The 71,598-nt window shown below is 32.1% G+C and overlaps 7 protein-coding genes across 11 annotated transcripts; 6 read left to right on the top strand and 1 right to left on the bottom strand.

Annotated features, from left to right (window-relative positions):
• Positions 1-9,726: 9,726 nt before the first annotated feature.
• Positions 9,727-11,062, top strand: LOC25501128 (putative UPF0481 protein At3g02645). Its single transcript, XM_024771731.2, has 2 exons — positions 9,727-9,836; positions 10,273-11,062. The coding sequence occupies exons 1-2, from the start codon at positions 9,765-9,767 to the stop codon at positions 11,041-11,043; spliced, it is 843 nt and encodes a 280-aa protein (XP_024627499.2). The 5' UTR covers positions 9,727-9,764; the 3' UTR covers positions 11,044-11,062.
• A 152-nt stretch (positions 11,063-11,214) lies between these two features.
• Positions 11,215-15,148, top strand: LOC25501127 (protein ZINC INDUCED FACILITATOR-LIKE 1). The gene is made up of 13 exons (XM_039829020.1): positions 11,215-11,253; positions 12,383-12,436; positions 12,522-12,584; positions 12,806-12,855; positions 12,965-13,040; positions 13,351-13,530; positions 13,630-13,717; positions 13,971-14,056; positions 14,135-14,242; positions 14,360-14,404; positions 14,497-14,585; positions 14,717-14,760; positions 15,007-15,148. Exons 1-13 carry the CDS (start codon positions 11,215-11,217, stop codon positions 15,117-15,119), a joined length of 1,035 nt encoding a protein of 344 aa, XP_039684954.1. The 3' UTR covers positions 15,120-15,148.
• An 11,316-nt stretch (positions 15,149-26,464) lies between these two features.
• On the top strand, positions 26,465-32,957 carry LOC25481607 (protein ZINC INDUCED FACILITATOR-LIKE 1). Its single transcript, XM_039829554.1, has 16 exons — positions 26,465-26,575; positions 26,846-26,906; positions 26,992-27,094; positions 27,191-27,293; positions 27,526-27,579; positions 27,665-27,727; positions 27,950-27,999; positions 28,109-28,184; positions 28,495-28,674; positions 28,774-28,861; positions 29,115-29,200; positions 29,279-29,386; positions 29,504-29,548; positions 29,641-29,729; positions 32,390-32,433; positions 32,680-32,957. The coding sequence occupies exons 1-16, from the start codon at positions 26,573-26,575 to the stop codon at positions 32,790-32,792; spliced, it is 1,266 nt and encodes a 421-aa protein (XP_039685488.1). The 5' UTR covers positions 26,465-26,572; the 3' UTR covers positions 32,793-32,957.
• A 10,036-nt stretch (positions 32,958-42,993) lies between these two features.
• LOC25501126 (protein ZINC INDUCED FACILITATOR-LIKE 1) lies at positions 42,994-48,076 on the top strand. Its single transcript, XM_013589730.3, has 17 exons — positions 42,994-43,461; positions 43,594-43,634; positions 44,307-44,367; positions 44,453-44,555; positions 44,653-44,755; positions 44,985-45,038; positions 45,124-45,186; positions 45,434-45,483; positions 45,593-45,668; positions 46,031-46,210; positions 46,310-46,397; positions 46,732-46,817; positions 46,908-47,015; positions 47,131-47,175; positions 47,268-47,356; positions 47,483-47,526; positions 47,668-48,076. The coding sequence occupies exons 1-17, from the start codon at positions 43,323-43,325 to the stop codon at positions 47,778-47,780; spliced, it is 1,443 nt and encodes a 480-aa protein (XP_013445184.2). The 5' UTR covers positions 42,994-43,322; the 3' UTR covers positions 47,781-48,076.
• A 3,481-nt stretch (positions 48,077-51,557) lies between these two features.
• Positions 51,558-56,882, top strand: LOC25501125 (protein ZINC INDUCED FACILITATOR-LIKE 1). The gene is made up of 17 exons (XM_013589729.3): positions 51,558-51,708; positions 52,425-52,465; positions 52,791-52,851; positions 52,938-53,040; positions 53,168-53,270; positions 53,465-53,518; positions 53,742-53,804; positions 53,947-53,996; positions 54,303-54,378; positions 54,456-54,644; positions 54,732-54,819; positions 55,217-55,302; positions 55,397-55,504; positions 55,622-55,666; positions 55,808-55,896; positions 56,010-56,053; positions 56,429-56,882. Exons 1-17 carry the CDS (start codon positions 51,558-51,560, stop codon positions 56,539-56,541), a joined length of 1,464 nt encoding a protein of 487 aa, XP_013445183.1. The 3' UTR covers positions 56,542-56,882.
• A 212-nt stretch (positions 56,883-57,094) lies between these two features.
• Positions 57,095-63,501, bottom strand: LOC25501124 (histone-lysine N-methyltransferase, H3 lysine-9 specific SUVH1). Of its 5 annotated transcripts, none has more exons than XM_024772683.2 (3): positions 63,275-63,501; positions 61,041-63,195; positions 57,095-57,484 (listed from the first exon to the last, which is right to left on the bottom strand). In XM_024772683.2, the coding sequence occupies exon 2, from the start codon at positions 63,168-63,170 to the stop codon at positions 61,104-61,106; it is 2,067 nt and encodes a 688-aa protein (XP_024628451.1). In that variant the 5' UTR covers positions 63,171-63,195; positions 63,275-63,501; the 3' UTR covers positions 57,095-57,484; positions 61,041-61,103. The 5 variants fall into 5 exon arrangements, with proteins under 5 accessions (XP_024628451.1, XP_024628452.1, XP_024628454.1 ...); XM_024772684.2 differs by having other exon boundaries at positions 61,041-63,182; XM_024772686.2 differs by having other exon boundaries at positions 57,095-57,481; positions 63,298-63,501.
• A 549-nt stretch (positions 63,502-64,050) lies between these two features.
• Positions 64,051-70,994, top strand: LOC112417181 (uncharacterized). Its single transcript, XM_024772385.2, has 4 exons — positions 64,051-64,189; positions 69,882-70,359; positions 70,448-70,513; positions 70,617-70,994. Exons 2-4 carry the CDS (start codon positions 70,237-70,239, stop codon positions 70,815-70,817), a joined length of 390 nt encoding a protein of 129 aa, XP_024628153.1. The 5' UTR covers positions 64,051-64,189; positions 69,882-70,236; the 3' UTR covers positions 70,818-70,994.
• The last annotated feature ends 604 nt before the right edge of the window (positions 70,995-71,598 follow it).

The raw sequence follows: 71,598 nt of genomic DNA, 5'->3' as shown, positions 1-71,598 counted from the left end.
CTTGTGAGAGTTTCCACTATGATGCTTGAGATAACCTCTCAAATCCTGCACCTTACAATCTTGTTCACCTGAACAATTACAATCCTGTATTCTCTAAGCCTCAGCAGGCTTGCACCTTCTTGCTAAGTTAACCACTTAGACTTTTACAACCTTTGCTCAACCTAACACTTTAGGACCTCTAAAAGTTAGATGAGACTTTGTTACAATTTGTATGGAGCTTGAATGAATGAAATCAGACAAGAGAAGAAAGGAAGGAAGTGTTATCTTTAAAGAGATAACAGAAAGAATTGATTTACACTACAAGAAGATATTAAAGAATCTTCAGTGATGATCAATTCAGATGCTAAAGCTTCAAAACAACCTCAAGTTGTTTTTCTTGTATGCTTTGCAATTTGTGTGGAGTTTGAATGTTTGAGAATCAAACAGAGGAGGAGGAGGAAGAAAGTTATCTTTGCATGAGATAACAAAGAGTATTGATGTGCACTAAGGAAACAAGAGCCTTAGAGATTGATCAATTTCAATTGCAAGAGCTTCAAACAAAATCAAGTTGTTTTCTTGTATGCTTTGCAATGGTGCAAGTTTTGCTAATGCCAAGTCCTCTATTTATAGAGTCTTTGGGCTCATATAGCCGTTGTAGGGTGTCCAATGGTGTTATGCCATGTGTCCTGGGTCCCACAAGCTTTAACTTGAAATTCAGGGCAAACATTCTGATCTCTGATGAACATCAGAATGTTGTTGTGTTCATGATGATCTTCATCTGGGTTCATCATGTATGAATGAACACATGAAGTTCTGGGCTATGCATATGCTTTTCATATGAATTTCTGGACAATAACCAATGTATGGACTTTTCTTCATACATCAGAATGTTCCTTTCCCAGATTTTGTCTTGGAACCGGTGCAGGAGGATTTTGTGGGATTCTGCATCTTCATGCCCATGCTTTGAGAGATTGTGTTGTCCTTGTTCAGTACCAACTCTCAGACGTGTCTATCTCTTGTTGAAGATGACAGATTTGCTTTGCTTTTGCTTTTTGCTTTTCACCTACTGTACTGTTCATAAAGTAAGCATGAGCTGAGCTTGAACATTCTGATCATCAGAATGTTTGATATTCATGATGTTCTTCATCTGGGTTCATCAAGGATGAATGTCAGATGAGTTTCTGGATCCATTCCATACGTGACATGATATTTGTTCAAGTGTTATCCTTCAAAAGTTACTTCTCCATATGCATCAAAAGTTGCTTGAAAAAGTAGGATAAAGTTGAATCAAATCTGTCTTGGATTTGGTGCAAAAGAGAGAGAGAGGATAGTGGATCTGCAATCTTCAGGCCCATGCTTCAAGGAGATTTGCTTGATTCATCTCAGAGTACACGTTATCTCTGATGCAAGATCTCCTTTTGCTAGCTTTTCCATCTTTCCACCAACTACACTGTTCATGGCTGGAAGCATGTGCAGAAGTGAACATTCTGATCTCAGAAGATACAACTGAAGTGCAGTGAATGCATCATCTAGGACAATGTTCTCTTTGGAATATTCCTAGTACTTTAATGTTCATAGTCTTGGATGAACATTAAAGATCCTTTTGACATAGTTCCTTGTCCATGCCTTTATTTGTTGATAGATCCATGCAGATGTACTTTTCTGAACCTTTTATTCATGTCTTGCATGTTCTTGATGAATCTGGGTTGCTTCTGAACAGGGTTCTGAACTGGGTTGCTTCTGAACAGAGTTGCTTCTGAACAACCTTCTGAACTGGGTTGCTTCTGAACAACCTTCTGAACTGGGTTCTGAACAACCTTCTGAACTGGGTTGCTTCTGAACAGAGTTGCTTCTGAACAACCTTCTGAGCTCTCATCAGAACGTTCTGATCAAACTCTCGGATCAACATTCTGAACTAACTTTCTGAACTTCAGAATTAGTTCATGGATTCAATGTCCTTTGATTTTATGCATCTTGGTATGATTCAAACCTTGTTCCTGTCTTAGTGAAAACACTCAAGAGCACAAGTTAAATACCAAGGAATTAATCAAAGTCCATTTAATCCTTAATCATTAAAGTTTATTATCTTTAAAATTAATTAGGGATTTTGCCTCAACAAAGTGTTTGGGTATAAATTGTTTGTTTGTGTAAAACTATTTTCCTAATCAACATAAAAGTAAAGCGAGAAGAGATAGGGCTATTTCGCTTGCGGTCAGAGACATCAACCAAGCGTAACAGCTGCAATCTCTCGATCGATTAACGGATTCTAGCTTTTTAAACTATATTATCACAATCAATCGACAATATCATTCGTGTCCAAATGATATGGTTATTTCTAAGGGATCGTTTAAACATCGATTTCCCAAACATTTAAACAATCACAAAGTCGATTGGGTAGTTTAATCGACGATTTCCCAACCGATTAAATTACCCAAAAGCATTAAGTCCTAGATTAAAAGTGATTATCAAATATTAACATCCATGTCTAGAGTGATAACTTAAGATAGATTGTTATTCTATTTCTAGATTCAAAAGTATGTGTCCATATCATTTTGAATCTCAATAAAACAATAAAAGCAAGAATAACAACAATATTGAATAAATAAGCTAGAACCATATATTAAAAGATCAAAAGATTACATAATAGCTTGTTTGAATACCTCAAAACTACAAGAGTAGATGTAGCTACATATGTCTATGATAGCTTTGCAAAGGATGAAGAAAGGGTGAAGATTCCATGACAAGATCCATGATGTCTCAACAAATCTTGGCTTGAATCTACTCCTAACTACCTTGCTTTGTGTTTCTCTCTCTAGAAAATCCCTAGTCTCTCTCTAAAACCAGAAAAATATGAATAAAAATGTAATAGAATAGCAAGAGAGAGAAGGAAAAACTATTTATATGGGCTGTGTTTGGACAACTCGCTTATGGCCAAAATAACTCACCATAAGCGAGATGCACAAAATCAGCTTCTGCCCCAATGGTTATGCTCCACGTGCCCCTTATCCTGTTGAATCTCTTGAACTCGCCATGAACACACTTATGGCGTGAAGCCTCTGGAGAAAACTCGCCAATGGCCAAATACTCGCTTATGGCGAGTTTCTTGAACTCTGGCTTCTAGGCTTATGGCTTGGTACACGCTTATGGCGTGTTGTCTCTGGTCAACTAATATTTTTGGTCCTTGCTTGTATTTTCCTGCACAAAAAGGATAAAGTAAGGCATGCAAAGCATAAATGACATTTAGGCACATAATTGAAGCTTTTCCATCAATAATTTGTAAAACAATTCATCAAATATGCCTAAACTAACACATGAATTAGATCATTTTGAGCACTTATCATGTGTTTGGTTAGTCATTGTTTTGGTTTTTATTCTTTTGATTGATTGTAATTTTTTTATTGAGTCTTTTGATTGATTGCACTTGTCCCTACTGACTCTTCTGATTGCACTTCTCCCTATTGATTATTCTGATTGATTGTACTTCTCCCTAGTGATTATTTTGATTGATTTCACTTCTCACTTTTGATTCTTGTGATTGATTGCACTTCTCCTTATTGGTTCTTATGATTAATTGCACTTCCCTTTTGATTCTTCTTATTGATTGCACTTCTCCCCGCGTCTTTTTTCTGATTGATTGCACTTCTCCTTCTCATGATCGCACTTCTCCCTTTTGATTCTTCTGATTTATTGCACTTCTTCATGCTGGTTCTTTTGGATGGTTTTATTTGATTTGGTTCGTTTGGATGGTTTCTCTCCTTGCCTGGTTGATGGCGATGATTCTTGTTGCTCTCTATATGATGATAATTCACTTTGGTTACTACTCTGTTATGCCATCAACTGATTTGGTTTATTTTTAGGTTAATTTGTAACAAGTTTAAAGCTTATTAAGCTTTAACTTGAGGGGTATAGTGTTGGAATTTATATTATTTAGGATGTTTTTCGTAATTTGTTTGACAAACTCATAATGTTTCTTGTTAATGCAACATGAATTTGAAGGTATGTGTTAGATAATAAAGTATTAATCTTCAACCATTGAACCTTTATATTACTAAGTTAGCAGTCCATTAGATTTTATATATATTCTATTGTAACCTTTTGTAATGTCTTTTATATTGCTATTTTATTGAAACCCTAGTCGTCTTTGTTATTCTCTCGGGTTATCTATATTGTTAACATTGACAACTGTATCTATATTTTGCATCGTGCCTCTGTATGGCATCGTGTCTTTTCTACTTTTTGGATGTAAAAATTAGGCTTAATTACACTTTTGGTCCTACCATTTTGACGAACTCACGAAAATGGTTATATCTTTTTCAAATCGAACAAAATCATCATTAAACTATATGTTTTTTGCAGTTTTAGTCCTATCTCCCTATTTCCAACACTAGAAACGCACAGAAATGACAGTTTTAGTCCAACCACCTATGCTCAACCGTGAAATAAACAAAGAATAAAACATGTGGGTACAAGGAATCTACTTTATTCAGTACACTAAGACATGTCTAAGACATGTTTCAGTTATGTAACATGTCTCGGAAATTAGGTTAGTTTGCTTAACAAGTAGATTCCTTGTACCCACATGATTTATACCTTGTTTATTTCATGGTTGAGCATAGATGGTTGGACTAAAACTGTTTTTTTTTTTGCGTTTCTGGAGTTGGAAATAGGGAGATAGGACCAAAACTGCAAAAAACATATAATTTAGGGACGATTTTGTTCGATTTAAAAGAGGTAGGACCAATTTCGTGAGTTGGTCAAAATGCAAGAACCAAAAATGTAATTAAGCCTAAAAATAAATATAAAAATTTACGTAAATATAAATTATAAAATATTGTGTGCTTTGGCGGGACCCATTTTAAAATTTTTTATGGGTGGTATGCATATTTAAAAAATTGTTAAATATATTTTTTGTCCCTATTAATATATCAAATTTTCGTTTTAGTCCCCTAAAATTTTTGTTGGACTTTTAGTCCACCAAAAGTTTCAATAACCACTTTTGATCCTTACTGTTTAGGAACTTGTGTCTACACTTCATATTTTTTTAATAATTTTTTTAGAAATGCATAGAATATTTTGACAATGTCTCCAAAAAAAGATAGAGTTTTTTTTATCAAACATTAACTAAATGAATTTTTTATGTTTTTTGTGCTTAAAAATTCAAATTTAATTCATAGTTTGTTAAAACTATTCTAGTTTTTTTTTCGAGAGAGATTGGCAAAATATTCCACACATTTATGGAAAATTTTATTAAAATATATGAAGGCTAGACATGGGTTGACTAAAAAGTAGGGATCAAAAGTGGTGATGGAAATATTTTTAGGGACTAAAAGTCAAACAAAAAAATAGGAAAACTAAAATGAAAAGTTGATATATTTACGGGGACTAAAAACATATTTAACCCTGTGAAAAATATAGTTTACTTGTTTAAATAATTGAAAAATGTAAAATAATATAATGTATTTTATGAGACCCATTTATAACTATCATATGAGTGGCATGGACTTAGGTGCTCTAAAAAACCTACAACAAACTCTTTCTCACCCTAACACCTCTCTCTCATGTAAGAGGAGAGAAACTTCTCATTGCCCTTTTTGGCAACTTTAACAAAAGTAGAAAACCAGAGACATTAAAATCATCCACAACAAAGAAATTTATTTTTTATTTAAATGGGTCTAATGTGTACACATCATTTATTTATAAATGTTCGATCTCTTCAATCTAGCACTTCACGCAAAAAATTTAAACGAGATTTATTAATCATCTATCAATAACTCTATATTATTACATTTTAGTTTTTAATCTTTAAAAAGAGTGAGTCTCACAAAGAAATGATACATATTTGCTTTGTGCGCACTAGGCACCCAAAATTATTTATTTCTATCCTATCATGGACTGAATTTCGGGTTGATTTCTTTAACTCATCACGATTTCAAATAAAATATTTCGGGTTTCATACCAATACTCGAAGCAACTCCTCTATCCACGAAACTACAACTAAACCTGGAGCTTATCTGATAACCTTAATAAATGGAGGTACCTCATAGGTACTAAGTCTTAAACATTAGAGATGTCCATTCACCATCCCCAATAAGGAATTTTTAATATCAAAAGGCTAAGCACGTCCATTACGGGTAGGGGTGGGAATAGGCCAGGTCGCCCGTCAGGGGCCTATGGCTCGGCCTACTAAAAGCCCCGCTCAGCCTAACTCGTTTAATAAATGAGTCAAGCTTGAGCTTTATAAAAAGCCTATTAATTTAATTAGGTTGGGGTAGGCTTATAAAAAATCCTATCAGGCCTACCAGGTCGGCCCGTATATGAGTATATTACATTTTTCCACATTTATTATTTATATTTATATATGTCAAAAAGAATTACCGATCCTTCAAATTCTCATACCACAATTATTATTATTTCAGTTTAATCCAAAAGATTTCGTCTATCATTTCTATTGTTCCATTCAAAAGATTAAATTCTTGTTAGGCTTGGTTTATATAATGGTATTCAAGTGTCAAAAGAACGAGGTGAATTCCTTGACACTTGAATACCTTCATTTAAATCGGCCTAAGAAGAATTTAACCTTTTAAAAGAAACGATAGAAATGTTAGGCGAATGTTTGAGTCCTGCCGTTTAGCAAGTTTGGATTACCCCATCCAGAGGAAGACAATTGTTGTAGTTGGAAGGCACCTTCCAACTACAACAATTATCTTACCTTTGAATGAGGTAAATTCAAACTTGCCAAACAATAGCTATCAAGTATTCACCCGAAAGTTTTATTGTTTCATTCAAAAGTTTAAATTCTTGTTAGGCTTGGTTTAAATGGTGGTATTCAAGTGTCAAAAGAATGAGGTGCATTCCTTGACACTTCAATACCTTCATTTAAACCAGCCTAACAAGAATTTAATCTTCCAGGTAAATGCTTGGGAACTGTCGTTTGGCAAGTATGAATTACCTCATTCAAAGGAAGACAATTGTTGTAGTTGGAAGGTGCATTTCCCTGCCTAATCACGAACTTCTGGCGGAATCAAACTTCTGGCGAAATTCAACAACATTACGCGCGTATCGATGCACTGGAACATGTTGTGGTCCCAAAACATGCTCATCCCGTTTTCGTTGTTCGTTAATTCCACCCAACTGAATGAAACTCTCCTCTCGTCGAGCGTTGGACGTTTATACCGAACGTATTCCACCCTCCTTGTGTCTTCGAGGTTGACTCCCTGGTTGAATTCATTCAGTTCGTCCTTGAGACCTCTTAACGTTACACCAAGGTACCGAACCTTCAACCTCTAAGGTTCTCCGTCGTTGAATTGTGCATGAACGTCGATCCACCCGGCCATTACTTCAAATCTACACAGTAAGAAATTAAAAACAATCAATGAAAAACTCATTCAAACATTTCATCAAACACTTGGAGTGTAAATTATACATAAACCCTAAAACTCATAACTACAACATTAACATACAAACATCCAAACACAATTAAGCAAGATAAGTCATTTACATGTAACATTGTATCATTTCTTTCAAAAAAAATCAAAATTTAAACAAACCCTAATTCTAAAAAAAAATCTCTGAAACTCAAAACTACAACATAAACATGCAAGCATCTAAACATTTAAGTAACACAAGTCATTTTCATGTAAACATTGTATGATTTCTTGCCAAAAAAACCAAAATTTAAACAAACCCTAAATCTAAAAAAATTCTAATTTAAGAGAAAAAATCTAACATATAAACATGAAAGGTTAATGGTGTTTGATTATGAAAAATTACTTGTTATTGGAGTGTTGTTTGATTTGAACTTGAAGGAATTTTGAATTTGGGTGATTTGAGAGAGATTTTTGAGGTTTTTTGAGATTTTAGATGACAAATGAGAAAATGAGGTGTTCTGCCTAGTTTAAAAACAACACATAAAGGGAGTTAACTAACGTTGTATTAGTTAACTCATGCGGCGTTAGTTAAGTAGCACAACAGTTAACAAGTGCGTTGCTTAACTAACGCAAAGGCAGTTTCGGCAAGACTGCCGGATGCGAGCGAAATGTGCTCGGGGAAGAGCATAATTCTTTTAATTCCTGCACCCTCCCAGCATTTCATTTTTTTTATCCTTTTCATGCATTTTAAATTCCTCTTGCATTTTATTTTTCTTTAGCATTTTTATTTCCTTTATTTTTATGTTTATTACATCATTCTGTATTTTTATTTTTCGTCATTTATCAAGTGGTTGTAATTAAAATCAAGTAGAAAGATATATTTTTATTTTTGTCAATATCAAGTGATTGTAGATTGCTTTTCTAAAAATAAAAAATAAAAAAGTGGTTGTAGATTGCTAACACACTTAATGTTTTTATACGAGTATGTTAACAGCCCATATATATATATACACACATGTATACATGAGAAAAAAAATGTTCTTTTCTTGGCTTAATAAAATATTCTTTTCTTTTTTTCCTGACCAAAAAAAAAAGAAAAAATATTCTTTTCTTGTGATCAAATCAAATATTCTTTTCTTCATTCTTTCAAAAAAATATTTTTTTTCTTCATGCACGTGGAAAATAGGTGGATAATGCAAAGAAGTCTAAATGGAATCTTTGGTAAAAAAAAAAGTATGAAAGGAATCTAGGTAGGAATTAAAGGATACAAAAAACCTAAGATATTTATTTTTTCATTAAATTTTTGAATTAATTTAATTTTCTTTATTCAAAAAAATAAATAATTTAATTTTCTGTAAAAAGAAAATTTACCATTTTTTTGTTAAAGTAAGATTAAAAGCATATCTCAATTAGACAGACATTAATAGTTTTACCGCTCATGGAGCGAATATTTTATTTTTGCTTTCAATGTACCTAAGATAAATAAATTTCTGAATAATATATATAAAGCATATAGGAAATTAATTTGTTTTGTCAAAAAAAAAAAGGAAATTAATTTGTAACCTGAGAGGGCATAATTTAAATCTTATAAAATAATCATCAATGTCATTTTAATGAATAATAGTTTCCCTTCCAAAATTTCTTTTATAAAAAAATATAAATTATAAGTTGTTTTGAAGAAAAAAATTGTAGTCACTCTACAATATACCAATAAAGCATTAAATACTACTTTTTCTACTATACTTTCAACTATTTTTATTTTCTTTTCTTTTAATTTATTAATTTATCTTTCTTATATTATTGGTGAAGGATAATTCTCTAAAATCACTTATAATTTATCTTTCTCGTTAACGTTGATTACACGACTTAATTTGTTTGAAATGATCAAAATTAAACGTCCTATAATTTAGGACGGAGAGAGTATTCAACTATATATATGTTAAGACATGAAGAAAGACATTACATCGCAGGCACGCATGGAAGAAATGAAGTGGGTGGATAAAATCAATGAGGAGATTAACAACAGCTGTTCTTCAATACCTGATGAGATTGAAAAATGGAAGAAGCGTTCCATTTACAAAGTACCCTCACGGCTGAAGGAGCTAAACAAAAATGTCTACAAACCACAAAAAATTTCGTTTGGTCCTTATCATCATGGTGAGGAGCATTTGATGGCAATGGAAGAGTACAAGCATAGAGCCCTTATTCATTTCCTAAAGGAATGTAAAAAACCCATTGAGTTATTCGTCCAACGTTTGGATCAAGTGGTCCATGAGCCTGCCACTTGATCCAATTTGGATACTTGACAAGTCAAAGTTCCTTCAAATGATGATTCTTGATGGTTGTTTCATCTTGGAGATTGTGAGACGTCCTTCTCCAAATAACTATAATAATTTGTTGCCATATATCTTGCGTGACATGCTTATACTTGAAAATCAAATACCTATGACGGTTCTTCATACATTGTTGCAGGTTGAAAAAGGCGATAAGGTAATAATATTAATGGTGTTTTCTTTAAAATTATTTTTTTTTATAAAAAAAAAAAAAAAAAAAAAAAACACCTTGAAAAAATTTGATTACACCCATATCTATTTAAAATTTAAGCCTAATACCAAAATTGCTCTTATTCACGTGAATATTTCAAAAACCCTTGTTTTTTCTTCATATATCATTATAATTAATTGGTAGGTGCTTCTCCTTCTTATGATGTTAGTTGTGTTTTTTTTTACTATATTATCTATAGTACGTTTTCAATTTTTGTTTGACAAAATCTCAATGTTCATGTTAATGCACTTGTGAGTTATATGCAATGAGCCTTTTGTTATAATTAATTGGACTAAGGGTAGTTTAATCTATTTATATATATTTTACTATATATTTTTAGAGTAACAATTATATTCCGAAATTTTGTCATGAAACATTACAGGGTTATAATCAATTGTCGTTATACTCGGATTTCAAGTTTCTTTTAGGACTAGACATACTACGTCCAAGTTATAGCATGGGGGAATTCATGCATGTACTGGACATGTTCAGAAAATATGTGATACCACCACCAACCGAGGTAGAAGAGATGCTGCCCAATGCATTGGTGGTGACGGCGTATAGTAATATTTCGGTCAGTTATCGATCTGCAGTAGAGCTCGACGATGCTGGAATATCTTTCCAGAAAAGTGAAACAAGTAACTTTGGAGATGTTTCCTTTAAAAGAGGTGTTCTTAGGCTCCCATTCATGGTATTAGACGAAAACACTCCATACATATTCCATAACCTCACTGCCTTCGAAAGTCTCCACATTGAAGTTGGTAAAGAGGTAACAATGTTTTTATTATTCATGAGCAGCATCATCAACAGTGCCAAGGATGTTTCAATTCTATGCCAAAGCGGGATCCTAATCAACGCTTATGGGAGTTATGAAGACATTGCCAAATTGTTCAACTCATTACCCAAAGAAATCCCTATCGACGAAAGCTTAGGATTTGGTGGTATGTTGAAGGTCAATGACTTTAGTAAGATGAGGAGTGAGATCGATGAGTTTTGCAAGAAACCGTGGAATAAATGGCGTGCCAATCTCACTCACACTTATTTTAGGAACCCTTGGTCTATGGTGTCACTTGTTGCTGCCATCTTTCTTTTTGCTCTTACTAGTATTCAAACTGGTTACTCAATTGCCCAATTTTATCAAAAACCTAACTAACTCATGCATTTGATGCTTGGTTTGTGAATGAATATGAATAAGTTGGATTCACAAGTGGCCGTCATTATTGTCAATTTCTTTTATTTAAAATAATTTGTTTGTTTGTGTCATCATGTGCTTAGCTCAGTTAGTATGGACAATTAGAATGTATTTAAGTCAATGTAATCATAAATGAGAATTATTGTCATTTTAATTCCATTTTCTAAGCAAGTAAGTTATAGCGCAAAAAAAAATGAATAAAATCAAGAGGTTCTCGTTGAATACTACGAACGTTTAGGGTGCTAACACCTTCCCTAAACGTAACAAACCCCCGAACCCTAAATCTTTGAAAAATGATGCGACATCAGTTCACATCACACTAGTTCAAAGTCTTATTAAACGGTATTTAATCTTTCAATTTCCTTCCAACTTCACACCAAATGTTCCAACAAAATTGTAACAAAAATTTTAGGGAAATAAAACACGGTTGATATATATATGAATACTAAAAACATATTGAATTTTTTTAATTACACCCTGTATATTCTTGGTTTCATCCCAAAATGACAAAACTACCCTTTCATAAAGTTTATTTTTAAAAAGCTGTTTCCTTCTTTCTTGGTTACACCCGAAAACCCCTCATCTTTCCTCTTCCAAAATTATACTTCTCCAACCAAGATTTCTCCCTTCTATAAGTTATCTTTAAAAGACTGCATTATAAATTTGGCTTTTCGTGTGCTACCATGCCACACATTCAATCGTTACCAGTAAAGTGTAGAGGAAAACAATTAGTATTGTTGATGTTAGGGGTGTAATTGGTTTGGACAAAACCGATGAAATCAAAAATTCAAACCGAACCAAACCAAAAAATATCCAACCTTGTTTGGTTTGGTTCAAAACCGAACCAAACCAACCTAAACCGATCTAATTTGGTTAGGTTCTCGATTTTTAATTTTGAGATCCAAAGAACCGATGAACTGAACCGATGCTAACTTCACTCCCCATTTTAGTATTATTATCCCTCCTCACACACATTTATGATTAAGCTCAAAATTAAAATACAATATAAAATACTCCTTAATTCGTTCACTTTCTGCCATCATCATCTCATCTCGTCACTCACACTCTATTCTGTTTCTACGAAAAAAGAACACTAATATTGTTCCTAATCCTTACTAATATTGTACTGCTAATATATTCGTTAATTACTTAAGGCTTTCGGTTATCTGTTAAAACTAATTACCTAACTCGTAACTTTAATAGTTGCCATTTTCCGATGCAAAATTTGTATCCATTACTTGTTCAATCTTATTCAAATTTTAATTTATTTATGTATATGAAATATTTCTGTATTTAACAGGCCTATGCTTCTGAACTTTTTCGAGAAGAGCACCAAGCTAGAGGACTTTCTACCGTAAGTCTCAACAATTCTTCTGTCTGATATCGGTTCTTAATGCTGCATTTTCATCATAATAATTCAAAGTGTGGTATGATTTCAGGTTAGTGCAGCTTGGGGTGTAGGCTTAATTGTTGGCCCAGCAATAGGAGGCTATTTGGCTCAGGTACTATTTTGATTCCTAGCATTATCAAGTATAAAATACATCTTGAAAAAAGCCTTGAATTTTACGTGCAAATAAGGTATACAGAGAAGGCTAATGCCTGAAATTTTGCAAATAAATGGTCTTGTGCATGTTTTGGATATTTTCTTCTGTGTTAGTTTGTGCCTATAAGTGGCACATTTTTCATTTTTTTAACTAATACTTTTTGATATTTCTTCTTACAGCCAGTAGAAAAGTACCCACAAATTTTTCCAAAGGATTCCTTTTGGGACAAGTAAGTGGAATTTTCCTGCTTTTTCATTTTATAAAAATCAAATGATTCAACTTTGACTTCCATCTTGTGTTTCTATAGTTTATCCTTAAATGATATTTCAATTTTGCAGGTTCCCATACTTCTTGCCCTGCTTTATAATATCAGTACTTGCATTTACAGTAGTAATTGCCTGCATCTGGATTCCGGTATGTATCTTTGATTTTATCATCTATCTTGATTAAATAAAGATTTTATGTTTCATTGGTTTTTATCTTTTGCGTCTTTTACTTGAACACTTTAATAAAGAGGATACTGAACTTTGGTGTGACTTTTTTCTTCAATTAAACATTAAAAATTGAAGTGGACAGACAAGAACGTCAAAATGTACATGTTTACTATTTACGCTAATGTAAACTAATTTCTGTGTTTTTTCTCGCTTATCCGTGCTTTGTCTCTATTAGTTATAAAGTCTTCTTTGTTTCCCTCATCAATTATAGCTGTTTACACTATCTGCAGGAAACACTTCACAATCACAATGGTAGCGAAGAATCCAAAGGTGATGCGGAAGCTTTAGAAAATGGAAGCAGTAAAGAAAGAACAGTCCAAAAGAATGAAAACCTCTTCATGAATTGGCCTTTAATGTCATCTATCATTGCTTATTCTGTCTTCTCACTTCATGATATTGCTTATCATGAGGTAAATTTCTAACTATTGAGATTAAAAATGGTACATTCAATTGTAAATCTCTTTTAATTTGTAGAAGTGAAAAACATCTACTCATGTTGCTTTCTTTAGGTTTTCTCGTTATGGGCTACTAGTCCTCTGAGGCTAGGGGGTTTAAACTTTACAACGGATGATGTTGGTGATGTTCTTATAATTTCAGGTGCATCTTTTGAACCTATAATAACTGTTTATCATTGTCGTTCATAATAGATAATGGATTTAATTCATGTACACCGTCTGTCAATCAATCGTAATCATCAGATCATTAAGAACGTTTGTGTAATACTTTTTACGCAGTGTATCAAAATTAAACTCATAGGTAATTAGACATATTATAATATATCAAACGTTGATCTTCGAATACCTATTATAAAATGGATATTTTGTATAATTACTAATTGTGAAACTATTAGGAGTTGCACTTTGCATTTACCAATTTTTCATATACCCTTCTGTTGAGAAAGCTTGTGGACCAATTGGCTTTGCGCGAATCACAGCGGTCAGTTTGTTATAGCAGTTACTGAAATTCTGAATTTAATTACTAGATATTCTGAAATTCTGAATTTCACATATGCAGATTTTTTCTATGCCACTTTTGCAAAGTTACCCCTTCATAGCAATGTTGTCTGGCATAACCTTATACATTGTGATTAGTATTGCTTCCATCCTCAAGAATATTATGTCTGTAAGTTCATTTCTTTAAATGGATTCACTTAACCAAAATTCATTTTAATTAATCGATAGAAACGTTCGTTGTATTACAAATTTAACTGATTGTAATAACTTTTATGGAGTTGCTTAGGAGACGATTCAAACAGGTTTATTCCTAATACAAAACCGAGTAGTGGTAAGTGTAGTCATTGTTATCTTTTATCTGTTCACTCACAAAGTTTGATATTAGTTTTTGATGTAATTGTGACATATTGATTTGGAAAACAGGAACAACATCAAAGAGGAGCAGCTAATGGAATTGCTATGACATCAATGTCTCTATTCAAAGCTATTGGACCTGCTGCAGGTGGTACAATGTGAGTAATCTTCATCTAATTTTTTTCTTCATTAGTAGAAATTTTAATCTACATGCTTTTTTACTACACTTAAGATATGCTATTAAAAATCATTCTGAATTTTCTTCTTTTTATGATCTTTGTTTTTGCAGATTAACTTGGTCACAAAAGCGTATGGATGCTTCTTTCCTACCTGGTATGATGCTTAACTATAAACAATCTTCATTTATCAATGCTTAACTTCTATTAATTTTCAAGTATTTATATTTTGCAACTTTTTTAGAAATAAATCAGAATAATGTTGAATATATAACTTCTATTATTTGTATACTAATATGTGTCCATATGTTAACATGTATTTGCTAGTAATATATTTAAACTTTTACGAATCCTATCTTTTGGTATATTACTTGAGAACTAACTATTGCACATTTAACTGCAGGAACTCAAATGGTGTTTTTCTTCCTTAATTTAGTTGAAGGACTTGGAATACTTTTGATGTTTAAACCATTCCTTGGTGAAAAGAAGAAAACAAACTCAGACGAGTTACAATGATATTATACATTGATAATGTCTTTTTTTTTTTTTTTGGTTACATACATTGATAATGTCTGAAAACATACATTTTTATTATGTATGTAAGAGAATATGTATATTAATATGCTGTCATAAGGACCTCTATTGAAAAAGAAGAAGGTTATGTAGTAAGAATTTTTTAATTGAGGGTGACGGAGCTAGAAATAATTTTTTAATTGAGGGTGACATTAATCTAAACTTAATTATAATATACTTGATCCGTCTTAAATTATAAGAAAAAAACTATTTTACACTTATTAAAAAAACTAAAACATGATAGATAGTAATTTGGATTATAATTTCTTGTGTTTTTCTTGGAATTAGTTTCATGGGAAGATGTAAAAACATTTTTCATTGGTTATTTGTTAGAAAATGAGAGGGACAACAAATTAAATGCAATTTGTATTTAGTTTCACTTTGAAAAAGAAGATTTTTTAAAATAAAATAATTAAGGGTCATGTTAACTCGTGTCCTTAAGCCACATGTTAAGCATTACATTCTTGCCACTAATGGTAATTATTAATTGAAAAAAACTAATATTAGATTTTTTAAGCAATAAATTAACACAATTTTCGAGACATAATTTCTATTAGTGGAATCATTAACATGTGCCCTAAGGGCACAAGTTAACATTTCCCAATAATTAAATATGACAAAAGTTTGTCTTTTTGCTTATAATTTGGGACATAGAAAATGAGTTTTTTTTCCTTATAATTAAAGTAGATATAATAGTCACAAGAAAGATGAGTTTGAATTGTGTCATTTTTTAAGTTAAAACTTGGAAGGGCAAAGTTTAAGCATACTTCATAATGTTTTGAAGTGTTAGTATAAAAAAATCAAGGGTTAATTAAGTGTTTGGTCCCTATAAATATTTGCAGTTTTGTTTTTAGTCCCTATAAAAATAAATCACACTTTTTAGTCCCTACAAAATTTTCTGTTAGTGTTTTTAGTCCCTGTTAAATTAAAATTTGTTTATTTATGCTTAAACTTCTAAATTTTTGAAAGATTTTTTACATACATGTTCATAACATCGTAACACACTTTTTTGTAAAAAAATTTAGTTTTTTAACATGTAAAGAATTAAATATGAATTTTTCTAAAAGCCAAATTTTCAAGATTATATTAATGAAAATTTGGACCTAATAATAAAATTTTGGCTAAACTGCACTTTTCGCCCCCTATATTTCATAATGTTGCGATTTTGGCCATCTATTAAAAAAATAGCAATTTTTGCCCCTTTCATCCCACAATTGCTCAGAAGATGCCACGTGTCCCAGAAAAGGGGTCATAATTGCAACTTTTTGTAAAGATAAGGGGTCAAAAAACATATTTCCCTTATGTTAGGGGTCAAAAGAGCATATTTCCCTAAACATAGGGGGTCACTTTTGCCATTTTTTTTAATAGGGGGCCAAAATTGCAATATTTTGAAACTTAGGGGGAGAAAAGTGAAGTTTAGCCTAAAATTTTAAGTTACTTTTTTCGGATGAACTTTGTATAATATTCTAAGTAAGTATGTGAAAAATATGTTACAAATTTAAAAGTTTAAGCACAATTAAGCAAATTTTAATTTTACAAGGACTAAAAGTATGTGTTGGTCCCTGTTAAATTGAAATTTGTTTAATTATACTTAAACTTTTATATTTTTAAATGATTTTTAACAGACATGTTAAGAACATTATAATAATCTCTTTTATAAAAACAAATTTGTATAATTGTGTGTGTGAAGTGTATTCTGTAAATAAAGAGTATAGTGATAGAAGATTATGACACACGGAAATTATAGTGGTTTATCCAATGTGGGTTAGTCCACTCCTCACAACTGTGAGAGTTTTCTATTATGATGCTTGAGACAATATTTGATAGACTTTTGGCAAGTGTATTAAAAATGAATCGAAATAATAAAATTTATAAGTTTGTCTCCACAGGGATTGTTTCAATATCAACTCGAAAATTTAATTATAAAAATGATTTACCGAATAGATGTGGGGTATGTAGAGCATATATTTGAGTTTTACATAAAATAAAAATAAAAATGAATTATTTTGGGAAATAACAGAGAAAAAGTGATCAGGTCTTTAGAATTAATTAATTCTCATTGTTTGGCAATTGCACCTAGTCTCTACAATTATCCTCTAATTTCATGATAAATTAACAAAATAGTTATGATCAATCTATTGGCTCAAAACCTTCTTCTAAAGCTACAACACTCTAATCTCTTAGATAAGTCCGTAACCGTTGAAGGTTTGATACGAATGTTAATTTAAATGTCGTAACTCAATAATTATCTATCTCTAGCTTAATCCATTAAATTAATCAAATTTCCTGGATCAGATTTAAACGCTATAGCTGGTAGTCATTTAAATTCTAAAATCAATTCATATATTTAAAAAGGTAAGACCAGTAGCCGTGGCAGAGCTATGTTATGACTAAGGACACCCCAATCATTTGCATAAGTATATCATATTATACCTATTATATTGCACTGTATAGATCTGAATTTGCTGCTGTAGCAAATTCACACAGTTTGTCGCAGTAGCAAATCTCAACCATCAATTCATGATCTGACGGTTCCAATTCACAGCACGGATTTCAACAATTTTACACAATGTCAGATCTTGACCGTTCACTTCAGATCAGACGGTACAGAACAGTTACAGCGTATAATATTTACACCAGAGAATCCTCATTCGCACTATACATGCTTTATTCCCGTGGTTAATGCCAATTTTAAACGTTTAAACGTGCAAGCTGATGCATGTTCGAACATGCTTTTAGAGAAAAAAAGGAACCCCAACCACTATGCCAAGATGAATTTATAGTATATTGACTATAATATTTTTATTTTATTTTTGGTCAAGTAGTCTGGTGTTAGAATTCACCTTTTTTAAGGTGAACAAATTGGATGTCCGTGATTCGAACCTCGACCCCGGCATATAACAATACATGTCTCAGTCAACTAGATATGTTAATGGGACAATATTTTTATTTTATATGTGTATAACATAAAAATGTTTGAACATACTTGATGGTCACCAAGACCCCACCAAAAGCAAAAACATACCACAGCACCACCTAAAAGAAAACTAGAAATCCAACATCAACACAGAATGAAACCAGAAACATACAAAATCCCTCCTTCCTAGTAGACCAAATCTACATCATCCTAGAGATGTGACACGGGAGTCAAACCAAGTACACCGTTTGAAGGTACCTAACCAAGGCTGCTACATAGAAATAGGGTGCCATTTAGAATGCACAAATATAAAATTTGTGCACCATGCACAATTTTCCCATGGAAGGACAGCTGGTGGTAATTTACCTGCTGGAATATTTTAATGAAACATATTATATTGTAAAATATTCATTTATTGTTTCTGCTGCTCACACCCCCCTAAAAAACAACCAGTTATCAGCAATAACTTGTACACCCCCTACTAAAATTGAAACATGGAGAGTAGTAATTCAACTCTTTTCACAAGTGACACACCAGAATATATCATTTTTAGCTTTGTTTCCCTTCTCCTTCATGCTTAACATTCTTCTTCATCTCCATAGCCACCCATATTTTTGACATTTCCAGACATCCTTTCTCCTTTGTGCTTAACTTAAAGTTCTTCTTCATTAACAAAATTGTTCAACATTATTTCAGTCTCGTTTATTGATCTGGAGTTTTCTGCTTAGTTTGGTTTATAGATCTTGATTCATTTACGTTTTAAAGGTATGAATAAAATTTAGTTTATCATTTTAAATATTTTATTATGCTATATGGTTGGGTGTTGTTTAGTATTGTTGTTGACTAATAAAAGAGTGTTAGTTACCATAACCGAAAGAATAAATTATTATTGTCTGAGTAAGTTTTTGGTAAATGAAAGTGAGTAAGAAGCCAACAATGGTGATTTGTTGATTTTATTGTTTTTTGGTATCGTGCACGGTCGTGCTTATTTATTGCACGACCGTGCCTAAACTCACTGGTGATTTGTTGGTTTTAATGTTTTTATCACGAACACGGTCGTGCTTAATATTGAAACGGTCGTGCTTGTCATAATGGAAGTAAATATGGATGGTTTAGGGTAGTTTTTATGAGATAGATTTTGAACTGCATACATAGCACGATCGTGTGTATTATGAGCACGGTCGTGCTCATAATACTGATTTAAAAAAAATTGTTGGTCATATGGAAGCACGGTCATGCTTTGTTTAACACGGTCGTGTCAGTATGCACTGGCACATATTTTCAGTTGAAGTGGATGTTGCACGACCGTGTGTAACATTGGCACGGTCGTGCTCACTGCATTACACACATTTGAAGCTTCAACATGATCTAGTTGTAACACAATATTAAATGATTCATGTTTACTTCCATTATATATCACAAACAAGTATGAATTGTTTAGAATACTAAACCAACACAATCATTTGCTTTTTGAATGCTTTTCATGTTAGCATGCATATGTCTTTCAACTTCAATCTCAGAGATTCCATAAATTGGATGGTCCTTCACTCAACCAATTTTTTAACAAACACTACCCCACATGTGTTGTCCTATTGTCATTGGACCAATGACAAATGTGTTAAAAATCATATTTTCTTCTTCCCTATAAAATACCAAACTTAATAAATATGGTAATCTATATTAAAAACTTTAGATAAATACAAAAAAAATAAAAAAACATTGACCTGAAATTTAAGCACGGTCGTGCGTTCATATGACACGATCGTGCGTATATTCACTGGAATCAAACGTTATAACTCCTGGTTATTAAACACGATCGTGCATAAAAATGACACGACCGTGCCAAACATCAATGGTCCCCAAAATGAGAATTCCTGCGAAAATAAAAAAGAATAAAAAAAAAAAGGTTTTTGGTTGTGGGAATCGAACCCAAACCCTCCACCTCCTAAGGACATATTCGTTACCAAATAGCCACATGGGGCGCGTTCGTTAAGTTTTCAACTTCACCTGTCTATATCCTTACAAAAGGAGACATCCTGTCAAAATGAAAAAGAATAACAAAAAAAAAGGAGGTTTTCGGTGGTGGGAATCGAACCCAAACCCTCCACCTCCTAAGGACATCTATAACCCTGATAACAATTTTCTTAGAACTAAACTAATCCAAAGATTTCAAAACGACTTGTCAAATGCACAACTGTTACCCTTACTTAAAGAATATTGGAGTCAAAGTACTTTGATGAACGTATTCAAAGTACTTGGATAACCGTTCTATCACTAATCAAACTATTGTTATCGACTAACTAACCTTACAAATCTAATCCTAATAAAAACTATAACCCTAATTATAATATTCTTCCACCTAAACTACTTCGAAGATTTCAAAACGAATAATCAAGCTCAAAATTCTTGCCCTAACTGAAAGAATATTGGAGTCAAACTACCTGCATGAACGTTCAATGAGAAAACACGTTTGCAGATCTAACCCTAATCACAAGATTCTTTGATCTAAACTACTTCAAAGATGTTAGAATAACTAATCAAACTAAAATAATCTTGCAGCGAAAGTACTTGGAACGTTCAATGACTAATCAAACTCTTTATCGACTAATCAATATCTTTACTGACTAATCAAACTCTTTACCGACTAATCAAGCTTACAAATCTCAACCTAATAACAAGATTCTTCTGTTGAGGCAAAATCCCTAATTAATTTTAAAGATAATAAACAAATATGATTAAAGAATTAATGGACTTTGATTAATTCCTTGGTATTTAACTTGTGCTCTTGAGTGTTTTCACTAAGACAGGAACAAGGTTTGAATCATACCAAGATGCATAAAATCAAAGGACATTGAATCCATGAACTAATTCTAAAGTTCAGAAAGTTAGTTCAGAATGTTGATCAGAAAGTTGATCAGAACGTTCTGATGAGAGCTCAGAAGCAACCCTGTTCAGAAGCAACCCAGTTCAGAAGCAACCAGTTCAGAAGCAACCAGTTCAGAAGCAACCTAGTTCAGAAGGTTATTCTTATACAAGCCAAGAATCTCAAGAACTGTGATCAAGGTCATGCAAGGCACATGTGACATGAATATATGTCCAGGAAAGTACATTTGCATGGATCAATCAAGCAATAAAGGCATAATACAAGAGTTATGTCAAAGAAGGCATTCAATGTTCATTTAAGACTATGAACATTGATGTACTAGGAATATTTCACAAAGGAATATCATCCTAGATGTTATCATCACTGCTCTTCATTATTGTTTCACTATTAGGATTTGATTACATCAAATGATAGTCTTACAAATCATCCTAAGTGAAACAGATGGAACATTCTGATGATCAGAATGTTCAAGCTCAGCTCATGCTTACTTTATGAACAGTATAGTAGGTGAAAAGCAAAAAAAGCAAAAGCAAAGCAAATCTGTCATCTTCAACAAGAGATAGACACGTCTGAGAGTTGGTACTGAACAAGGACAACACAATCTCTCAAAGCATGGGCATGAAGATGCAGAATCCCACTAAATCCTCCTGCACCGGTTCCAAGACAAAATCTGGGAAAGGAACATTCTGATGTATGAAGAAAAGTCCATACATTGGTTATTGTCCAGAAATTCATATGAAAAACATATGCATAGCCCAGAACTTCATATGTTCATTCATACATGATGAACCCAGATGAAGAACGTGATGAACCCAGATGAAGATCATCATGAACACAACAACATTCTGATGTTCATCAGAGATCAGAATGTTTGCCCAGAATTTCAAGTTAAAGCTTGTGGGACCCAGGACACATGGCATAACACCATTGGACACCCTACAACGGCTATATGAGCCCAAAGACTCTATAAATAGAGGGCTTGGCCTTAGCAAAACTTGCACCATTGCAAAGCATACAAGAAAACAACTCTGATTTTGTTTGAAGCTTTTGCAAACTGAAATTGATCAATCTCTAAGTCTTTCATCAACTTAGTGCAAATCAATACTCTTGTTATCTGTAGGATAACCTCTTCTTCTTCTTTCATTGTTTGTTTTACAAACACCCAACTTCCATACAAATTGTAACAAAGTCTCATCTAGCTTTTAGAGGTCCTAAAGTGTTAGGTTGAGCAAAGGTTGTAAAAGTCTAAGTGGTTAACTTAGCAAGAAGGTGCAAGCCTGCTGAGGCTTAGAGAATACAGGAGTGTAATTGTTCAGGTGAGCAAGATTGTAAGGTGCAGGACTTGAGAGGTTATCTCAAGCATCTTAGTGGAAACTCTCACAGGATTGTGGGGAGTGGACTAGCCCACATTGGGTGAACCACTATAACTCTTTGTGTGTTCTTTCTTTCTTCTCTATACTCTTTTATTTACAGTATACACAACACACACTTACACTTATACTTTATTAAGCAATTTTGTTTATGAACTTCAGAACATTCTGAAGTCAGAAAGTTAACATAATTCCAAGTAAACAACTTGAGAATCATTTTTAAGTTTCAGGATAATTTTTAAAGGGTCACAATTCAAACCCCCCCTTCCTTGTGACTATTTTATCTACTTCAATTGGTATCAGAGCTAGGCTCTAAGGGTTTGAACACTTAAACAAGTGTTAGAGAAAAGATTCAGGAAGTATGTCTAAATTCAAGTACATAGCTGAAGGAGGATCTTCAAATAGACCACCACTCTTTGATGGATCAAACTACTACTTCTGGAAAGGCAAGATGGAACTCTTTCTCAGATCTCAAGACAATGATATGTGGGCAGTCATCACAAATGGAGACTTTGTTCCAACAACCAAAGAAGGAGCTGTCAAAGCAAAAAGTGCATGGTCAACAGATGAAAAAGCTCAGGTATTACTAAACTCTAAAGCTAGACTCTTTCTATCATGTGCACTAACCATGGAAGAAAGTGAAAGAGTTGATGAATGTACAAATGCTAAAGAAGTATGGAATACTCTGAAAATACATCATGAGGGTACATCTCATGTCAAAGAAACTAGAATTGACATTGGAGTCAGAAAATTTGAAGTCTTTGAAATGAGTGAAAATGAAACCATTGATGAGATGTATGCAAGATTTACTACAATAGTAAATGAAATGAGATCTCTTGGAAAGGCATATTCCACTCATGATAGAATTAGAAAAATTCTGAGATGTCTTCCAAGTATGTGGAGACCTATGGTCACTGCAATCACTCAGGCCAAAGATTTAAAATCTATGAACCTGGAAGATCTCATTGGTTCACTAAGAGCTCATGAAGTTGTACTTCAAGGAGACAAACCAGTGAAGAAGGTAAGAACACTTGCCTTGAAAGCATCTCAGCAAACCCCATCAGTTGCTGATGAAGATGTGCAAGAACCACAAGAATTAGAAGAAGTTCATGAAGAAGAAGCTGAAGATGAACTTGCACTAATCTCTAAAAGAATTCAAAGGATGATGTTGAGAAGAAATCAGATCAGAAAGAAGTTTCCAAAGACCAACATCAGCATCAAAACTGAAGCTGACAAAAGTCAAGTCACTTGCTATGGATGCAACAAAACTGGACATTTCAAAAATGAATGTCCTGACATCAAAAAGGTTCAGAAAAAACCTCCCTTCAAGAAGAAAGCAATTATCACATGGGATGACATGGAAGAATCAGATTCTCAAGAAGATGCAGATACAGACATGGGACTGATGGCTCAGTCAGATGATGAGGAAGAGGTAATTATCTATAAAACTGATTCTTTATATAAAGATCTTGAAAACAAAATTGATAGTCTCTTATATGATTCAAACTTCTTAACTAATAGATGTCACTCTTTAATCAAAGAACTTTCTGAGATAAAAGAAGAAAAAAAAAATACTTCAGAACAAGTATGATGAGTCCAGAAAGACCATAAAAATTCTGCAAGATTCTCATTTTGACATGTCAGAAAAACAAAGAGAGATAAACAGAAAACAAAAAGGCATTATGTCTGTACCTTCTGAAGTACAAAAGGAAAACATACTTTTGAAAAAGGAAGTTGAAACATTGAAAAAGGATCTGACAGGGTTTATAAAATCTACAGAAACTTTTCAAAACATAGTAGGATCTCAAAATAAAAGTACTAAGAACGTTTAGGGTGCTAACACCTTCCCTAAACGTAACAAACCCCCGAACCCTAAATCTTTGAAAAATGATGCGACATCAGTTCACATCACACTAGTTCAAAGTCTTATTAAACGGTATTTAATCTTTCAATTTCCTTCCAACTTCACACCAAATGTTCCAACAAAATTGTAACAAAAATTTTAGGGAAATAAAACACGGTTGATATATATATGAATACTAAAAACATATTGAATTTTTCTAATTACACCCTGTATATTTTTGGTTTCACCCCAAAATGACAAAACTACCCTTTCATAAAGTTTATTTTTAAAAAGCTGTTTCCTTCTTTCTTGGTTACACCCGAAAACCCCTCATCTTTCCTCTTCCAAAATTATACTTCTCCAACCAAGATTTCTCCCTTCTATAAGTTATCTTTAAAAGACTGCATTATAAATTTGGCTTTTCGTGTGCTACCATGCCACACATTCAATCGTTACCAGTAAAGTGTAGAGGAAAACAATTAGTATTGTTGATGTTAGGGGTGTAATTGGTTTGGACAAAACCGATGAAATCAAAAATTCAAACCGAACCAAACCAAAAAATATCCAACCTTGTTTGGTTTGGTTCAAAACCGAACCAAACCAACCTAAACCGATCTAATTTGGTTAGGTTCTCGATTTTTAATTTTGAGATCCAAAGAACCGATGAACTGAACCGATGCTAACTTCACTCCCCATTTTAGTATTATTATCCCTCCTCACACACATTTATGATTAAACTCAAAATTAAAATACAATATAAAATACTCCTTAATTCGTTCACTTTCTGCCATCATCATCTCATCTCGTCACTCACACTCTATTCTGTTTCTACGAAAAAAGAACACTAACCGCCAGTCACACCTAACCCATCGTTTCTCACCACCGATGGGATCATCCATCTTTTGTTAGTTTTTTCATTTTAGTTATACAAAGTAGTTTGAAAAATAGTGAACATGACGAACAGAGTTCTACGAAATATTTGAATATGTTGTATATAAGAAATACAAATTTGTGAAAATATGGTTCGGTTTCTTTTTTGAAAAAAGTAAAAACCAAATCAATCCAAGTTGATGAAGATTTCATTGGTTTAGATATTTTTTGACAAAAACCGATCCAAACCGAACCGTTACACCCAGTTGATGTGTATAATAATCGAAAGCAAAGTTCTCATAGTTTTCTTTTATTTAAAATGAATGTAGGTGTCTAAATTCAAATGTCTATAATTTTCATAAATATAATTTATTACTACCACTTAATTTGTGAAAATATTTTCTATTTTTGTTTTTATAAGTATGCGTTCATTTTAATTTACAGGAATATTTACTTTTAGAAATGTTGTAAATCTTTGGCATTTTTATTCTTTCCACAAAAATCCACATAATTGTTTACTTCAAAAGTTTAATATCTCTTTATTAGTAAATCAAATTAACACACAAAGTAAGGATCCCGACGAAGCATGCAATTCTGTAAGGTTCAATGGATTTATGCTATATTAAAGGTATTTTTTTTTTCTTAGAGATAACAGAAGTATTTGGGTAAAAAACTAAATATAATAGAAGTATTTCTATTTGGTTTAAATAGAAATTATTAAATTTCTCAAGAACCTGTATGTCTATTTGTAGGTGTGCCCCATTTATTTAATGGCAAAACATAAACACTGTCTTTGATATAAACTTTTCTGATTAATTAACCTTTTGCTTCATGGTACATGTGAATTGTGAAGTGATATAGAAAGAAAGAAAGAAAAAAAAAGGAAGAAGTGGAATTCTGTTAGAAACATGGAGAAAGAGCCATTGTTGGAGAAGAAGCAATACTATGAAGATTGTCCTGGTTGTAAAGTGGAACAAACTAAAGAGCTTAATCAAGGGCTATCCATAATAAATCTTGTGATTATTTGGATGGTTGTGTTATCTGCTGGTAAGCATTGAAATTCTTGTTTTACATTTCTACATAAATATGTTACTCCCTCCGTCCCTCAATACTTCACCTACTTGACCATTTCACACAAATTAAACAAGTGTAAAGATGAAAGAAAGAGAATGATATTTTTACTGAATTGCTCTTGTTATTATTTTGAAACCTTCACTTTTAAGTAATGATTGTTCCACTACAAACTTTTACATGGAGACCACAAAAAGTATTTATAAGGGGTAAATTTGTCAAATCCTGCTTAAAAATCTGAGAAGCTCAAGTATTGTGGGACAAATATTTTTTCCAAATAGGTTCAAGTATTGAGGGACTGAGGGAGTACAATTTTGTTCTTTGAAACTTTTTGTTTACATGTGATTTTGAGTTCCTAGTTTGCTGCTGTTCTATGTAACTAACTTTTTGTTGTCATTTTCAGCTCTGCCTGCAACCTCTCTCTTTCCCTTCCTTTATTTCATGGTCAGTTTATCTATCTTCTCTCATCTTGTCACATTTTTATTTCTAAAAAGTTGCCTCAATGAACACATAAAAATTATTCTTTATTTCCATGAATCATTTTTCGATTGATTCATCGTTTAATTCAAGGAATCAATTAGTATCAGTTCACTCACTGTTTAATAATCTTTTTGTATATAGTACAAACTATTGTTTCTATAATTCTGGTATGGTGTAATGTGATAAACTTATTAATGCACAATAATACAATCCTTAATAATGCAATATTTTCAGGTAAGGGATTTCAACGTTGCAAAAGAAGAAGCTGATATAAGTTATTACGCTGGTTATGTTGGTAAGAATTTCTTTTTTTTAGTATTTCCAAGAAGAATATTATCATTGATATATGTTCTTCATTGAAGTGACTGAAAATGCTGTAGGATCTTCGTTCATGCTTGGAAGATGTTTGACGTCTGTACTATGGGGAATGGTTTCAGATCGCTATGGTCGAAAACCTGTTATAATCATGGGAATCATTGCAGTGTAAGTAGTATCTAACAAAAGAATATTGAAATGGATGTTTCTTTAAGTTATGTTGTGGGATGTCTCTCATAATTATTGATGTTTACTTGATTTCAGTGTCATTTTCAACACATTATTTGGCCTCAGTACGGGTTTTTGGATGGCTATTATCACGAGATTTCTTCTCGGAAGTTTAAATGGCGTGCTTGGACCAGTTAAGGTACGCGTGAGAGTATTCTAATCCTATTCTATTGTTCCTAATCCTTACTAATATTGTACTGCTAATATATTCGTTAATTACTTAAGGCTTTCGGTTATCTGTTAAAACTAATTACCTAACTCGTAACTTTAATAGTTGCCATTTTCCGATACAAAATTTGTATCCATTACTTGTTCAATCTTATTCAAATTTTAATTTATTTATGTATATGAAATATTTCTGTATTTAACAGGCCTATGCTTCTGAACTTTTTCGAGAAGAGCACCAAGCTAGAGGACTTTCTACCGTAAGTCTCAACAATTCTTCTGTCTGATATCGGTTCTTAATGCTGCATTTTCATCATAATAATTCAAAGTGTGGTATGATTTCAGGTTAGTGCAGCTTGGGGTGTAGGCTTAATTGTTGGCCCAGCAATAGGAGGCTATTTGGCTCAGGTACTATTTTGATTTTTAGCATTATCAAGTATAAAATACATCGTGAAAAAGACATGAATTTTACGTGCAAATAAGGTATACTGAGAAGGCTAATGCCTGAAATTTTGCAAATAAATGGTCTTGTGCATGTTTTGGATATTTTCTTCTGTGTTAGTTTGTGCCTATAAGTGGCACATTTTTCATTTTTTTTTAACTAATACTTTTTGATATTTCTTCTTACAGCCAGTAGAAAAGTACCCACAAATTTTTCCAAAGGATTCCTTTTGGGACAAGTAAGTGGAATTTTCCTGCTTTTTCATTTTATAAAAATCAAATGATTCAACTTTGACTTCCATCTTGTGTTTCTATAGTTTATCCTTAAATGATATTTCAATTTTGCAGGTTCCCATACTTCTTGCCCTGCTTTATAATATCAGTACTTGCATTTACAGTAGTAATTGCCTGCATCTGGATTCCGGTATGTATCTTTGATTTTATCATCTATCTTGATTAAATAAAGATTTTATGTTTCATTGGTTTTTATCTTTTGCGTCTTTTACTTGAACACTTTAATAAAGAGGATACTGAACTTTGGTGTGACTTTTTTCTTCAATTAAACATTAAAAATTGAAGTGGACAGACAAGAACGTCAAAATGTACATGTTTACTATTTACGCTAATGTAAACTAATTTCTGTGTTTTTTCTCGCTTATCCGTGCTTTGTCTCCACTAGTTATAAAGTCTTCTTTGTTTCCCTCATCAATTATAGTTGTTTACACTATCTGCAGGAAACACTTCACAATCACAATGGTAGCGAAGAATCCAAAGGTGATGCGGAAGCTTTAGAAAATGGAAGCAGTAAAGAAAGAACAGTCCAAAAGAATGAAAACCTCTTCATGAATTGGCCTTTAATGTCATCTATCATTGCTTATTCTGTCTTCTCACTTCATGATATTGCTTATCATGAGGTAAATTTCTAACTATTGAGATTAAAAATGGTACATTCAATTGTAAATCTCTTTTAATTTGTAGAAGTGAAAAACATCTACTCATGTTGCTTTCTTTAGGTTTTCTCGTTATGGGCTACTAGTCCTCTGAAGCTAGGGGGTTTAAACTTTACAACGGATGATGTTGGTGATGTTCTTATAATTTCAGGTGCATCTTTTGAACCTATAATAACTGTTTATCATTGTCGTTCATAATAGATAATGGATTTAATTCATGTACACCGTCTGTCAATCAATCGTAATCATCAGATCATTAAGAACGTTTGTGTAATACTTTTTACGCAGTGTATCAAAATTAAACTCATAGATAATTAGACATATTATAATATATCAAACGTTGATCTTCGAATACCTATTATAAAATGGATATTTTGTATAATTACTAATTGTGAAACTATTAGGAGTTGCACTTTGCATTTACCAATTTTTCATATACCCTTCTGTTGAGAAAGCTTGTGGACCAATTGGCTTTGCGCGAATCACAGCGGTCAGTTTGTTATAGCAGTTACTGAAATTCTGAATTTAATTACTAGATATTCTGAAATTCTGAATTTCACATATGCAGATTTTTTCTATGCCACTTTTGCAAAGTTACCCCTTCATAGCAATGTTGTCTGGCATAACCTTATACATTGTGATTAGTATTGCTTCCATCCTCAAGAATATTATGTCTGTAAGTTCATTTCTTTAAATGGATTCACTTAACCAAAATTCATTTTAATTAATCGATAGAAACGTTCGTTGTATTACAAATTTAACTGATTGTAATAACTTTTATGGAGTTGCTTAGGAGACGATTCAAACAGGTTTATTCCTAATACAAAACCGAGTAGTGGTAAGTGTAGTCATTGTTATCTTTTATCTGTTCACTCACAAAGTTTGATATTAGTTTTTGATGTAATTGTGACATATTGATTTGGAAAACAGGAACAACATCAAAGAGGAGCAGCTAATGGAATTGCTATGACATCAATGTCTCTATTCAAAGCTATTGGACCTGCTGCAGGTGGTACAATGTGAGTAATCTTCATCTAATTTTTTTCTTCATTAGTAGAAATTTTAATCTACATGCTTTTTTACTACACTTAAGATATGTAACGCCCCAATTTTATTTAATTATAATTGGTTGATTTAAAGTCTTTTTTTTATATATATGATTTTATATAATTATGTTGATTATGTGGTGTGTTATATTTTATTAAATGAGTTATTTTACTATTTAATAGAATAAGTGGGAATTTAGAATAATGTGAGAAATAGAATTAATTGGAGTCTTGGGGGTTTTATTTTAATAAATAGAAATTAAGTGGGAGGTTATGTTTTACTGAATTATTAGAAACTAGAAACTGTCAGTCAGAGAAACAGTTTTCACGTACAACAGAGTTTTGGGAGAAAAACCAAGAGAAGAGCCAAGTGGGGAGAATCAGATTCTGTAGAGCTTTGTTCATCGATCTAAGGTAAGGGTGAGACTAACATTCAGTAATCATAGTGTATAAATTCTGAATTTGTGATTTAACATGTTGTTGTTCTTAGGTTGAATAATTGGGATTAGGTTTTGATTATTGATTTTTGAATTGAAAAGTGTAGAAACCATGGAAATTGTGTTAAGAATTGATGTTCAATAATCATAGGTTAAGTTTCCTATCAAATTTGGGGTTTGGGTGGATGAAAAATTGGGTTTTTGGCTGGAAACTGGTCTGTTCCCGTAGAGTTGTCTGTCGCAACTCGCCACAGCGAGTAAACTTACTCGCCTCGCGAGCTGCACTTTGACAGCATCCCCTATTTCGCGTTCTTGCGTCTTTTTCACACGTTTCTGTTTTGAATTGGCCTTTGGTGTAAACATGAAAGTTGTAGATAATTTTGTTAGCTTTCCAATGACTCTAGTTTGGCGTGAAAATGATTTTTGGTTTAGGAGTTATGATGAAAATACTCCAATGAGGTCTTAGTGAAATTTTATGAAAATTCAGCAAAACCGTTTCTAAGTTGATCGAAAACTTAGGGAATAATTCCAAACCTCAAAACTAGAAGTACTAGGGGTTTAATTAAGGTGTTTAAGAGTATTTAACCTAAGTTGTGAGTTGGTCCTTGGGGTAGAAACGAAGTTGTTTATAATATTAATGTTCTTCAGAGAGTCTGAAATTAAGATGATTAATGTTGTTGGTTATGTGAAATAACTATATACCTTATGTGGAAAATGTATGATGTTTAAGTAGTGTTGATTATCATTTGGTATTGTCATATTTTGGGATGTCTATGTGCTACTAGTGTTGGTGTTGGATCTTAATTAAGATGTGAATGTTGGTTTAAATTGTAAGTGTGCTGGGTTGTACGTTGCCGAATGAGTCATAAGTAAATTATGCAAATTGTCGATGTTGTTATCATCGTTGGTGTTGTTGTTGAAGTTGTAGTTGTATCTGTTGTTGATGATTGATCATGTTAGATGTTTCTATAAGAGGTGGTGTACTCTTACGTGTCGTCTTTATAAGAGGTGGTGTACTCTTACGTGTCGCTTTTATAAGAGGTGGTGTACTCTTACTTGTCGTCTTTATAAGAGGTGGTGTACTCTTACTCGTTGTCTTTATAAGAGGTGGTGTACTCTTACTTGTCGTTGTTATAAGAGGTGGTGTACTCTTACTTTATTGTCTTTCTAAGAGGTGGTGTACTCTTACTTTATTGTCTTTCTAAGAGGTGATGTACTCTTACTTGTCGTTGTTATAAGAGGTGGTGTACTCTTACTTTATTGTCTTTCTAAGAGGTGGTGTACTCTTACTTGTCGTTGTTATAAGAGGTGGTGTACTCTTACTTTATTGTTTATGTTGATGAGTATGACGAGGTTATGATGATCTTTTATGATGTTGAATGTGGGGTTGTTATGATATTACATGAGGTTACCCATGAGTTGTTAAATGTACTTGATGAGGGTTATGTTAAGTTGATAAGTTGTCTTTTATTCATGAATTGTTAATGGAATGTTTGATAAATAATTATTATTATGAAATGATGATGTTACGTATAGTTGCTAAGTTGTCCTCTATTCATGAGTTGTTAATGAGGTGCTTGGTGGAGAATGTTAATACGAATTAATGATGTTGTTATGATGTTGTTTATGATATCGAGTTATGACTGTTGATATGATGGAGTTTTAAGTTGTTAGATGCATTTGATGAATTATATGCTTATTATTATTGTTTGTGAAATCTCACCCCTTCTGCTTGGAAATGTTGCCCTTCGTATGGGTAACTTGCAGGTAATAAAGATTAGTAGGAGTGGTGGCTCAAGTGTCTTAGGCTCTGATACGTACGGGATGAGATTTTCTTATTGTTTTTCATTCCTATATATCAATTTTTGAATATTGCTGACGTAGCCCTATGGTTGTTGAATTTATGTTGATAAGGTTTTTATGCCAAGATTTAATTATGGAGATTTAAACAGTTGCTGTTGTTGTTTTGATGCAAATTTTCCGCTGTAAAATTAATGATGACTTTGAAGGATGTTTATTAAATAGATTTTATATTCTATTTAAGAAATCTTGAAAATGTAGTGTGACATGCCCGTTTGGGAATTACTCTGATGCATGTTTTATTAATTAATTGATTTTTGGGAAACGGGGTGTTACAAGATATGCTATTAAAAATCATTCTGAATTTTCTTCTTTTTATGATCTTTGTTTTTGCAGATTAACTTGGTCACAAAAGCGTATGGATGCTTCTTTCCTACCTGGTATGATGCTTAACTATAAACAATCTTCATTTTTCAATGCTTAACTTCTATTAATTTTCAAGTATTTATATTTTGCAACTTTTTTAGAAATAAATCAGAATAATGTTGAATATATAACTTCTATTATTTATATACTAATATGTGTCCATATGTTAACATGTATTTGCTAGTAATATATTTAAACTTTTACGAATCCTATCTTTTGGTATATTACTTGAGAACTAACTATTGCACATTTAACTGCAGGAACTCAAATGGTGTTTTTCTTCCTTAATTTAGTTGAAGGACTTGGAATACTTTTGATGTTTAAACCATTCCTCGGTGAAAAGAAGAAAACAAACTCAGACGAGTTACAATGATATTATACATTGATAATGTCTTTTTTTTTTTTTTTTGGTTACATACATTGATAATGTCTGAAAACATACATTTTTATTATGTATGTAAGAGAATATGTATATTAATATGCTGTCATAAGGACCTCTATTGAAAAAGAAGAAGGTTATGTAGTAAGAATTTTTTAATTGAGGGTGACGGAGCTAGAAATAATTTTTTAATTGAGGGTGACATTAATCTAAACTTAATTATAATATACTTGATCCGTCTTAAATTATAAGAAAAAAAACTATTTTACACTTATTAAGAAAACTAAAACATGATAGATAGTAATTTGGATTATAATTTATTGTGTTTTCCTTGGAATTAGTTTCATGGGAAGATGTAAAAACATTTTTCATTGGTTATTTGTTAGAAAATGAGAGGGACAACAAATTAAATGCAATTTGTATTTAGTTTCACTTTGAAAAAGAAGATTTTTTTGAAATAAAATAATTAAGGGTCATGTTAACTCGTGTCCTTAAGCCACATGTTAAGCATTACATTCTTGCCACTAATGGTAATTATTAATTGAAAAAAACTAATATTAGATTTTTTAAGCAATAAATTAACACAATTTTCGAGACATAATTTCTATTAGTGGAATCATTAACATCAAGTTAACATTTCCCAATAATTAAATATGACAAAAGTTTGTCTTTTTGCTTATAATTTGGGACATAGAAAATGAGTTTTTTTTTCCTTATAATTAAAGTAGATATAATAGTCACAAGAAAGATGAGTTTGAATTGTGTCATTTTTTAAGTTAAAACTTGGAAGGGCAAAGTTTAAGCATACTTCATAATGTTTTGAAGTGTTAGTATAAAAAAATCAAGGGTTAATTAAGTGTTTGGTCCTTATAAATATTTGCAGTTTTGTTTTTAGTCCCTATAAAAATAAATCACACTTTTTAGTCCCTACAAAATTTTCTGTTAGTGTTTTTAGTCCCTGTTAAATTAAAATTTGTTTATTTATGCTTAAACTTCTAAATTTTTGAAAGATTTTTTACATACATGTTCATAACATCGTAACACACTTTTTTGTAAAAAAATTTAGTTTTTTAACATGTAAAGAATTAAATATGAATTTTTCTAAAAGCCAAATTTTCAAGATTATATTAATGAAAATTTGGACCTAATAATAAAATTTTGGCTAAACTGCACTTTTCGCCCCCTATATTTCATAATGTTGCGATTTTGGCCATCTATTAGAAAAATAGCAATTTTTGCCCCTTTCATCCCACAATTGCTCAGAAGATGCCACGTGTCCCAGAAAAGGGGTCATAATTGCAACTTTTTGTAAAGATAAGGGGTCAAAAAACATATTTCCCTTATGTTAGGGGTCAAAAGAGCATATTTCCCTAAACATAGGGGGTCACTTTTGCCAATTTTTTTAATAGGGGGCCAAAATTGCAATATTTTGAAACTTAGGGGGAGAAAAGTGAAGTTTAGCCTAAAATTTTAAGTTACTTTTTTCGGATGAACTTTGTATAATATTCTAAGTAAGTATGTGAAAAATATGTTACAAATTTAAAAGTTTAAGCACAATTAAGCAAATTTTAATTTTACAAGGACTAAAAGTATGTGTTGGTCCCTGTTAAATTGAAATTTGTTTAATTATACTTAAACTTTTATATTTTTAAATGATTTTTAACAGACATGTTAAGAACATTATAATAATCTCTTTTATAAAAACAAATTTGTATAATTGTGTGTGTGAAGTGTATTCTGTAAATAAAGAGTATAGTGATAGAAGATTATGACACACGGAAATTATAGTGGTTTATTCAATGTGGGTTAGTCCACTCCTCACAACTGTGAGAGTTTTCTATTATGATGCTTGAGACAATATTTGATAGACTTTTGGCAAGTGTATTAAAAATGAATCGAAATAATAAAATTTATAAGTTTGTCTCCACAGGGATTGTTTCAATATCAACTCGAAAATTTAATTATAAAAATGATTTACCGAATAGATGTGGGGTATGTAGAGCATATATTTGAGTTTTACATAAAATAAAAATAAAAATGAATTATTTTGGGAAATAACAGAGAAAAAGTGATCAGGTCTTTAGAATTAATTAATTCTCGTTGTTTGACAATTGCACCTAGTCTCTACAATTATCCTCTAATTTCATGATAAATTAACAAAATAGTTATGATCAATCTATTGGCTCAAAACCTTCTTCTAAAGCTACAACACTCTAATCTCTTAGATAAGTCCGTAACCGTTGAAGGTTTGATACGAATGTTAATTTAAATGTCGTAACTCAATAATTATCTATCTCTAGCTTAATCCATTAAATTAATCAAATTTCCTGGATCAGATTTAAACGCTATAGCTGGTAGTCATTTAAATTCTAAAATCAATTCATATATTTAAAAAGGTAAGACTAGTAGCCGTGGCAGAGCTATGTTATGACTAAGGACACCCCAATCATTTGCATAAGTATATCATATTATACCTATTATATTGCACTGTATAGATCTGAATTTGCTGCTGTAGCAAATTCACACAGTTTGTCGCAGTAGCAAATCTCAACCATCAATTCATGATCTGACGGTTCCAATTCACAGCACGGATTTCAACAATTTTACACAATGTCAGATCTTGACCGTTCACTTCAGATCAGACGGTACAGAACAGTTACAGCGTGTAATATTTACACCTGAGAATCCTCATTCGCACTATACATGCTTTATTCCCGTTGTTAATGCCAATTTTAAACGTTTAAACGTGCAAGCTGATGCATGTTCGAACATGCTTTTAGAGAAAAAAAGGAACCCCAACCACTATGCCAAGATGAATTTATAGTATATTGACTATAATATTTTTATTTTATTTTTGGTCAAGTAGTCTGGTGTTAGAATTCACCTTTTTTAAGGTGAACAAATTGGATGTCCGTGATTCGAACCTCGACCCCGGCATATAACAATACATGTCTCAGTCAACTAGATATGTTAATGGGACAATATTTTTATTTTATATGTGTATAACATAAAAATGTTTGAACATACTTGATGGTCACCAAGACCCCACCAAAAGCAAAAACATACCACAGCACCACCTAAAAGAAAACTAGAAATCCAACATCAACACAGAATGAAACCAGAAACATACAAAATCCCTCCTTCCTAGTAGACCAAATCTACATCATCCTAGAGATGTGACACGGGAGTCAAACCAAGTACACCGTTTGAAGGTACCTAACCAAGGCTGCTACATAGAAATAGGGTGCCATTTAGAATGCACAAATACAAAATTTGTGCACCATGCACAATTTTCCCATGGAATGACAGCTGGTGGTAATTTACCTACTGGAATATTTTAATGAAACATATTATATTGTAAAATATTCATTTATTGTTTCTGCTGCTCACACCCCCCTAAAAAACAACCAGTTATCAGCAATAACTTGTACACCCCCTACTAAAATTGAAACATGGAGAGTAGTAATTCAACTTTTCCATAAGTGACACACCAGAATATATCATTTTTAGCTTTGTTTCCCTTCTCCTTCATGCTTAACATTCTTCTTCATCTCCATAGCCACCCATATTTTTGACATTTCCAGACATCCTTTCTCCTTTGTGCTTAACTTAAAGTTCTTCTTCATTAACAAAATTGTTCAACATTATTTCAGTCTCGTTTATTGATCTGGAGTTTTCTGCTTAGTTTGGTTTATAGATCTTGATTCATTTACGTTTTAAAGGTATGAATAAAATTTAGTTTATCATTTTAAATATTTTATTATGCTATATGGTTGGGTGTTGTTTAGTATTGTTGTTGACTAATAAAAGAGTGTTAGATACCATAACCGAAAGAATAAATTATTATTGTCTGAGTAAGTTTTTGGTAAATGAAAGTGAGTAAGAAGCCAACAATGGTGATTTGTTGATTTTATTGTTTTTTGGTATCGTGCACGGTCGTGCTTATTTATTGCACGACCGTGCCTAAACTTACTGGTGATTTGTTGGTTTTAATGTTTTTATCACGAACACGGTCGTGCTTAATATTGAAACGGTCGTGCTTGTCATAATGGAAGTAAATATGGATGGTTTAGGGTAGTTTTTATGAGATAGATTTTGAACTAGATACATAGCACGATTGTGTGTATTATGAGCACGGTCGTGCTCATAATACTGATTTAAAAAAAATTGTTGGTCATATGGAAGCACGGTCATGCTTTGTTGGTCAGTATGCACTGGCACATATTTTCAGTTGAAGTGGATGTTGCACGACCGTGTGTAACATTGGCACGGTCGTGCTCACTGCATTACACACATTTGAAGCTTCAACATGATCTAGTTGTAACACAATATTAAATGATTCATGTTTACTTCCATTATATATCACAAACAAGTATGAATTGTTTAGAATACTAAACCAACACAATCATTTGCTTTTTGAATGCTTTTCATGTTAGCATGCATATGTCTTTCAACTTCAATCTCAGAGATTCCATAAATTGGATGGTCCTTCACTCAACCAATTTTTTAACAAACACTACACCACATGTGTTGTCCTATTGTCATTGGACCAATGACAAATGTGTTAAAAATCATATTTTCTTCTTCCCTATAAAATACCAAACTTAATAAATATGGTAATCTATATTAAAAACTTTAGATAAATACAAAAAATAAAAAAACATTGACCTGAAATTTAAGCACGGTCGTGCGTTCATATGACACGATCGTGCGTATATTCACTGGAATCAAACGTTATAACTCCTGGTTATTAAACACGATCGTGCATAAAAATGACACGACCGTGCCAAACATCAATGGTCCCCAAAATGAGAATTCCTGCGAAAATAAAAAAGAATAAAAAAAAAAAAAGGTTTTTGGTTGTGGGAATCGAACCCAAACCCTCCACCTCCTAAGGACATATTCGTTACCAAATAGCCACATGGGGCGCGTTCGTTAAGTTTTCAACTTCACCTGTCTATATCCTTACAAAAGGAGACATCCTGTCAAAATGAAAAAGCATAACAAAAAAAAAAGGAGGTTTTCGGTGGTGGGAATCGAACCCAAACCCTCCACCTCCTAAGGACATCTATAACCCTGATAACAATTTTCTTAGAACTAAACTAATCCAAAGATTTCAAAACGACTTGTCAAATGCACAACTGTTACCCTTACTTAAAGAATATTGGAGTCAAAGTACTTTGATGAACGTATTCAAAGTACTTGGATAACCGTTCTATCACTAATCAAACTATTGTTATCGACTAACTAACCTTACAAATCTAATCCTAATAAAAACTATAACCCTAATTATAATATTCTTCCACCTAAACTACTTCGAAGATTTCAAAACGAATAATCAAGCTCAAAATTCTTGCCCTAACTGAAAGAATATTGGAGTCAAACTACCTGCATGAACGTTCAATGAGAAAACACGTTTGCAGATCTAACCCTAATCACAAGATTCTTTGATCTAAACTACTTCAAAGATGTTAGAATAACTAATCAAACTAAAATAATCTTGCAGCGAAAGTACTTGGAACGTTCAATGACTAATCAAACTCTTTATCGACTAATCAATATCTTTACTGACTAATCAAACTCTTTACCGACTAATCAAGCTTACAAATCTCAACCTAATAACAAGATTCTTCAACATAAACAACTTCCAAGATGTCATAACAACTAATCAAATTCACAACTCTTACCATAACTGAAAGATCTTGTAGACAAAGTACTTGGATGAATGTTCAATGACTAATCAAATTTTTCACCGACTAATCAAATTAACAACTCTCAACCTAATGACATGATTCTTTGTCCTAAACTATTTCCAAGATGTCATAACGACTGATTAAACTATTTCCAAGATGTCATTTTAAACTATTTCCTCCAAGTAAACTAGTTACTAAGTTGACTAGTTTATGACGGGATACTTCGTCCAATCGACTTAGCTCCGGGAACTCGATATGAGAAATTCAAGTTTATATCTCCTTTAATGTCCTAAAAGGTCATTTTGAACGGTCAGATTGATTCTACTTGTTGCTGTTCAGGTGATAGGCACGTTTAGGTCCTCCGAGTAAACTAGTTACTAACTTGACTACTTTATGAGGGGATAGTTCGTCCGATCAAGCTTGTGACTCTAACCCTAATGACAAGATTCTTCGACCTAGACTACTTCTAAGATTTCAAAACGACTGATCAAACTCGCAACTCTTACCCTAACTTAAAGAATATTAGAGTCAAAGTACGTTCATGAACGGCCAACGACTAATCAAAGACTTTATCGATTAATCAGGCTTACAAGTATCACCCTAATGATAAATCTAACCCTAATTCCAAGATTCTTTCACCTAAACTACTTCAAAGATTTTAAAACGACTGATCAAACTCACAACTCTAGCCTTAACTTCAAGAATCTTCGAGTCAGACTAATTGGATGAACGATCACTGACTAATCAAAGTCTTTATCGACTAACCAAGCCTTCAACTATAACCCTAACGACAAGTTTATTTGACCTAAACTAATTCAAAGATTTCAAAACGACTGATCAAACTCACAACTCTTACCCTAACTTAAAGAATATTGGAGTCATAAAAATAAATTAATTGAACAAAGTAAAACTTGCTAATGAATAAATGTTTTGCGTGTTTTAATGTCCATTTACCTTGACCCATTCAACAATAATGTACACACTCTGGTCACCAAAATAACCTAAACTTGACATTTTATATTTATTAATTAATTAATCTATGTAAACGAGGATTATCTAAAATGGTCATTTTCATTTAATTATGTAAGTCTAATTAAAACAATAAAACAAAATCCAATTATTAACTAAATTTTCTCAGTTTACAACAAAAACTTCTACTAAATTTTTATTCTTTTTTTATTTAATGTATATTTGATTTATAAATATGATTTATTGTATATTTAATTTATATTATGAATTAAGAAAAATTGTAGAATTTTCTAATACCATTAATCCCAATACAAATCGACACACGGTCGTGCACTACATCGACACGGTCGTGTTCGACCCTTGTTCTATTTGACCCGGTCGTGCTTAATATTAGCGCGGTCGTGCCTGCGTTATGCACCTGATCCTGCTAAGCCCAATATAAAGCCCAATAAAATAATTGCCAAAAAAAATCATTTAAATAATCAAATTTAATCCACGCGTGGGACCTGCCTGCACAAAAACAACTTGATGGCAGCAGGTCACCTTTCCCACTTTTCCAACAAATCCTGACCATTCAAATAAAATAATAATAAATCAATGGTTCAGATTTGCTTTCAGGTTGAAAATGCACAATTTATGCATGATGCACAAATTGTATATTTGTCCATACCAAACGGCACCTAGAAATAGAAATAGAAAGGCTACTATAACTCTAGCATAGTAGTGATTCCACCTCTTGGTGGATATGACGATACTATACTTTACAACAATTTGACTATCGATTTTAATCCATATATATCTTTACAAATTACAATTGGTACAATGATTTACATCAAAAGACCTTTAATATAAGGATTAAAAATATTTTTGATCCCAATAAATATATCATTTTTTATTTTAGTATCTCTATAATTTTTGTTGAACTTTTAATCTTTCAAAAGTTTTCCATCATTGCTTTTAGTTCATACCTTTTAGTCAACTCATGTCTAATTTTTATATTTTTTTAATAAAATCTTCTATAAATGTATAGAATATTTTGACAATCTCTCTCAGAAAAATTAGAATTTTTTAACAAAACATGAATTAAATTTTTTTTTTTTATGCTTTTGATGCTTGAAAATTTATATTTTACATAAAAATTTATATTTAATATATTTTTTGTTAAAAAATTCTAATTTTTCTGAGAGAGATTGTTATAATATTATAAATATTAATGAAAAACTTTATAAAAATATATGAATACTAGACATGAGCAGGGCGGAGCCACCACCCCGCTAACCCAAACACTCGTCCGAGCTCAATCGATATTTTCCACATACTAGGCCTAACCTAGTAGCCCATTAACCCACTTAAAAAACAAAAACAAAAAAAATAGAAAAGCTCTAATATTTTTCTAGTACGCGCGCACAAAACATCAAAAACCATAAACACTCTTCAGCTCTGCCTCTTCTCCGTTCTTCAGCTCCCTCTCTTTTCTTCAGCTCCCTCTCTATTCTTCTTCAATCACTGTTGTAATTTGGTTGATAATCTCTCAGTTCTCACTCACTCTAAAGGTAAGCCAATTGATTCTCTAATACCGGTTCAGGGTCGTTCAAGATTAAAAAAGGAGGACTATCACTAATCTTCACCATTCCCGTAGTGATTTTTTATGTTGCTATTGACAAAATTGTGTCAAAATGGATCACCGCTTTAGTGAAGGAAGTAATATTGTCCTTGATATTGTTGGTGTCGACAACATCCGTGTAAAGAGCTTTTTCAGCAATGAAGATTATCAAGACTAAATTACACAACAAGATCAACGATGTGTGGTTCAATGACTTGATGATATGTTATACCAAGTGAGAGATATTCAAGTCACTTGATGATGTTGATATTATTCAAACATTCACCGCAAAGAGATATCGGAAAGGGCATTTACCTCCTAATTTTATTTAGCACGCTATTGCTGGTTATATTTCATCTCTTATTTCAAATTGTATTTTTGTTAAAAAAACGACGAACCTTTTTTATTTTGATTTATGACTGTTTATAAAAAATTTGTGCAAGCTCTATAAAATTCCTGGCTCCGCCACTGGACATAAGTTGACTAAAAAATAGAGACAAAAAATGATGATGAAAATTTTTGAAGACTAAAAATATAACAAAAATTATGAAAACAAAAAAGTTTTTATATTTATAAGACCAAATTCATATTTAACCATTGGTTTTCTTTAAAAGACTTCATTTTAAATTTGGCTTTACGTGGCTACCATATCCCACATTCAATCGTTATCAGGAAAGTGAAGATGAAAACGATATGTATTGTTTGTTGTTAATGAATGTGCTGATAAGCGAAAGCAAAGTTCCCCTCGTTTTCTTTTTATATAAAATTAATGTAGGTGTCTCTTTAAAGCCTACAATCTTGATAAAATAAAATAAAAAATCAAAGCCTACCATTTTTACCAATTAATTTATGAAAGTATTTTCTATTTCTTTTCTTTTTCTTAATATGCATGCTTTCATTTTTTTTAAATTTATAGAAATGATTTACTTTTAGAAATGGTGTAACAATCATTCGCATTTTCATTCTTTCCAAAAATATCCACATGATTGTTTACTTTAAAAGTTTAATATCTTTTTATTAGTAAATGAAATTCATACAAATAAAAGTATGAGACAAAGTAAGGTTCTATCGATTTAGCAGCCATTCTATCAGGTTCAATGGATTCATGCTGTATGAAATATCAAGTCAAGATTGTATACCCCAAATTTTATAGTTTGATTGGGATGGTGTTGTTTAATATCTACCTTGGGAGGGTGTTAACTATTTAAAATTCGGTACCTATTAGGTACTTTTAATGGGGAAAATCTTTTTCAAAGTCTTATAGGACCCCATTTTTAAGCGGGATCCGCACAATTTTAATATTAAAAAATTGAAATATAATGATATAAAGTTATGAATAGTTGATTAGTAGATCTCTTTTAAGAATTTTGTATGAGATCTAGGTTGGAATGATTGAGTGCTTATTAAATATTACTATTAAAAAAAATAGGCTTAATTGCACTTTTAGACCCCTATCTTTTCAAAAGTTGCGGTTATGGACCCCTAACTAATTTAAATACAAAACAGCCCCCTATGTTTTGATTCTTTGGCAGTTTTGAACCCCCAGTCCAGTGATGACTCGGTCAACGCTGACGTGGCACCCTAAGTGAGGTGCCACGTGTCAAATTTTTTATTTTTATTTTGCCTTGGAGGGTCAAAACTGCCAAAGAATCAAAACATAGGAGGCTGTTTTGTATTTAAATTAATTGAGGATCCATAACCGCAACTTTTGAAAAGATAGGGGTCCAAAAATACAATTAAGCCAAAAAAAAAATATAAATGAATGATGTGTACCAATAAAGAAAAACATCATAAAATATTTGTCATCAATTATTAACTCTGTTGTTGTCCTTGTCAGCTCGAGACGTTAATCTCTTTAGTCACACCCACATGATCCTTACTTACTTTGATTAAAAAAAAAAATGAGAAAAGTGAATAAAATATGTAGTTTGTGGGTTAGTTGAGAAATGAATATATTTAAACCCGACTTGTCTGACTGACATACTTAAGGAAAGGAAGGTGCGTGTGAGACTGACTAGGCTGGCCTAGTGTTGTTCATTTCCCATTCATTCACCTTCAAAACTTTCTCAAGGACACTTATATTGTGTTGTGTGCCCCATTTATTAATTTACTCAACTCAACTCAACCACTAATTTCTTATACAAAAAAGGCAAAACAAAAACATTGTCTTTAATATAAGATATTGCTTCATGTTACATGTGAATTGTTAAGTCATATAGAAGAAGAAAAAAAAGGAAGAAGTGAAATTCTGTTAGAAACATGGAGAAAGAGCCATTGTTGGAGAAGAAGCAATACTATGAGGATTGTCCTGGTTGTAAAGTGGAACAAACTAAAGAGCTTAATCAAGGGCTATCCATGATAAATCTTGTGATTATTTGGATGATTGTTTTATCTGCTAGTAAGCATTATTCAACTTCTTCTTTTACATTTCTACACAATTATGTTACATGTTCTATGTTCTTAGTACTTTATGCAATGTTGTCTTTTGTCCTTTTCTGATGTAACTTACTTTTTTTTTTCTCATTTTCAGCTTTGCCTGCATCATCTCTCTTTCCATTCCTTTATTTCATGGTGAGTTTGTCTACCTTCCACAGTTAGCTGTATCCTTCTGCAAGATTCCTTCTCTGATGTTGTCACATTTTTATTTCTATTCTTTATTTTCATATGTGACATCTGGTTAATCACATTAAAAAAAGTAGTTAATTCAGTTGAGTGGATGATTATATCAATTCACAGTCAAAATTGTGGTTGATTCAAGTACATGATTAACCACAATTCTCAATGTGATCTAAATTAACCATATACTAAGCTGAATTAACTATGATTTTGCATTTGATTAATAGATGTAAGGAGAATTGGATGGCAATGAAATTTTTGTTGTTTATATACCTTGAGTGTTTCAATTTTCAAATTTAATTTCACTATTATTATTTCATATATTTCTAGGATAAAAGCAGGACATATTCTCTTCAATCTGCACATCACTTTTTGGATGGCCATGTTATTTATATACCTTATGAAAATTAATCCAATATTTTGTTTCATGAATCATTTTTCATTAGATTGATCTTTTTCCTAATCTTTTGTGACATTTCAAGGAATGAATTGGTATCTGTTCACTGTTGTAATGATCTTTTTTGTATATAGTACAGACAATTGGTTCTATAATACTGGTATGATCTACTGTGATAAAATGATTAATGCACATAATATACTCCTCAATAATGAAACTCTTATGTTCAGGTAAGGGATTTCAACGTTGCAAAAGAAGAAGCTGATATAAGTTATTATGCTGGTTATGTTGGTAAGATTTTCTTTTTTTTAGTATTTCCAAGAAGAATATTATCATTGATATATGTTCTTCATTGAAGTGACTGAAAATGCTGTAGGATCTTCGTTCATGCTTGGAAGATGTTTGACGTCTGTACTATGGGGAATGGTTTCAGATCGCTATGGTCGAAAACCTGTTATAATCATGGGAATCATTGCAGTGTAAGTAGTATCCAACAAATGAATATTGAAATGGGTGTTTTCTTTAAATCATGTTTTGTGATTTCGCTCATAATCATTGATGTTAACTTGATTTCAGTGTCATTTTCAACACATTATTTGGCCTTAGTACGGGTTATTGGATGGCTATTATCACGAGATTTCTTCTCGGAAGTTTAAATGGCGTGCTTGGGCCAGTTAAGGTACGTGCGTGTCAGAGTATTCTACTCCTATTCTATTGTTCCTAATCCTGATTACTATTGTACTGCTAATATATTGGTTAGTTACTTAAGGCTTTCGGTTTTCTGTTAAAACAGATTACCTAACTCATAACTGTAATATTTGTCAATGCAAAACTTGTATACAAAACTTGTTCAATCTTATTCAAATTTCAATTTAGGCGTGTATATGAAATACTTCTGTATTTAACAGGCCTATGCTTCTGAACTTTTTCGTGAAGAGCACCAAGCTATAGGACTTTCTACTGTAAGTCTCAACAATACTTATGTCCAATATCAGTTCTTAATGCTGCATTTCCATCATAACAAGTCAAAGTATGATATGATTTCAGGTTAGTGCAGCTTGGGGCGTAGGTTTAATTATTGGCCCGGCAATAGGAGGCTATTTGGCTCAGGTACTATTTTGATTCCTAGCATTATCAAGTATAAAATACATCTTGAAAAAAGCCTTGAATTTCACATGCACATTATGGTTACCTTATTTGAAATACTTCTGGTATCCAAATAAATGGTCTTGTGCATGTTTTGAATATTTTGCAATTTGACATTTTCTTGTGTTTGTTTGTGCCTATAAGTGGTACATGTTCATGTGCACATTTTTCATTTTTTATCTCTAATACTTTGTGAAATTTTGTCCTACAGCCAGTAGAAAAGTACCCACAAATTTTTCCAAAGGATTCCTTTTGGGACAAGTAAGTGGAATTTTCCTGCTTTTTCATTTTATAAAAATCAAATGATTCAACTTTGACTTCCATCTTGTGTTTCTATAGTTTATCCTTAAATGATATTTCAATTTTGCAGGTTCCCATACTTCTTGCCCTGCTTTATAATATCAGTACTTGCATTTACAGTAGTAATTGCCTGCATCTGGATTCCGGTATGTATCTTTGATTTTATCGTCTATCTTGATTAAATACAGATTTTATGTTTCAGTCGTTTTTATCTTTTGCGTCTTCTACTTCAACACTTTTACGATGACGCTTTATAATCTATACCTATATATAAAAAGCATACTGAATTTTGGTGTGACTTTTCTGTTCAAATTTTATCATTTATTTAAGTTTTTATTTACATTTTCATCTTTCTTTATTCAATTAAAAAATTAAAATGGACAGACAGGAACCTCAATGTACGTAACTAATTTCTGTGTTTTTTCTATCTTATCCGTGCTTTGTCTCCACTGTTCATATAATCGTCTCTGTTTCCCTCATCAATTATAGTTGTGTACACTATCTGCAGGAAACACTTCACAATCACAATGGTAACAAAGAGTCCACAGATGACGCCGAAGCTTTAGAAAATGGAAGCAACAAAGAAAAGACAGTCCGAAAGAATGAAAACCTCTTTATGAATTGGCCTTTAATGTCATCTATCATAGTTTATTGTGTCTTCTCACTTCATGATATTGCTTATCAAGAGGTAAATTTATAATTGTTGAGGTTAAAAATGGTACATTCAATTGTTCATATCTTTTAATATATAGAAGTAAAAAACATCTACTCATGTTGCTTTCTTTAGGTTTTCTCATTATGGGCTACTAGTCCTCCGAAGCTAGGGGGTTTGAACTTTACAACTGATGATGTTGGTAACGTTCTTTCAATTTCAGGTGCATCTTTTGAACCTATAATAACTGTTTATCATTGTCGGTCATAATAGATAATGGATTTAATTCATACACACCGTCCGTTAGTCTAAAGATTTTTCACTTATTCAATCAATCGTAATCATCAGATCATTAAGAACGTTTGAGTTTAGTCGTAACTACTTCTAAAGTCATACATATGATGTTTGTGATTTATCAATAGTGTAAAACTTTTTAAGCAATGTATCAAAATTAAACTCAGAGATAATTAGATATATTTTTATATCAAGTTTTGATCTTTGAATAGCTATTATAAAATAGATATTTTGTATAATTACTAATTGTGTGAAATTATTAGGAGTTGCACTTTGCATCTACCAACTTTTCATATACCCTTCTGTTGAAAAAGCTTGTGGACCTATTGGCCTTGGCCGCATCACAGGGGTCAGTAACTATTATAGCAGTTATTGAATTCTGAATTTCATTGCTAGCTATTTGAAATATGATCTGTAACTTTGGTTGTTCCATATGCAGATTTTTTCTATACCACTATTGCAAAGTTACCCCTTCATAGCAATGTTGTCAGGCATAACCTTATATATAGTGATTAGTATTGCTTCTGTCCTCAAGAATATTATGTCTGTAAGTTCATCTCTTTAAATGGATTCAATTAAGCAAAATTCATTTTAACTAATCGAGAAAAGGTTCTTTGTATTACAAATTTAACTGATTGTATTGTTTTTATGGACTTACTTAGGTCACGATTACAACAGGTTTATTCCTAATACAAAACCGAGTAGTGGTAAGTGTAGTCATTGTTATCTTTTATCTGTTCACTCACAAAGTTTGATATTAGTTTTTGATGTAATTGTGACATATTGATTTGGAAAACAGGAACAACACCAAAGAGGGGCAGCTAATGGCCTTTCTATGACAGGGATGTCTCTATTCAAAGCCATTGGACCTGCTGCAGGCGGTACAATGTGAGTAGTCTTTCTCTAATTCTTCATTAGCAGAAATTTTAATCTACATGCTTTTTTACTACACTTAAGATATACTATTAAAAATCATTCAGAATTTTCTTCTTTTTATGATCTTTGTTTTTGCAGATTAACTTGGTCACAAAAGCGTATGGATGCTTCTTTCCTACCGGGTATGATGCTCAGCTATAAACAGTCAACATTTATCTAGTTTATATGTCATTTTTATGTTCTTTTCACATTATAGCTAAGAACATGTGGTTCTTTTGCTAGATGTATTTCTTGGGGACTAACTATTGCTCATTTAACTGCAGGCACTCAAATGGTCTTTTTTTTCCTTAATTTAGTAGAAGGACTTGGAATAATTTTGTTGTTCAAACCATTCCTTGGTGAAATGAAGAAAAGAAACTCAGATCTTTTACATTGATATTAATTAATCATTTTTGCTTGAGTTACCATGTATCACTTTGTTCTAATTAGGGACAGTGATGGTAACTAGGTGCATTATTAGTTTTGTCATTGATAATTTGATTGTAACAACAACAAATAAGAAAAGCAAATGAGAAAGTAACAAAGGAGAAATAGAATTTCCCATTAATCCAAACTATCCATTAACAGAATACATAGCATTTCCCTCAGTTCTAGAAATAGTTTTGCCTTCAATGGTTTGGCAAAGACATCACTCACTTGAAAAAATGTGCAACAATACATGGATTCCAAATTCCTTTTGTTCACTTGATCCGTAAGGGCATGAAACTTTATCTTTATATACTTGTTCTTATAATGTGCAATTGAATTCTTTGCCAAATTATTTGATGAATTGTTGTCAACTTGTCAACACACACTGAACTGGTTTCTGGTAATCTATCTTCATGTTCATTTCTTTAGTAATGATTCAAGCCAAGTAGCTTGACATGCTGCCTAAGTGGTTGCAATATATTCTGTCTCGTACGATGATAGAGCTGCACCAGTTTGCTTTCTTGACCTCCAAGAAATCGGAGTGTTCAAGAACTTAAGCAGTAACCGATGTACTTTTCTCTCTGTGTCTCCATTCCAGCTTAAATCTGCTTCAAATCCTGCTGCATTCACTTTTCTATTTGGAAATGATCCGTTAGGACATGAGATCTTATGTCTGCGAGAAGTGATAACTTTGAGCCGCCGACCTCGTTCAGTAGTATCCTTCTTCTCCAAGAGGGATGGGGAGTGGTAGTCGTGGGGATGTATATTGTAAACACTTCGAAGATCAAGTAAGAATGTGCCGAGTATGCACGGTATTTAGGGTAGTAAAGTGAGAGCCTGTGAAAAGGTTGTGAGTTAAGCCTTTACGGTGAGGAACTAGGGTTTCTAGCCCTCAAAACCTTACCCAGACATATGTCCTCAATGGACACTCGAGCATGTTATGACAAACTAACCTTAAAACCAATTTAGACGGTCCATATTAGCTCCCTCGACCCTAACTTCAAGTTTGAATCAATTTCACAGGTAAAATCAATTCTACTTAAAAAATTCAAACATATTAAAATCAATTTTATGAATCAATTTCATCATATCTAAAAATTGAAACCAAACATACATAATAGAACCCACTTTAATAATTATACGTTCCAAATCAATATATAAACAAATTATTCAAACAACATAAATTAAAATAACAATCACTTTTATGTAAATTTATCTAAACATAAAATAATTTACATGCTAAATTAATTTTGTTTTCGTAATATATTTCATTTTTACCTCATAAAAAAATGGTCAAAATCAAGTTTTGCTAACACAAATTATTCTTATATTGTTCAATCAATGTACTAGCTACTCTGAGTCCAATCAATGTGTCTCACGTGGTATCTTGGTAGTTTCACTTCCGTGTTCAAATTTGATTTTAGCCACAAAATGTGTGGCCAAGTTCAGACCCACACTCTTTTGGTCAGAATTGATTTTTGTTTTTATTTGTTAGAATCGTATTTATAATTACGATATCATATTCAGAAAATTGATTTATTACTGAGCTTCTACTTCACGAAAACGCATATAATCTAATTTTGAGATTCTTTAAACATTGTCTAAGAAATATACGAGTTTATCTTTTATATTATTTTCGAAAAAAGATAAATTTATCAAAGTTTTACGATTTTACAAATAAAAATGAATCAGTATACCAAATCTTGTTGGGTTATCGAGGGAGCTTTGGAGGACCGTCCTAGAGCAACCACACAAGTAAGAGAGACACCACACTCTTACTCAAAACCTTAAAGCAAGGCACAAATTAGCATTTCTCATTATCTAATGATATGAAATGAATTTTATCCCCTCAAAAAATAAAAATGAATAAGCAGATTAATATCTTTAAGCAATATAAAGCGTCTTTCTTATTGGTGGCTAAAGACAAAGAATATTTCTTTTATTTTTGGGTATCATAATTGGTGGTCTATTATTTTTACTAGTTTGAGAGTTGGGTACTTAATGCTTCTCCTTTGCATGTATTTGACATATCTTTTACTAGGTAAAACTCTTTTTTGATGGTAATATATTTGATTTTAACTTCTTTTTAAAAAAAAAAAATTATTTTCAAACAATTATTAGACTAAAATGTTTGATGATATCCACCAAAAATAATCATTTGAGACCATCTAAATTCGAACATTGATCAGACTTTATTTATCGAAATCTTGATTGTTGGAACTTCTTTCCTTTAAAACTGAAGCGTTAACGCTAATAAAATATATCTTTAGCTGATTAATAAATTGAATTTTTCAACTAAATGATTAAAGATTAAAATAATACTAAACAAGTAACTTCATTATCAATTTGAGTAAGTATTCTTATGTAATGTCAATAATTTTTTATTTTGGAAGATTCTTTCAGTGATTTGAGGCACCCCTACCCCACACCACTTACAAGCAGACCAATAACATATAAGCATGTGACAAATCAGTTCGAGTTTGATACTTCTCCCTGTCCTATATTTTTCTTGGCCGTCACGTATACATTAGTTTATGGTTTTATACAAGCCACCGTTAAGAAATTGTGAGTAAAATTAGTAAAAAAAATTCGCAACCTAAATAAATTTCTAAGTAGAATAAAATTAATTTATGATATCACTTGCTAATTTACACAACTAGCTAATTCTTATTGGTTAGTTTAGGTGTCACCTTTATTTATTTATTTCAAAAAGGGTAAAAGAAATAGATATTAAGATTCAACCATCTATTTGGATTTTAATTTTGTACATATCATTCACCTTCTCAAGAGGGTGAAGAGATAGTATGTACACTCTGAAATAATATATTTTTATTAGTTGAAATTTAAATAGGTTTCACTATCATTTTTCTAAAAATATGGATTTACTATACTAGTGTATATTTGATGAGATCTAAATAAATTTTAAACAATAAATATAATAATAGATAAAATGATGCCATGGCAGTTCCATGGCCCGGCGACGCCGGACACTCGCTCGGGCTCCGGCCCAAATTTTTTACAATTTCATATGTAAATCCCTATGAATTTCTTATATAAATCCCTATAAATTGGGCAACTTCTTTAGATATTCTTATTTTTATTTTTTTTTTGAAAGATTTAGATATTCTTATTATTTGCTTGCAATTTTTTATGCAAACCCTCATAAATGTGTTGCAAATTTTTTTTTACCCGGGCTTTACAATAATTCTGGCTCCGCCACTTATGATGATGCTATATATCACGATGGCATGGAAAGTTTAACTTCCACATGGCATGGAAAGCAGGTTGGGTCAAATGTTTGACCAACCAATGAAAAACTTTCATTGGTTGACCAAGCAATGAAAAGGCAAGTGTTTGGGACAAAATCTCTCGCTGAATATATCATTTCCCTAGATAAAAAAAAAAAAAAAAAAGTGTATTGCTTTTTTTAGGAAAAACTTTTTTAACTAACAAAAAAATGCATATTGCTAGCAGCACTAGTATCTTATTTTCATGTGTGCAATGACACTATTTTACCAAAATATGTGAAATTTCAACACGTGAGAATAAGACCTGTGTTTATTCATTTTGAATTCTTTTAATTCCAAGAGTTTCTCAATGAGCTCTATAAATATCTGCACAACTACTTCTTTTTCAGTTGGTGTAGTATCATAAAGAAAATTTCAGTTGGGTAGTATCATAAAGAAAAAGGTGATAATAACTCTCCCTTTGATATATCTCTTTCTGATTAATCTGTCACATAAACATGGGGGATGAAAATATGAGAGAGCCATTGTTGGAGAAGAAGCAATACTATAAGGATTGTCCTGGTTGTAAGGTTGAACAAGCCAAAGAGCTTAACAAGGGGGTATCCATTACAAATCTTTTGGTCATATGGATGGTTGTGTTATGTTCAAGTAAGCAATATTTCAATCTCTTGTTTTCATATACTTATGAACAATTTGATTTTTTTTTTTCTTTTTGTTCATTGGGACTTTTGAAGTATCTTTGAGTTCTTAGCTTGCTAATGCTATTATTCTAAGTTCTTAAGTACTAGTGATTGTATCTTAGATTCTCTAGAGCATGTAGCGAGTACAATCTCGGAGTTAAGAGTATCAATCTCTCCGTTGAGATTGAACTAGCTTTCCTAACCACAGTTCTTTCATTTTCTTGATTACTTCTTGAAGAAGATCTTGAAAAAGTTCATGCGGACTGATTGAAGAATTTAGATTCTTTATATGAGTTTCATGCATTTAGGCAAAAGTTTGTTAGAACACAGATTGAATCTTTTGTTGTTTTCACTCGCAACGTATAGGTGAAGATGTTGTGTAATCAATAAGAGAGAAAAGGAATTAACACAAAACTGAAAAATGAGAATTATGCAGAGATTGCTAATTGCTAATCCCACAAAACTGAAACTGTTTTTGTAACCACCTAACTTGCATTGCAAGTAAACTAGTCTAACATGAATTAATCAATCTATAAAAGTAAAGACAAAAGTACCTTAGTAAGAAATGCAGGGATTTGTTTATATACAATAATTATTAAGCTTATGAATTCTCATGTATTATTCTTCAATCAGTTAAAACTACTTTGTCCTTCTCTGATATGACTCTTTTTCTGTCATTTTCAGCACTTCCTGCATCATCACTTTTTCCATTCCTTTATTTCATGGTGAGTTTATCTATCTTGATTCTTTAGTGTTACAATTTCATTTTCATTTTCATTTTCATTTTCCTTTTTATTTATAATTAAAATGAATTTAATAATTGCATACTCTTTTCAACTTTCACACCAGTTTTTGAGTATCCTTTTTGCATGTATATGAGTAATTGGTACTATAGTGTTGGTCTGTCGTACTGTGGCACATTATAATATAAAATACTCGATGATGCAGCATTGTATCATTTTTGTGAAATATTAAGAATAACATATTTGGTTAAGATTTTATAATGATGCACGTAATATAATCCTCGATGATGCAACGTTTATTTTTCAGGTAAGGGATTTTAAAATTGCAAAATCCGAGGCTGATATTAGCTACTATGCTGGCTATGTAGGTAAGATTATTTTTAATACTTCCACTCTTCGAAGTCTTTTATCATTGTTATAAGTTGTTCATTGGTGATAATTGAAAATGTTGTAGGATCATCATTCATGCTTGGTAGAACATTGACATCTGTATTATGGGGAATGGTTTCTGATCGCTATGGTCGAAAACCTGTTATAGTTTTTGGTGTTTTCACAGTGTAAGTATATCTGTCAATGAATTTGATGCTTTTCTTAAGATATCGTAGAAAATAACTATGACATATTTCAAATTTGTAAATAGAATACAGACACGAATTCGTTTAAATAGTCTTCATTTGATTTCAGTGTCGTTCTCAACACACTTTTTGGCCTTAGTACGAGTTTTTGGATGGCTGTTATCACAAGATTTCTTTTGGGAACTTTAAATGGTGCAATTGGACCAGTAAAGGTACTACAAGTTTTTAATTAACATCTTGTTTTTTTTAGGTAAAGTTTTTAATCAACATCTTAGCACTCTAATTTTTCATCTATTGCACTAGGGCTTTTGAATGTGTACACCTGGATACATAACTGGTTCAATGACTCGATCTCTTTCAAGTTTCAATTTATGTATGTATTTGAGAGTACTCCTATATTTAACAGGCTTATGCTACTGAGCTTTTTCGAGAAGAACACCAAGCTCTAGGACTCTCCACTGTAAGTTTCGCCAACTCTTATATACTACTAAGGTTTTAAAAAACAGTCTGCAGCTGCGGTTATAGCAAAAACGTCAATATTTTTTTATGCATTTGCAGCTGCATCACGGCTGCAGTTGCACCCATTCAAACCGAAGTTGAAGACCATGTCCCCTTTTAGTTCTTAACAATACAGCATTCCATCATAATAATTGAAATTGTGATATATGGTTTTATGGTTTTAGGTAAGTGCGGCTTGGGGAACAGGTTTAATCATTGGACCAGCATTGGGAGGCTATTTGGCTCAGGTGCTATTTTCATTCTGATGCCTGAAACTTTGTATTCAATTGAGAAGTTTGAAGGATAAATGGTGTGTGCTGATAGTGGCAAAAACTCATGTGAAAATTCATCATTAATCGCTCTAATACTTTGGGAAATTTCTTCTTGCAGCCAGCAGAGAAATATCCAAATATCTTTCCAAAGGGTTCCTTTTGGGATAAGTAAGTGGACTTTTCCTACTTTTCAATTTTATAAAACTCAAGGGTTTGTTTGGTTTAGAAAACATTTTCTATTTCATGTTATGTTTTCACATTTAATTGCAAAAATATAACCTTGTTTTCATTTTGGTTAGTCTCTACAAACATCTATACAAAAGATAGTGAAAACAACTATTTTTAAAGCAGAAAATGTTTTCTGATACCAAACAGACACTAAGGATTCAACTATGCTTCCTATCTTGTTTTTCTATCAGTACATAACAACGATCAAATGTGGATTTCCATTTTTCACAACAAATGATTTTGCAGGTTTCCTTACTTCTTGCCCTGCTTCATAATATCAGGAGTTTCATTTGTAGTAGTTATCGCCTGCTTGTGGATTCCGGTATGTATCTTTGGTTTTATCGTATGTTTTATGGCTTCTATCTCATAACTCAATATAATTGTTTAAACTTCATGCAGGAAACACTTCACAAGCACAATGGTAGCAGTGAGTCCATAGATGATGCTGAAGCTATAGAAAATGGAAGCAAAAAGGTTGACAAAGAAAAGATAGTTCAAAAGAATGAAAACCTCTTGATGAATTGGCCCTTTATGTCATCTATCATTGCTTACTGTGTCTTCTCACTTCATGATATTGCTTATCAAGAGGTAAATTTATAATTAATGAGGTTAAATTGAATCTCATTTATATATATATATGCTTTTTGGACTCACATGCTTGTTTACCTTCTTTAGGTTTTCTCTTTGTGGTCTGTTAGTCCTCTAAATTTGGGGGGATTGAACTTCACAACTGATGATGTTGGTAATGTTCTTGCAATTACAGGTGCATATTTGGACCCTATAGTAAATATTTTTCATTTTTTACTTCCTAACTTGCTATCCACTAAAATAGCATTTAAATTTTATACACTTACACGAGGAAATGAATAAACGAAAGGTAACCCTAGATACGTAAGGACACGTAGATCACATTTGACAGGTTGAAACAGAAAACTGACAAAAAGTCCCGAATTGCCTAACATTTGAAACTTAAGGGGCCAAAACGGAAAGAAAAAAACTTCAAAGGACCAAACTGAAACCTAAAAATAAGTTAAGGAGTCAAAGTTTTTATTTAACCTCTGTATCAAAAATCAAAATTATGCTTATCACTCTATGGTTTGCATAGATATATTTTTATATTCAGTGTTGATCTTTGTATTCCTAACTTGTGAAATTCTCAGGTCTAGCACTTGTTATCTACCAACTTACAATATACCAATATATGGAAAAAGCTTGTGGACCTGTTAACATTTCTCGAATCACAGGGGTTAGTTTCATCTGATTGTGGTAATTGTTGAAATTCTGCATTTCATTGAGTGTCTTTTGAAATATGTTTTTACTTTTTATTACTCCATGTGCAGATTTTTTCTATACCAGTGTTGCAAAGTTACCCCTTCATAGCAATGTTGTCAGGCATAACATTGTACATAATCATTTGTCTTGCTTCCATCCTCAAGAATATTGTGTCTGTAAGTGCATTTCTTCATTTCTTTATTTAACCATTTATGACTAATATTGAGAGTTAAAATAAATTAAATGGATTCACTTACCAAATTTGACTGATTGTATCCTTTTTTACGGACTAGGTGACCATTACAACAGGTTTATTCCTTATACAGAACCGAGCAGTGGTAAGTGTATTCATTATCTTTGTATCATTTTCTTCAAAATAAAAAATGTCACATGTTATTTTGTATTCATTATCTTTTGTTTTATCACAAAGTTTGGTATTAGTTTTTGATGGATTTGTGGCATATTGATTTGGAAAACAGGAACAACACCAAAGAGGGGCTGCTAATGGCATTTCTATGACAGCTATGTCTCTATTCAAAGCGATTGGACCTGCTGCAGGTGGTACAATGTGAGTAGTCTTCATCTAATTTTTTCTTCATTAGTAGAAATTTTAATCTACATGCTTTTTTACTACACTTAAGATATGCTATTATAAATGATTCTCAATTTTTGTCAATGCAGATTAACTTGGTCACAAAAGCGTATGGATGCTTCTTTCCTCCCAGGTAGGATCTCATTGCTCAACTAATTTGTTTGTTTATTTCTATTTGAACATAATCCCTTAAGATTACAAAGCTAGACAACCACCACTGCACTAGGATAGCCCCTGAGATATATCAAAAAAATCAAAAGCAATTAAGTGATTGTCTTATAAGCACTTATAAACCATTTTGGGAATGTGGTTGAACTCTATTTATATAGTAGTAAGTTGTTATTATCAGTTGTTATTAGCTCTCCTTAACACTCAAACAACCACTTTTTGTCGTAATATAAACCTAAATAAACTGTAAATAAGCTCTTCCAGACGGGTATAATAAGAGGTCTCTGTTGTTTTGCTAGATGTATTACTTGGTAGCTTACTATTGTGCATTTAACTGCAGGCACCCATATGGTCTTTTTCTTCCTTAATTTGTTTGAAGGACTTGGAATACTTATGATGTTCAAACCATTCCTTGGTGAAAAGAAGAAAACACATTTAGATCAGTTACACTGATATCAGACAACTTTGCAGGAGTTATGTAGTATCACAGGGTCATTATTTAGGACCGTGATGGAAACAAGATGCATTACTAGCCCTGTTCTTTGTTTCTATATTGATAGTAGCAATTAAATGTATAAAAAGCAAATGAAAAGCTATAGAGGGGATAGTTGAAAGGAAAGAGAATGTTTGAAGCTATTGTGCTTCTCTTATTGGAGTCATGATTCTCAAGTTGAAAGTGACATCACTGAAAAATAACTGCATTGTCCTGGTCATAACCTTTATAAATTTGTTTCAACTTTCATTTGTTTAAGAGAAATGAATCTTAAATGGGAATATATAGATTACAATTCTATATAAGTTATAATGCTTAGGAATATATTGCACCACTTGCATTATTACCATTCTTTTTAATATAAATTTGATATCACCGAGCACAATTGTAGGGACTAATCCTCTAATCTGGGTAGGACTATATACTACATAAACAGCAAAGTTCTAGCTCAATACTTTTAGCATGTTACATAGCTTAAGTATAAATATATTTTTATGTAAACAAGTCACCAGATCAATAGAAATAGAAATAAGATACACAGCATGGTTTAACAAATTAGTTTCTACATTCCCAGATGTAAAATACACCATTAGCCTTCTAATGAACATAAACATTGACTACTAAATTACAAGAAAATCTAAGTTAATACTCCAAAGGACAAAGATCAGCATGTTGATGATTTCAAGCGTTCATGACATTTCAACTCGCCAAAATTTTACCCTTAAAATTAGGAATGGGGCATGATGATCCAAGTCGGATCCATAAAACAGTAAAGCCCAGAGACCAACATGATTAATTTTAGTCAAGAATATCTACACTTCATAATTATATTTGAAAGCAAATATACACTAAGTTCGAGCCTCCAGGCTTGATCTGGCTCTTGAAATTGAATTTCCTCATCTGCTGTTAAACAAAAAGAGTGTGGATAAGTAAAAACAAGAAAATTAGTCTTAATGAGGTACAAAATTTCTGAGAAATGGAAATAATCTCAACTCTATTGGTAGATAATGAAAAGCATAAACATTTGCATACATGAGAACGTATGTCTGAGATGCATGTATAATCTTAAAACATGTTGCATAAGATTTTAATATACATGAAGAGAGATGAGAAAACGTCAATTCACATGGAAAACCACACCAGTCCGAAACATGCACAACAGCACATGAACAATGATAAGGACTTAAAACATTTTCTCACTTGTAATACCAAATTCTCACTTGGGTCTTCCACGAGTTGGATCCTCTGCAGTTGGGGAAAGATGCATATTGGAGAGGATTCCGGTCCCTTCAGAACTCAGTCAATTTTAATGGTTCGTAGTATCTTACCTTTTAATATATTTATCTACCTTACATGACCAAATCATCTCTAGTAAACGTATCGTCTTTTTAATAACCATTGTTACTCCTAATGTTTGTCTATCACATTCATCACCGAACTTTTGCTTCCACTCATCTACCAGGACACTCTCATCTCAGAACATTAGTTAATGGTTACATGGTACAATTTTCCTTGGAGCTTAATAGCTACCTTTCTATCACAAAGAACATCCCAAACATATCTACATTTCATTCCTTAACCTGATCCTATGACTTACAATCTCTTATTTCTCCATAAAGATCAAAAGCAGCTAATGATGTAACTTTTCGTGTAGTGTGAAGACTGGAAGTAACTCATATTTCTTACAATCTCTAATTTTGAACTCAGACAAAGCTAGCACATCTTGCTAAAACAGCTTTGACCATCCCAAATAAACTCCCAGATAACAGACCAAAAGTACCCACCTCTAGTTCTCACCCCCCAAATATGGGTATCTTGAACAATGCCTTGTTGAAAACACACCCTGAAGGCAAACAAAGAGGTATAAGAATTGGATATGAAAATTCATCTTCTTCACTAGCCTCTCAACATTCAGAACTTTCTTTCTCTATACTGGATATCAAGGTACACATAACGATAATTGGTCAAGTGCTGAGTTATCTGGGATCCAGACAAATTATTTCCCTTCAAGTGAATGTTTTAGACCTGACAGCGACAGCTACTCCTAAAGATAACATGGCTTCTTTGCCCTTACAGGGGGTATCCTGGTGGTCAATCCATTGCTTCAATAACCACTCAATCCCATGGTTCTTTTGCAGATATGAACTACAAAGGAGTTATTTCCACAAAGTCACCTGAATATATAAACGGTAATTTGTGGGCAGAAAAGACGGAATGATGACCTGTTAGGAAGCCAAGCATTGGATTCCAAAGAAATAACAATTTTATGAAGAAAAAAAATGATAGAATAGGAGAGAATCTCTCCTCCAAGGGATTCCCCTTCACAATTACAAATATTCAAAGATGCTCTCTACATTTGTGTTCTCTTATTTATACACATACTCTAAAACTAATCCAAAGAACAAACTAACTAACTTCTTTAACAACTCATAACTACAATCCAAATAACAAACCAACTGATTTAACTAACTACTTTAACTACTCTAATATCAATTATTCTATATCCTAACAAGACCAGACTCACAGGCAGAAGGAACTGGAAGTCTTGAACAATGACCATCTTTTGTGCAGACGGAACTGGGACAAACGAGAAGGGATGGAACTTGTTCAAGAACGGCAGGAAAAAGAAAGGAAGGGACACGATGTGTTAACTATAATATTGAAACAAAAATCATAAAACCTATTTCTGTAGTATTGGGCTTTAACTGAAAACTGTTTTAAAATTAAGTAAAAAACTAATTTAACTCCATTTTACCCAAACATGTTTTGTTTAAAAATTAAAAAAAAAAAAACTTATAAAACCACAAACTTAGAACCTATATATAAACTCCTTAAGATAGTTTGTAGTAGCAGCTTATACAAAGTTTGTACGAAGTTTATCCTTATTCTCTCTTCAACAGTAAAAACAACCTATATATAAACTCCAATATGATAAACACTTATTGAATAATAAGCTTTTAATTAAATTGTTTATTCAAACACTTCCTTACATTAGTGTACATAAACCATCTTATTAGTGTTTCTTCTTGCCCTCAATTCCAAATTTTACAAGCAAAAGGTATGATTTTGATCATCCTCACTACTGTATAAAATATTTGAGTTCCTTAATGTTGCATGATCTGAGATTCTTATTTTTCTTTCTATACCAATGGCAAAGCTTCAAAACACTTCTTTCAACCAACATGGTTGGTGCCTAAAGATTGGTATATATTATAACACCTCAAATGATTTAGGTCCCACCTCCCTGATTCCCTTCTTAGCATCCCCTTTTTATACTGACTTTGTTTTTAACAGTTTTCATCATTTTTAGACAAACATCGAACCTTGACGTGCCCATTTTTAACTCTACCTTTTTTAGACAAACATCGAACCTTGACGTGCCCATTTTTAACTCTACCTTTTTTAGACAAACATCGAACCTTGACGTGCCCATTTATAACTCTACCTCTTGAACAGTTTCCACCTCAGATATTATTTAACCTTAGGTACAGAGCCTCTCGGTTCTCTCAGTGTACCTTTAGCTACCTTCTAAATGACTGAATGCAAATCTTGCTTCCACGACATACTTGTGCCACAATGCATTTTATTCGGTTAACAACCTAGAATTAACTATCTAACATGACCCCTGTACCCAAACTTGGAATCAAATATATAATGATTGGTAACAAATTAAAGCATTAACAGAGTTGCATAATAGCGCAAGATCAACAAATTTCTTCTTTCGAAACACAGACCTTAAATTCAAAACTAATCCTAACAAAATCGACTTGTAAGGTGAGGAATACCAACCACTTATAGACACGTTTTAAGGCCATATCACGTCGAATGTGAGATTCTTAATACCCTCTCCTCCTGCTTTTATATATATATATATATATATATATATATATATATATATATATATATATATATAGAGAGAGAGAGAGAGAGAGAGAAACCATATCTCATCCAATGTCAGACTCTTATTAAGAATAATATAGACTCTTAACAATACTATAGACCATGAACAACAAAATGAATAATAGAAATGAACTCAAAAAAAGGAATCTATCGCAAATTTGAGGCATTATGACCTAAGATGCCTAATCGAAGCTAATTAAATTAAACTGTAAAAGAACTTATCCGTAGCTTATACAACTTATCATTTATGCTCGACTGATTTATCTTAAAATTATCTTGAGAAAGTAAGTTAAAAAAATATACTCTTTAGTGAGTTGTTACTGTAAAAAAAAATCATTCAAACTAAAATGCACACTTATAATACAAGCCAGCTTAAGATACTAACAAATCGGATCTACGTCATATGCCTTTGTTGTGAAAAGCAATAAGATTGAAAATTTATTAGAAACTTCAGATAACAACATAACAAGGCAACTTAAAAAGTTAAAATCAGTATGCATTCATTATATATATCACATCTGAATTAAGTATTTTGAAAACTTGCAATAGATGCACAAACCTCGTTTAGCCATGAATAGACTTGCAAGCACCATGTTTGTCTGTGAGCAACTGCAACAAATTGTCAACCAAAGAAACCACGGCACCTTGCTGATCCACACAAGCATTTCTTTCTCCTTCTAAGTGCACTACTACCACCAGCATGACCAGCATGGGTAATTCCATAATCATATGTTAACTCTGCCATTGGAGGAATATGTCTAAGGGCAAAAAATGCAATGTGGATAAAGGATTGATTATTTTCCGCATATAAGACTGGCTGCCAAAAAACATTTGGGGAGCAACTATGATTCATGAATCTAGCTATATTTCCCACATTCCTGGCACTTATAATTAGAGGAGATGGTATTGTATAATCCTCACTACATACATTTGAACTTACATCTTCCAGTAAGCTAGGTTCATAATTCCACTTGAATGGTTCATAAATACGGCTTGTATCAAAAACATATTCGTCATTATCTCCTTCAACGTTCTGATATACCTTGGCTCTGTTAATAACTTCTCCTGCATACTCACAAATAAAAGTACCAGCACGTATAGGATCCAGTGTTCGAAGCCCCCAACCTCTACCCTTTGTTCTGAACACTTCCATGTGTTGTTTTAAACCAGTCTGTGATACTCGATTTTTGCAAGTAGGAAAACACCGACACATAGGGCCACATTCATGAATAAGCGGCTTCCGACTCACTAGAACACTATTTGCAGTATACGGAAAATCACCTTCATTTCTTTGAATGCATGAACAGTTCAAATCACCTGGGACACATGCTGTGTTACAATTGCAGCTTAAAGAAGGCTGCACTAGACCAAAAGGTTTTGGGTTTTTGAGAGATGTGAAATAAGTGAAAAAAGCAGGACCTTTCTCATCATCGACATCATTGACAAGTGATACTGGAATACTTTCAACCCCATTGGAGAGGTCTGCAAGAATAAAACCATTCCTTGCACAGGAACCTGCCTTCCACTTTTGAGCCAATTTCCAAGCAGCATAAGCAATTTTTTGACCAGGTAACCTTACCAACTTATACTTAAATATACCACCGCCAGATTTCCCTCTTTCAATCCAAGAATCTTGGATTTTATATAAACCATCATACATATAGATTTTTGCACTTCTATTCATAGGATCTCTCACACCTCGAATGACTCTAACTTCATCGTGCCGCTGTGCACTTCTATCCAAAGCAAGATTACCTCTTTGAAGCTTCTGATCAGTCACATGTTTATCTTTCTTGTTGAAATTCTCACCCTGACCACTATAAATTAAAACATTATTATCCTCTGTATCATCACCATATACACCTGACGAAACAACGCTTAACGCCACAGTATCTTCCTTAGACCCATCCTTGATACTCATATAATCAATTCCACCCATTGATTGAGCATGCAAACCCACAAGACACATTTCCATTCGAAAAAAGAAAACATCCCCAATCTCAATCCCAGGCACCACACCCGCTCTTCTCCTCGTGTTTGTTTTAAACCCTTTACAAGTCAAAGCATTACTCGCTCTTAGATCCGCACGCTTGATAGCAAGTGCATTGTTCAGTTCCTTCGACTCTTCAAGTTGGCATAGCCTCCTTCGAATCGAATCAAACGTCATAAGCACATGATTAACCGATTCCCTATCACCATCATCTTTTAGTGTCGGGTTAACACCAACATAAGAACTCGTACCACCAACAGACGCCTCGCGAGTTTTGTTCTTCTTCCTTCTAAGAAACTCCTTGCAGTTCTCAATATTATCCGTACTACGCTTTTGTTTATCACCTATAAACCCTTCCGAATAATCATTGTTATCTCCATCGCCTTGTTGATTCATTTCTTCATCATGTGAACTCTTGTAGGCCCTTATTGGAGTAACTTTGGCAGCAACAGGAGTGTCATGAGCTGCTGCTGCTGCTGCTTTCACCGGTGTCTTCTCGGCTACTTTGTCATCAAGAGGGATTTCCTCAGCTTCTTTTGGAAGAGGAATTTGATGGGGTTTGACAAATGAGTAAAATGGAGGAAACCCAGATGGGTATTCACGAGAAAACACGGATTGAACATGTTTTGGTAAAACAGGTGCTAAACTACGTAAGGGTTTGACTTCAACAATCTTAGATTTGTCAAATGAATCTTCCATTATAAATAAACCCTATCAACAAAACCTAAAATCAATGAAAGAAATTTCACATTTTTAATACAAAATTATAATAAAGTTGTAATTTAAAAAAAATATATATATACCTAAAGTTGTAGCATGTGGATACCTAAAGTTGTAGCATGTGGATGTTGAAGAAGAAGAGAAACAGAGAAGCGAATGTTAGGAGTCTTCTAGAATTCCGAGAAGAAGAAGAAGAAGAAATTCTTTGTAATAAGATTGTTTGTTTTTTACTTTGCGAAAAAAACATATGTAGTTAAAATAAAAATATTTACAAAATTTTCTAATTTTAAAAAATGAATTTTTAAGCTTAAGTTATTTGACGATAAAGGTAGACAAAAATTTGTAAAATTATACAATCTATCTTTTAATTTAATTTAAGATAACAATATTTTTTAATTTAATCAAATAGATATCAAAAAACTCATAAACAAACCTAAAAAAAATTGGTGGAACAAACCCAAATTTTGATCATACAAACCAAGAAACTCATATTTCATTAAATAAATATCATAAAAAGGATATGATATTTTTTATTTTTTTTGAAAGTAGACAGAGATATTTTATTGATTTATCATATCCCTAATGATTTCATATACAATGCAGGTTGGACATTCTTCAATCCAAATCCTATTGGGTTCAATTAGAGCGTGTTGGGCCAGCTTATGGGCTGCCTCATTACCCTTCCTACCCACAAAGTTAAAGGACACATGTCTTAATCTAGTGGATCTAAACCGGATACCCCTTATCACATTGCCTACATATAGATTGGGAGTGGTTTCAATTTCACGCAGAAACCTTACAATTTTCTCACAATCTGTTTCAAAAACTACATCTAAGAATCCACATTCAGCTGCAAATTCTAAAGCCATGTATACTCCAAACGCTTCAGCTGCTGTTGGATCTGCAAAACCATCCATGCGCCAAGTTGCCGCTGCAAATACTTCTCCAGATGCATCACGAACGATAGCGCTTAATCTCCAAGTGTTGGCTTCTGATAGGTTTGCATATGTATTGATTTTGTATTGATTAGCTTCTGGTTTGCGCCACTTAGTCTCCTTAGCTTTGCTTCGCGAATGAGAATTGGTTGTATGGTTAGCTTTCATTGCTTCCGTCTGCTTATTGATAGTTTTATAACATAAAGGATTAAGTCAAAGAAAATAAAATAAATGACGAAAATGTTACATAAAATTAAGTTAAGGGACATATTGCTCTTTTTTCCTAAAAAAATAAAAAATATTTTAAGTTTTACAAAAAAAAAAAATATTGAATTTCCCATTTTGCATTCATTTGGATTATATAATCCTAACTACATATTTAATATTTCGGATTTTATAATACGAACAGCCCAAAAATTCATAAAACACATACAAATTGTCCTAGTTTCTGTAATTCCTTTTCTAAACGTTTTTTGTTTTAATAAGTGATGATGCAAATTGCATCACCTATATTAAACCAAAAGAGTAGCAAACAAAAGAAAAGGGGGGACTAGGCCAAAATCATTTAAGTATTTACACCAAGCATATTCTTTATATAATCATGTCTAAAGCCACTATGAAAATCATCAAACCAAACTGTATAGGGAATGGATAGACCTAAGTCAGCTAGATTGACAGCACAACTATTCTCTTCTCTGTAAATATGCGACACTAAAAAAAATAGATGGAACAGTTATATAGATAAAAAAAAGAATATAAACGGTTCAAAAAAGTATAAACTGAAGAAAAAAAATAATACAAGATCGATTATCTAACATCAAATATGTTAAATCTCTCATTAGACCAGTTTCATATAACAATTGTAATTCATATGTTGACATATTTCGGATTATATAATTCAAATTTTGTCAACACACTGCTCGGACCTGTTTGTGACGAGCATTATCAGTTTAACAATCATATTAACCATTCTAATTACTCTATAATCATTTCTTCACATGTCAATTTTACTCAACCACCCCTATTTTATGGAGTAATAGGGCTAGCACTTGGGTGCCATAGTTTTTTGGTGCCATTGGTGCCATTGGTGCCATAGATAACTTTGTGTTTATCTCTCTTAATAACTTATTCTCTCTCTCATCTAAATAATTTAGTTTAATCATTCTCTCTCATATAAAATGAACCTATATCACCAATGTCACCAAAAAAATATGGCACCCAAGTATTTTCCGAGTAAGAGAGACAAAGTTAAAGTTGGATAGGAAATTTTGAAAGAGAGAAAGTTGAAGTATTAAATTATAACTTATTTCTTTAGATCTATCCAATCGTGTACTATGCTACAAAAGTGTGAAATATCAAGTCTTCTAGTCCCTCTCTTTAATAAGATATGCACATGTAGATTGATTGACATAAAACAAAGTGGTTACTTGTTTATTTAATGTATTATAAAACGGGAAAGTGTTGGTGTTGTGTTTTTTTATTTATTTCATAACAAGGGTAAGAATGATATTTCAAGTAAATGTGTGTAATATATAATTTTATTAACTTTTGTGAAGCCTTTTAAGATTTACCATATATTTGGGGGGAGTATATGATAAACCATGTTACCTAAACAACCTAGTATAAGAGGTATTTTTAATGGGTCTAGTGTAACACCCACAAACCTCTATACAATATTTAAACAATAATTCATCAAATAATCAATAAGCATAATGTTGTCCTAGAATGCAATATTTTTAATAGACTTTCAATATAAATATGTGGTTGTAATGCAATATTGCTATAATGTTGTCCTATAATGGGATGAACTACATTGAAAACATACAATATAATGACTCAACCATTGATACGATATGCTTAAAAATCATGTCCAACTCCTTAGCGCTATGCAATAATCAGATATATGACTTAATATTGAAGTACTTACCTATCAATCAATATTGCATCATTTATTATAAACATAAACACACGCACAAATTAGCTACTAAATAATAAAACATATATTTGTCCTAATGAAACATAAACATACACACAAATTAGTTACTAAATAATAATACCAAACATCACAATGTTATGTTTGTCATCTTTAATAATTAAAATCCAACAATAACAACTTTTGTCACTCCTAATTCTAAACATTAGAAGGACAACCCAAAAACTTCAAATTTGCCTGGGTATCACTACAATAAAGTCAGGGTATTGGTGATAAGCTTTCGAGTTTTTTTGTAAATGATAGCTCCAATACTTTCAACTAAGTCCCGATATGTGACGTCCCTTTTGGTTTCTTTGATCACGCTAAGCGAAAATTTGGTAAAAAATGCATTGTTTTTCAATCGTTCCCAATCTAGGCCCTAGAAAACATCTTGGTGAATTTGACATGCTCTTAAAAGAATGCTCGAGTGAGGTGTTGCCCTATTTTGTAAGTCTAAATCTGCAACCTTCATTTTTCTTCGCTTCTCAGTTAAATCTTGGTCTTTAGTACTAAATTCAATAATCTCTTTTGCTCCGTCCAAAAGCCTCCAAAATTACAACAATGATAAATCAGCGATCATGAGAAACTCCTTTACTGATATACCGTAAATCCGAGTCTGCACACCACAAGTAAAATAAAAATTTAGTACAACAACAAAACACCAAACCCAACATATTAACAAACACTACACCCCCAAACACATACTAAAATTCCAACAACCTATAATTTGTAATACGTGAATTAGTTCTATACGAAGCAACGACTCAATAATTTGTATCTTGTTGTATGCTAATTAATTTACGATCAAGTAAAGTCCAACTTTCTTGCATCTTGCTCTCTTAAAATATATATATTTTTTAACAATAATCAATTGCATTGAACATCAATCCAAGCACAAGACTTAAACGATTGATTTTTTAAGGCTAAGTTGAAGGCTAAAAAATAAAATTAAAACCATTAAAATAAAAATTATTCGGTCCCTGTTACCTTAGCACTATAGTATGATTAAGCTTAATCAGCATGTTACCAAAAAATAAAACTAAAACTTAAACTAGGAGTTTGCTAATTGAAAGCTAAAAAAGAACTGTTATCTTAGTTCCATTAAGAAGAACCATGAATTCTTCGTAGTCAGTATCATTACAGTTTGTATTTTCATTACGGCGGTTACCATGACCACAAAAATAAAACAACATCATATCGTCAACTTTAGAGTTATTTACTATATCACATAGATGTTTGATTATGATTTCTCTAGCAGTAGCAGTTTTATTTTCTTATTCTTGAAAATACAATGTAGGAGGCACTGTAATCAATGTAGGAGAATGAAAATTTGTGGTAGGAGATGCATACGCCATGAAAGTAATATCCTTGGTAGCAAACCCAAAATAGGTTATCATATCAATGCTTCTTGAACTCTCAGTACATAGTTAATGGGACCTTGAAGGTATACTGATTTAAAAGTAGGGTATCAACCTGCTATAAGTAAGGGTGATTTCTATGCAATTGATGATAGGACTGAAAAGAAAATGTGACAATAATAAGATATTAATTTAAGCAAAATAATAAATAAACATAGTAAAATAGATTAAATTGCAGAGATAGAAATCATATCAATTGTTTCAAACTCAAATTGCAGAAAACATATATTAACTACAAAAAGATTTAAACCAGTTTTAAAACTTAGATTGTTCCGAACTCAAACTTTTGTAACACACTTAAAAAATGATCTCATGCTTGAAATTAATATATTTCAGCATTATTATACACTTAAAAAATGTTCCAATGCTTCAAATTAACAGGAAAACAACCCAACATTCAGAAGCAAAAACCATATTAGTCTATAACAGAAATTACTGTACAACCCAAACCCCAAAACACTATACAAAGTGTTGATAACTATTATAAAGTAAACAACAATATCAACTATACTCGACATGAATCGGAAATTACAGTTCCATTGATACATAATCAATGTAACAAAAAAAGACAATTAATAGGCAACTAATTGATTTTTTTTTAACAATCAAAACTTTATTAACAAAGCCTACTCCACTCAAGAAGAGAAGGAGTAGGAAAAACACTTACAAAAACACCTGCATATAAACCAAGTACCCTTATAAACAAAGTCAAACCTACGCCAAAAACTCAGAGCAGAAATTCAAAAGTAAAAAACATAACATCCAAACAATAACAACTAAAACCCACAAAGACAACTAATTGATGCGATGATGAGTTTCAAAATATCTTAGAAATTCTCCCAAAACAAAACAAATCAAGATATGAGCTTAATTAATAGTATTACAAATAAGACTTGAAAATTATATCTTTCACATAAACCTAAAAAATTGCAGAATTACCTGTGAATTGAAGAGGGTATAACTATCAGATTCCAAGATTTAGGTCATGGAATAGAGACAAAAAGACTTTTTGGCCAGACTTTAATATAATCAACCTCACATATCCCATAATGTATCGTACTCTCTCTAACAAAGATAGGGAAAAAACTTATATGTAGTTGGTTTAAGATGATTGGGATAAGCTTCACGTGAAAAAAGAAAAAAGGAAAGAGATACCATATGTTTTGGTGTTGTGTTTTTTAATTTAATTTATAACAATTGTAAGAATGACATTTCAATTAAATGCGTGTAATTTATAATTTTATTAACTTTTGTGGAGGCTTTTATTAAATTATGGATATATACTAACTAGATCTAATAGAACATTACTAGTAATAAAATACAAATTCAATCAACGTAATAAATAAATAGTAAAACAGATCAAATTGTAGAGGTAGGAATTATATCAAATTGCAGAAAACAAATTGCAAAGGAAAATCTAGAATAGCAACTTCTTAGTTAACAGGAACTAAAATAGATTTTTTTTTTTGTTGCAAAATTAGATTATTTTGATTGGTACTTAAGTTTGCAATCGTTCAATAACTTGTATATATCAAAACCTCAATTTGATGTAAACAAACATTTTGACTATCAACATAACAAATAATAATAAACTGCAACTTTAAACTTTTAATAAATTAAACTTGTAATGTTATAGAGATCCTAATATCAATTTGATTTCTTGACATTGCATGCAGCAATTTGATTTATTTTATCATCCACCAAGGAAAGAATATTTATCTTACTTAATATTAATCAAAGGTGGTCTGATTAGTCCAAAATCCTAACCCTAATTGCAGCTCAAATCCATTTTATGCATTCTTAATCACCCAACTAACTGAATTAATTAACTGGGACCTATTAACCCTTTATTGCATCGCTTCCTGGACTCTATAATTACCTCAGTCGTCTTATTTCCATTGTTTACCTCAACTATTTCCAAACCCTATGTTAATTAAATACAATCCAACTAACCTTCCTGCATTGATCCATGTGTCTGCTAATTAACACAGCCGCAAGCATACAACTAACTCATTAATCCACAGACTTTTTAAACCAGCTTGTGTGCTCAAAGTGATTTTGTCCTAAGCTGACCTCAACATGTAAATTTATGAGATACCATTGAGACCTTCCAGACATCATTTATTTCATTGTAATTTTGTGTTTAAACTTGCCTCTAAGCCACTCTTATAAATTCATGTTCCCCTTTGTTTTATTTGGCCATTATCTCAAAAAAGTTTAAGTTCATATCAGAACTCATTAGAAAAGAATAGGATACGAAACCATGGCAAGCAAAGGTTTGTTTTTGTCTTCTCTAATATTTTCTGTTTTCATGTATTGTTTCAAATCTTTGTACATAATTAATATGTTTTTTTTTGCTGTGTAGGAAGAGATCCAAAGCTGACAAAACGAGGGTCTACGCAGAGTTTCTGTTTTTGTAATACTTATTGATAATACTGGGTCAACTTCTTTCATTCTATTTGATCGCATTGTATAATAGAGTTTGAGACGGTCTGCACCTTGGTGGATGCCATTGCTGAGGTGCAGTTTTTTTAGATGTACATTATTTTGTTTATCTAATTCTGTCCTGCCAATTTATATCGACATTACGTATAAACTAACTGATATATAGATTATATATCGACATTACATATTTAGCACGCAATTTTTTATTATGTTTGCAAGGGGAACATTATTGGTAGCTATCCTGAAGAGTTGAATATATTTGTTGACAGGAGAATATGTTGTATAATGTTGAAGTTAATGATTCAAGTTTTTATCGCAATTGGCACAATTATACTATCAAGAAAGTGACTGCTAATGATGAAATCATAATACGAATCATTTCTCAGCATGGAATTAATATAAAATCTTAACTAAACTAACTGATATATAGATTATAATAATAACATCCATACTCTGTTTATATAAACTCAAATTTATGTGCATCAGCCTGGAAATGATGAAGAAGCTGACTATATTGAAGTTGTATCTAAGCTGCTAGATAGCCATCCTTTGGTATAGTTATATGTTATTATGCATTCTTCTTTTAATCTTAATATGTATCCTTCTTAGCTAATACGGAATTAATTCATGATATGAAATGATTATTCAATATTAGGATGTGAGTGAAGGCGCTGAGTCAAACAACAAGGATGATAGTATGGTGGCTAAATCGGTGCTGACACCGACTAACAAGGGATTGGGAAAGAGAGGTTCTGAATATGTTGAATCATTGGATGATATTGTTACTGCTGAAGGCGACACATCTACCACTAAGGAACCAATGATTGTGTCTGTTAAGGTTGAAGAAGCTAATTGACTATCGTGCAAGATTCAAATTGTTAGTGTTAGTTATGATTGTGTTTTGTCGTTTCCTGTTTAATTTCAATTAGGCCCAAGTTAAACTATCTTATGTTTTGTTGTTTTCAAATTCAACATGCTTTATATGGTATGTAATTTTTGCAGTTTTAATTAATGTCTCTTTTGGATTACCTTATGGATTTGGCACTCTATTACGTCTTTTACATTCATCTTTGCAATTTTCATTTATTTAAAACTGTAAGACCTAATTGGAGTGTTCTGTTTTATATCTTTCGATGTTCGTTGACATGTTAAGCTATAACAGTTATTCAAAGGTAATTTTTATTTGGAATAAAATTTGATAGATCACTTACAAATAGAAACCTAAATGGCAAGCATGTTTATTGAATACCTGCTGACATTAACTCAATATATCTATGCTCGCTTAATAATTCTAATCACAAGCTTTCATGATAATTTTTTTTTTTAGGGAGGCTTACATGATCTTATATACTAACAATCTATAAAATGTATATAGGTTAACTAAGAATAATAATATGTCAGTGATACTTATATTATAAAAAAAAATATCAGGACATAATTAGTATATGCCCTATTTTTTAAGCATAAGCAAATCATTGCAAACAGTTTTGAATATGTTAATACATCTTCCTAACAGATGCCTACTGTGAGCATGTATACATCTTCCTAATAGATGATTTAAAGATCTTATCTGCAATAGCAAAGCTGTATTCGAAAACAGTTGCGTGGATTATTTCTTTTCAACTAAATTACAACTT

The sequence above is a fragment of the Medicago truncatula genome, chromosome 8, assembly GCF_003473485.1.
Source record: "Medicago truncatula cultivar Jemalong A17 chromosome 8, MtrunA17r5.0-ANR, whole genome shotgun sequence".
NCBI classification, from domain to species: domain Eukaryota; kingdom Viridiplantae; phylum Streptophyta; class Magnoliopsida; order Fabales; family Fabaceae; genus Medicago; species Medicago truncatula.
The sequence above is the reverse complement of the archived record's forward strand: the minus strand, read 5'-3'. Positions and strand labels throughout refer to the sequence as shown.

Coding starts and splice junctions, on each gene's coding strand:
- LOC25501128 (XM_024771731.2), top strand. CDS start 9,765: ATGCTTATACTTGAAAATCAAATACCTATGACGGTTCTTCATACATTG. Junction 9,837..10,272: donor AGGTTGAAAAAGGCGATAAG/GTAATAATATTA, acceptor GAAACATTACAG/GGTTATAATCAATTGTCGTT.
- LOC25501127 (XM_039829020.1), top strand. CDS start 11,215: ATGAGAATTATTGTCATTTTAATTCCATTTTCTAAGCAA. Junction 14,405..14,496: donor TAATACAAAACCGAGTAGTG/GTAAGTGTAGTC, acceptor TTTGGAAAACAG/GAACAACATCAAAGAGGAGC. Junction 14,586..14,716: donor CCTGCTGCAGGTGGTACAAT/GTGAGTAATCTT, acceptor TTGTTTTTGCAG/ATTAACTTGGTCACAAAAGC.
- LOC25481607 (XM_039829554.1), top strand. Junction 28,862..29,114: donor TGATGTTCTTATAATTTCAG/GTGCATCTTTTG, acceptor TGAAACTATTAG/GAGTTGCACTTTGCATTTAC. Junction 32,434..32,679: donor GGATGCTTCTTTCCTACCTG/GTATGATGCTTA, acceptor ATTTAACTGCAG/GAACTCAAATGGTGTTTTTC.
- LOC25501126 (XM_013589730.3), top strand. CDS start 43,323: ATGGAGAAAGAGCCATTGTTGGAGAAGAAGCAATACTATGAGGATTGT. Junction 46,211..46,309: donor ATGATATTGCTTATCAAGAG/GTAAATTTATAA, acceptor TGCTTTCTTTAG/GTTTTCTCATTATGGGCTAC. Junction 47,527..47,667: donor GGATGCTTCTTTCCTACCGG/GTATGATGCTCA, acceptor ATTTAACTGCAG/GCACTCAAATGGTCTTTTTT.
- LOC25501125 (XM_013589729.3), top strand. CDS start 51,558: ATGGGGGATGAAAATATGAGAGAGCCATTGTTGGAGAAGAAGCAATAC. Junction 53,997..54,302: donor AAGGGTTCCTTTTGGGATAA/GTAAGTGGACTT, acceptor ATGATTTTGCAG/GTTTCCTTACTTCTTGCCCT. Junction 56,054..56,428: donor GGATGCTTCTTTCCTCCCAG/GTAGGATCTCAT, acceptor ATTTAACTGCAG/GCACCCATATGGTCTTTTTC.
- LOC25501124 (XM_024772683.2), bottom strand. CDS start 63,170: ATGGAAGATTCATTTGACAAATCTAAGATTGTTGAAGTCAAACCCTTA.
- LOC112417181 (XM_024772385.2), top strand. CDS start 70,237: ATGTTGTATAATGTTGAAGTTAATGATTCAAGTTTTTATCGCAATTGG. Junction 70,360..70,447: donor TTTCTCAGCATGGAATTAAT/ATAAAATCTTAA, acceptor TATGTGCATCAG/CCTGGAAATGATGAAGAAGC. Junction 70,514..70,616: donor TGCTAGATAGCCATCCTTTG/GTATAGTTATAT, acceptor ATTCAATATTAG/GATGTGAGTGAAGGCGCTGA.